The sequence below is a fragment of the Phragmites australis genome, chromosome 10 (genome assembly GCF_958298935.1).
Source record: "Phragmites australis chromosome 10, lpPhrAust1.1, whole genome shotgun sequence".
NCBI lineage: Eukaryota > Viridiplantae > Streptophyta > Magnoliopsida > Poales > Poaceae > Phragmites > Phragmites australis.
The window spans coordinates 29100059-29171690 of NC_084930.1; the positions used below are offsets into that span (position 1 = coordinate 29100059).

General features: G+C 44.1%; 5 protein-coding genes across 12 annotated transcripts in view; 2 read left to right on the forward strand and 3 right to left on the reverse strand.

Annotated features, from left to right (window-relative positions):
• Window positions 1-1885: 1885 nt before the first annotated feature.
• Window positions 1886-2224, reverse strand: LOC133930216 (uncharacterized mitochondrial protein AtMg00810-like). The gene has a single exon (XM_062376881.1). The coding sequence runs from the start codon at window positions 2222-2224 to the stop codon at window positions 1886-1888; it is 339 nt and encodes a 112-aa protein (XP_062232865.1).
• Window positions 2225-28371: 26147 nt separating this feature from the next.
• Window positions 28372-30044, forward strand: LOC133931293 (aspartic proteinase nepenthesin-1-like). The gene has a single exon (XM_062378151.1). The coding sequence runs from the start codon at window positions 28569-28571 to the stop codon at window positions 29892-29894; it is 1326 nt and encodes a 441-aa protein (XP_062234135.1). The 5' UTR covers window positions 28372-28568; the 3' UTR covers window positions 29895-30044.
• Window positions 30045-36314: 6270 nt separating this feature from the next.
• On the reverse strand, window positions 36315-40644 carry LOC133930601 (uncharacterized). The gene is made up of 5 exons (XM_062377274.1): window positions 40486-40644; window positions 39690-39950; window positions 38012-38143; window positions 37233-37349; window positions 36315-36864 (listed from the first exon to the last, which is right to left on the reverse strand). The coding sequence occupies exons 2-5, from the start codon at window positions 39948-39950 to the stop codon at window positions 36526-36528; spliced, it is 849 nt and encodes a 282-aa protein (XP_062233258.1). The 5' UTR covers window positions 40486-40644; the 3' UTR covers window positions 36315-36525.
• Window positions 40645-41340: 696 nt separating this feature from the next.
• Window positions 41341-51751, reverse strand: LOC133930603 (uncharacterized). 7 transcript variants are annotated; one of them, XM_062377282.1, is made up of 18 exons: window positions 50595-51751; window positions 49686-49771; window positions 49238-49600; window positions 49072-49155; window positions 48446-48566; window positions 47579-47777; window positions 47282-47385; window positions 46976-47182; window positions 46565-46773; window positions 46226-46444; window positions 45935-46159; window positions 45802-45855; window positions 45566-45631; window positions 45333-45470; window positions 45103-45156; window positions 43873-43932; window positions 42354-42758; window positions 41341-42246 (listed from the first exon to the last, which is right to left on the reverse strand). In XM_062377282.1, the coding sequence occupies exons 1-18, from the start codon at window positions 51613-51615 to the stop codon at window positions 42091-42093; spliced, it is 3771 nt and encodes a 1256-aa protein (XP_062233266.1). In that variant the 5' UTR covers window positions 51616-51751; the 3' UTR covers window positions 41341-42090. The 7 variants fall into 7 exon arrangements, with proteins under 7 accessions (XP_062233266.1, XP_062233263.1, XP_062233264.1 ...); XM_062377279.1 differs by having other exon boundaries at window positions 45935-46156; window positions 46520-46773; XM_062377280.1 differs by having other exon boundaries at window positions 45566-45628; window positions 46520-46773.
• A 13313-nt stretch (window positions 51752-65064) lies between these two features.
• The window catches only part of LOC133930605 (STOREKEEPER protein-like), an 8952-nt gene continuing 2384 nt past the window's right edge, over window positions 65065-71632 (forward strand). Inside the window, exon 1 of one of the 2 annotated variants that reach the window (XM_062377284.1) lies at window positions 65065-66103. In XM_062377284.1, coding sequence (XP_062233268.1) covers window positions 65164-66075 — 912 coding nt within the window. In that variant the 5' untranslated portion in view covers window positions 65065-65163 and the 3' untranslated portion in view covers window positions 66076-66103. The remainder of the gene's footprint in view (window positions 66104-71632) is intronic. The other variant, XM_062377283.1, reaches the window with a different exon arrangement.

Here is a 71632-nt window from a genome sequence, read left to right on the forward strand (position 1 = left end):
CTGAACAATGATTCACCTCTTCGATGCCTACGCAGATCGCCCCGATGGCGCCAGGGTCGAGCCGCCTTGGCCGAATTTCCTCCACGATGGTGCGTTGCATAAGTAGCGGCGCACCAGCCTCCGGTCGTGCCACGTCGGCGACCAGCGACGTTCCGCCAATGACATCCCCGATGATGGCACCCCACCTGACTACGGGTACCATGGTTGTTCACCGTGGGGTACCTCCCTACTACACCGATGTGGTCACTGGATCCGCTCACGGCAACACCGAGGCCGCCCCTAGTGCTCCGGCTCGCCGCATCCTCCACCGCTTCTCCACAGCAGCGGCGAACCATCGTCCCGACCTCCACCCTGGATCTTAGACCCCGACAACTACGGACCTTCACATCAGGGCCCACACCGACGGCGACAGCGGTGACCCGACCTCCTCCTCTGACAAGGAGGAGTACACGTCGCGCTGAGCGGTGCAACGACGGAGGAGGCGAGGTGGCGCGGTGGCCAGGGCTAGGGAAACCCTAACCCTCATCATCACCCCGCCCCTTTATACCCGCTGCGCGCGCCTCCTCTGGGCCGACTGAAAGGTCGCTCAGGCTCAGACCCAGGCACATTGTCCTACCTTTCACTGCCCCCCCCCCCGGCACCTAGCCACATGGGCCGAAAGGCCGCCTAGGCTATGGCCCAGATTGACTTGGGCCCCAGCGCCTGCCTAAGGACATTTTGCAGTTGACCCCCTGGGCTTCTGATAATTGCAAGATGGTCTAACTAAATAGTATATGTATCTAGTACTTTTCATATTTAGGCCCTCGGTGTTTATAGTAATTGCACATTATGTTGTTTGATGTTGTAACTTCATATTCTGAACCCTGTTTTTCTAGAATATTATGTAATGTTCAATGTGTTTGCTTTATGCAATCCCTATAACATGTTATTTTATTTACCTAGAGAAATGTGCGCACGATGCCGTGTGGGAGGCATGCTCGCCCGGCGAGATGTCGCTTCCTCGGTGGCCAAGCTACGTGAAAACACGCAAGAATCACCGGCTGATCCTGACGTTGCTTGCGCCGCGTGACCCATAAGGCAGAGTCAAATTTTTCGAGCAAACTACTCGAGGTCCTAGGCCGCAGAGGGTGATGCGGGTAACCCTGCTAATGGTCTGGAATCCAAACCGAACCCACACCAACCCACTTCAAGCATGCACAATGTAGAAGGCAAGAATTGTGGAAGCACAACGCACAAATTGTGGCGACCTTCAATTTCAATATAGCCATGTACAGGGTAAAGGGAGGGAAATCCCGATATACAAGGAAAGAGATAATCCCACGATAGAAACTAACTATACAGTGATATATCTCCATAATAGAAATAATCACGTTAACACTCCCTGTAGTTGAAGCATGAGGCTTCCAAACACACAAACTGGAATGAAACTCCTTAAAGAGCTGAATGGGAAGCCCTTTAGTCATGATGTCCGCGAATTGATGATGGGAGGGGACGTGCAGTACGCGAACCTGGCCAAGAGACACCTTTTCCCGCACAAAGTGGATGTTCATCTCAATGTGCTTGGTGCGGTGATGATGAATGGGATTCGACACCATGTAGACAGCGTTGTGGAGGGGTTGATGCAGGTCCTCTAGCAAAACCAACAACACTCAGCAATGGCATGGGCAACTGCACGGTTATTAGCTTCGGCATTGGAGCGAGAAACAGTGGTTTGTGGCTTGGAAGACCGAGAGACGAGATTGTCACCAAGGTAGACATAGTAGCCAGAAGTAGAGCGACGAGAGTCTGGGTAGCTAGCCCAGTCAGCATCCGAATACGCCGTGATGGATGTTAGTGATGACAACACAGACAGATGAAGGCCATAATCCAAGGATCCTTTGATATATCAGAGGATGCGCTTGATCATGTATAAGTGAGGTTCGCGCGAATCATGCATGTAGAGATAGACTTGCTGAACGGCGTAAGCAAGATTTGGACAAGTCAAGGTGAGGTACTGCATGGCACTGAAAAGACTGCGGTACTCAGTCGAATTGGCAATGGGCTCACCTTCAGAAGCGGAGAGCTTGGCTTTCATGTCAACAGGTGTCATCGTCGAATGACACTCAGCCATGCCTGCGCACTGGAGAAGGTCGACGATGTAGTATCTCTGGGAGAGAAATAGGCCATCTGCAGAACGGTGGACGTCGATGCCGAGGAAGAAATGGAGGTCACCAATGTCGGTCATGGCAAACTCCTGGTGAAGGCGCCTAGTGATGTGTTGAAGAAGCTCCATGGAAGATACTATTGGAATAATATCATCAACATACAGAAGGATGTACGTGAGTGAGGAGCCATCATGAAGCACAAACAGTGAGGCATCGGAGGCCAAAGAAATGAAGCCCAAGGTGCAGATATGCGAGGCAAATTGATGGTACCACGCACGAGGAGCCTGCTCGAGACCGTAGAGTGATTTCAGCAAACTACAGACGTGAGTAGGACGAGAGGTGTCCTCGAACACGGTGGGTTGCTAACAGTAAATGGTCTCAGTGAGGGTGCCATGAAGAAAGGTTTTCTTCACATCAAGCTGATGGATGGGCTAGGAGTTGGAGATGGTAATACTCAGCATAGCGCGGATTGTCGTGAGTTTCACAATGGGGCTGAAAGTCTTGTCGAATTCGATGCCCGGACGTTATGAGTAACCACACACGACCCAACGCGCCTTGTACTGAGCTAAGGATCTGTTGGAGTGGAACTTGTGCTTGAAAATCCACTTCCCAGAGACAATGCTGACGCTGGAAGGACGAGGAACAAGCATCCAAGTACGGTTGTCAATGAGTGCCTGATATTCCTTAGCCATTGCTTGATGCCACTGGGGTGCAGCGAGAGCAGCATGGTATGAGGATGGGACTACATGACGGAGGTCTGAACCATGGAGAGGTTCAAGCGATCCACAGGCTTGACAATCCCCGCTTTGCCCCGAGTGATCATGTGATGACCGGGTAGCGGGGACGTAGGCGTCGCTAATGTCACGTGTGGAACGGAAGGAGATAGCAGAACTACGAGGGGGGCCCGGTGGCGGTGGTGCCGTGAGCGGTGCCGGGGCAACGAGAGTGACCATGGCCATGCGTGGCACGAGCGCCAGTTCTGCAGTCATGACGGAGGTCGCGCGTGGCACAGACGTGAGATCCACAGGCGAGGTGGAAGGCCCAGGTACTGCTGTGGCCGCATCGAAGGTCCGCGAGGAGGAGCGCGGTGCCACGCGTGGCAATGAGTACGCGCTCGGGGGAACGCCAGAGAGCCTGGCCGGGGTCGAGGTAGAAGGCCCAGCCGTCCTTGGTATAGAACCGGGAGGGTCCATCGTGCCAGAGACCGGCGCACCACCACCAGTGGAGGAACCTGCAGGAGAAAAACTAATTGTGGCCACTAGGGGCAGGTTAGTGGATATGCAGGAATCAACAAGGAGGTCGAGGGAGTGTGAAGAAGATGGTGTTGCGGATGACGCAAACTAAAGAATTGACTCGTCAAATGTGACTTGTCGAGATATGATGATGCGTCAAGTGGAGGGATCGAAACATCGATACCCTTTGTGAGTGAGTAGATAGCCGAGAAAGATGCACGGTGTAGACTGAGGAGAGAGCTTATTTGGGGAAGTGGAAGCTGTGTTGGGGAAACAGAGACACCCAAATACTCGGAGATGCCGCAGGTCAGGTGGTGAGCCGAATAAGCGCTCGTTGGGGGAAATGAACTGGAGAGGAGCCGAGGGACGTTGATTGAGGAGGTAGGTGGTGGCGCCCATGGCTTCAGCCCAGAAGGAAGGTGGCATATGTGCTTGAACTAGGAGAGTGCGGATGACATCATATGTGGTACGGATGGCACGTTTAGCCTTGCCATTTTGTTGAGATATGTAGGGTCAAGAGAGCCGGAGAAATGTGCCATGTTGATAGAGGAAGACAAGATTCACATTATTGAGAAATTCGTGACCGTTGTCTGCCTGAATGCAACCAATAGAGAGGTTAAATTGGTTGCGCACATAAGCCAGAAATGAACAAAGCATCTCATGAGCATCAGACTTTCGCTTTAAGGGAAAAGTCCAAAACTGATGAGAAAAATCATCAACAATAATAAGATAGTATTGGTAACCAGAATTGCTAATGACAGGTGATGTCCATAGATCACAGTGGATCAGCTGAAAGGGAGTAACACTAAAGGAAGTGGACCGATCAAAAGGAAGGCGGACATGTTTGCCTAACTGACATGCATGGCACGTGGAATGACCATGTTTATTACATGAGATAATGCTTGAACACTGAAGGGCAGAGATAACGTTGCGACCTGGATGACTACGATGGCGATGCCATGTGTTGAAAGGGGCCAAGGTGGTCAACAGGGCGGTGGGAGATGCAGGAGTGGTGGTGGTGCCAAAGGTGTAGAGATCCCCATCACTATTGCAGTGAAGAATCTCGGTCCACGTGCGAAGATCCTTGATAGAGAAACCAAGAGGGTCAAAGTCAATCGAACAAAGATTATCACGAGAGAATTAACGAATAGATATAATGTTTTCGACATTTGAAGGAACAACATGCACATTATTCAGGCGAAAGGAATTGGGAGGGTAGGAGAGAGAGGCGTGGCCCGAACAAGTGATCGTGAGGGAGGAACGTTACCGATGGTTACATAGGACGGAGAATCTGAGGGAGCAAAAGTATGAAGAGTACCATCATCGGCAGCCATATGAGTGGTGGCACCGAAGTCGAGAACCCATCCATGCTAAGATGGAGTTTGCATGGCGTTGAGGGCAGCGATCAAGGAGGCTTGATCCCACTGTTGCACCTGGGAGTATGGCATGGAGGTCGGCATGGGAGCAAGTGTCGTCGTGTAGACCAATGCTGGGGCAGGCGCCGGATGAGCACCGAGAAGGTCGGCACCAGGGTGCGGCCGGCCATGGCCCTGGCCAGGCCATGTGGGACCATCCATGTATTGCGGGCCCCACGGAGACACGCAGACCCACAGGTTAGGGGGCGATGTGTGACCGCCTGGGTTGGAGCGGAGACGAGGTTCGTGGCAGGATTTCCGCCGTCGCCGCCACGACTTCTACCGCCATTGCTGCGGCCATGGTTTTTGCCACGACTACAACCGGAGGAGGACCCGTGGTGCTGCTAATCAGTGCTAGAACCGCAGGAGCCAGAGTTGACATTGCAGCCCATCGAGGCGAGGAGGGCCGATGTGGAGCCCGCACGGGGTGTGTTGCCGGTGTTGTTGTTCATCTCGTGCATTAGGAGCAATGAGCAAACCTTGCTAAAAGACGAGAGCGGGCGGTGAAGGAGATGATGTCCACCGCATGCTTGAGGCGAGGGTTGATGCCACGGAGCGCGTTGAGGACGAGTTTGCCATCTTGAACAGGACGACCGACGTCACGAATGGCGTTTGCCTGGAGCTTGAGACGCTGAAAATACTCGGTGATCAAGAGATAACCTTGCACCATGGAATGGAATTGGTGGCTGAGGTAGATCGCTTGGGTGTCCTGGTTGTCGATGAAGAGGTCACGGACACGGACCCAGAGAGCATGTGCAGTTTGATCCGGCTCGAGGGTGACGTCGAGGACCTCCTGCGAGATCGATCCGTAGAGTCAGGTGCGGATGATGGAGTCTGCTTGCGCCCAGCTCGGATCGACAAGGTTCGACGGCGTGCTGCCGTCAATATGAGGGAGCAGACTGAACTTGCACACCGTTCAGGATCTGAACCTCTCTGATACCATGTAAAAGGCAAGAATTGTGGAAGCACAACGTACAAATCGTGGCGGTTTTTGATTTCAATATATAGCCATATATAAGGTACAAAGGAGGGAAATCCCAATATAGAGATAATCCCGAGATGGAAACTAACTATACGAGAATATATCTCCATAACAAAAATAATCAGTTAACACACAATCTTGTCAACCCAGCCCAGATCATTCCTCAACCTGCCGAAACCAAACCACCCCAAACCGTGACGTCCTTTCAGCCCAAACCAAACCAAACCATTTGTCTAACCATGGGTTCAACCTTTTAGAAACTGATTGCCAACCCACGGCTTCTCTCCTGCAAATGATCACATCACGCGTCCGCTGTCCACTCCAACACACAAGCTTCAAACGACTGCAGAGAACGAACCCACGAGGCCACGACCACTAGACTGTCAGCTAGCAAGGGCAAGAAAAGGCAGCGGTTTCTCTAGAGGAAAAAACCAGACAAAGAATCATGGAAATAAGAAAGCAATCCAAACCGAAGCAATCCATTCACACAGTCAGCCTATTCTCACCCAACCAAAACTAGCCCAAAACAAAAAACCAAACTTGTTTAGGCCCAAAGCATTAGCAGGGCTAGATGCGGGCGTAGGCGCATAGCATGTTTAGGTTTTCGTGAGACCGGCCCGTTCGGACTTCGTAGGCCTGGACTCGAGCTCGGCACTGGGTCGCGGATGAGTTTGTCCATCTCGGCCCCGGCGAGTGCGTACCTGGGACCGTTTTGATTGGCCTGGCTAGTTTGGCGTGGACCTGAGCTGGGCTCTGCCCGCAATTGGTATGTTTGCTGAAGCCCTGCGAACGGTGACCTAAGCTTTTTAGTGGGCGAGGCTTTTGGGCATACGACTTACTTTCACTTTCTTTTCTAGCATACCCCTGACATTAGGAGCACCAAACAATCCACTCAAAACAAAAAGGAGCACCAAACAAATAATTACTCCTTCCAGTCCTGCGTACCTCATTATATTTTCCAAAGTTTGTTCCACTAAACTTTTTATTATTTTATTATTTTGTGGTTACTCTGTCCTTTTCTTATGTACTCATCTAATAATGATTCATTTTCAAGGTCATTAAGGTCATTTACTACTGTATAGTAAAGTGACAGACACCATCTCAGAGCAACCACTAACCTAAGAAAGGGTGATGCTCAGCTGACTGTTTTTTTCCCTTCCCATCAGTCGACGCACATGAGCCTTCGGATGCAGGTTGAACGGCTAGGTGTTATCTTCAACCTTCTGTATCTCTCTCATAAGCGGATCAGTTTTCAGTTTTCCCCGCGCCATCGCCTCACGTCGCTCCACTGTGCCCTCCTCTCCCCGTTTCCAATGATGGCCTGCCGTCACGCTGACCCAATGTGACGTGCCTCCCCTCCCCGACACCGCGCATCCGGTGGTCCTCCACCATCTGTGGCCGACATCATGTGACGCATCCAATTTGTACCTAAATATTGTTGGTGATATGCCCTAGAGATGATCATATATATAGACTAGATCTACAAGTGAGATTTAATATGATTAAATGTCCATTAGAGTTTAAAGTTATGATGAATTTAATATGATTAAAGGTCCATTAGCGTATTCTATATAAGAGATGGTAGGAGCCATAGGCGCAATAGTTGATTCGGCCACCAAAACTCTGGCCACCACCTCTTCTCAAACTCACGAAATCCTAACCGGGCGTGGTGCTAGCACACCGGCGTACGATATTTCATCCCTGTACGTGTGTATACCGTGGAGGCGCTGCTGCCATTGCTGCGGTGCTAATCTGCGACAAGGACACTACAACGAGATCGACTACTTCATCTTCGTGGTCGACGAGGTGGTTGACGTGATGGACTACTTTCTCTTCGTGGACGTGCATGACTCTTCTTCTGCTGCACTGTGCATCTAGCGGATCCATGATCCCCTACTCGCATGGTTTTCTGGTTGAACACGGTAGAGAAATTTGATTTATCCTAGCGTAGCCTACCCGTTTCCCAACAGTGGTATCAGATCCTACCTGCGTAGTTTTTTATTTGGATCGATCACATATAGTTGATATGGCAGGCTGCCTATTCACACCCCTTTTTTTCGCCTGCTGACCAAACGGTGGTCACGTCAAGCCCACTATGTTGGGATGATCCTGCCGTTCATGGTTCAGATTGAACTCCGCGGTATTCCGGCTTATGCTTGGGAACTCTCGACCGCGGAGCAGCTCCTGAGCCCTTTCTGCTGGATTCAACATCTACATCCGTCCACGATTGCTCCCGAGGACCTATCGTTATTCCAGCTTTTGGCTTGGGCTTTCCATCCTGGTCTGATCCCGCCGTGCATGGACCTCATCATCGTCGAGCCTCTGGTTCCAGTTGTTGCGGTGGGGCCGCTAGTGAAGAATGTGCTGGCTTACTCCGTCGGGATCATTGCCTACTCCTGATGACCTTTTGCTTGATGCTGCTTCCACAGTTTTTGGCGAGGTTTCACACGCTGTGAACGTCCCTCTTTCTTCATCGGCCGTCCTAGTGTGCTCTCCCCTAGCCGGTATTCTGGAGCATGAGGGCCAAGCTGGGACCGTGATCCCTACCCCGCCAGCCGCCAATGGTGGGATTCCTCTGCGTGTCTACTCTAGGCGCGAGCGGCGCGGTAACATGCCTCAAGCACTAGCGGCGTCAAGCCCAGGACCTTCCTCACCCCAAACCCCTCATCCTTTCATCTCATGGATGTCCAAGCTAGGCTCATCACCTCATGTCGATGCCCGTCATCCAGAAGTGAAGGTGCAAGGTGTTGTCACAGGACTCGGTACCTAGGCGCAGTGAAAGAGTTGCGAGTGTCGGCCCGTGGTCTCCGGGGCTGGCTGTCACTGACGCCCAGAAACGGGTCATGCGAAGCTTGGGACTAATCACAAATCTTGAATGTGTTGATCATCACACTCAAGATGCCTACAGCAGGGTGTTCGGGACCTTTTTGTCCCGTGAGCATCTCATCGCTCTTGCTACCATTTTTGGATGGAAGACGGAGGACACCGTCCAGGTTAGATTGGCTAGTGTGCTGGCTGTGTCTTGCTGACCTGTTGTCCTTCTTTGTGGGTCATTTTCTTCTCTTTGCATCTATGAATCCTTCGACCATTCTGGTTTGGAATGCGCGGGGTCTCAACCAGACCGACTGGCACAACTCAGTCCGAGATGTGGTGCTCTCGTCTAAAGTGGATATCGTGTGCTTGCAAGAAACAAAAGTCACGGTGATGATGCGCCGTCTCCTCTGTTCGGTGTTGGGGTCTAAATTTGATAAGTTTGTCACCCTCCCAGCTGATGGAACAAGGGGTGGCATTCTAATTGCTTGGAAAGGGGCTGCTTGTCTGGCTATTGGCTCTCGAATAGACTCCTTTTCAATCTCTCTCCAATTCACCAAACATGATGGTCACAATTGGTGGTTCACTGGGGTATATGGCCCTCAAGAGGACGCTGACAAGTTGTTTTTCTTGCAAGAGTTGCATGATATCAAAGCACTTTGTGCTGCTCTGTGGCTTGTAGCTGGGGATTTCAACTTAATTTATCAAGCGGAGGATAAAAACAATGTGAATTGAATCGTGCTATGATGAGCTGCTCCCGACGACTCTGGGATGATTTAGACATCAAGGGGATTCCCCTCTTGGGCCGCAAGTACACATGGTCGAATAAGCATTCTTCACCTACGCTTGTTTGACTTGATCGGGATTTCTATTCATTGGAATGGGAATATATCTTCCCTGATTCTTTGATGCGAAGTGCAGCCTCGGTGGTCTCCAATCATTGTCCTATATTACTTGGGCTCAAGGTTAATACACGTGGTAAACGCTATTTTCATTTCGAAAGTTTTTGGCCTATTCTTCATGGGTTTCATGAGGCGGTGCAGCTGAACTGGGACACCCCTGTGTTATTGAGAAGATTTTCATTAACCTACAGCGTCTTAGTGGAGTGCTTCAAAGTTGAAGTCAACGGAAGGTGGGCAACATAAAGATTCAGCTTGCAATGGCGAAAGAAATCCTTCATCGCTTGGAGATTGCTAGAGACTCTCGACATCTTTCGGTTGAGGAGTAGTGGTTGTGCAAGAAACTGAAGCATCTTTGTCTTGGCTTGGCCTCTCTCGGACATACAATTGCTAGACTACGCTCCCGGATTCTCTATCTCTAAGAAGAGGATGCCAATACGTCCTTCTTCCATCAACAATCAAGGTTCTGCAAGAGGAAAAACTTTGTGACAAAACTGTTGGTGGATGATCAGATTGTTACCAGCCAAGTTGGGAAGCCCTTGGCTGTCTTTGATTTCTATTCGGGGCTGCTGGGTACTGCTAAACAAAGAGAGTCCACACTGGACTATTCTGCACTTCAAATTCAGCAACATGACTTGGCTTCTCTCAATGATCTTTTTATAGAAGAAGAGGTGTGGGTGACCATTAAGGCTTTGCCTCAAGATAAAGCGTCGGGACTGGATGGGTTTACAGGCCGTTTCTATAGATCCTGTTGGCATATCATCAAATGCGATATGATGGAAGGCTTTATTGGCGGTTCAGGAAGGAAGGGTCTCAAAATTCAGATTGCTCAAAACAGCCTTTCTATAAGACCCCGAACCCAGGATCTCTTGGACCTCCTGTATCAGTCCCTAGATTAAGTAGCTAATATGTATAGTATAACAGTAGTAGTATCACAGTCAAACTTCATACATAAATATTATAGTTCAAAATACAAAAGGTTACAAACTAAATCATATATTACAAACCTGGTCGAGAGACCAACAAAACACAACGGAAAGCAAAAACCCAAGCCAGAAGCAGCTCAGGGTGCGGACGCAACTTCTAATACTATTCTTCATCCTCGCCTTCACGTCCGATAAACTCAGTATCGACTTCCTCATATGAATGACAACAAGAATGAGTATTGAAGGTACTCAGCAAACCCTAGTCTACTTTAAAGTGTTTGATAGACACATAAGGGGTGAAACAAGTACAATGCTTTACGGTTTAGTTTTAACTGCAAAGCAATTTTTATGCAAGTATTCCTTTGTATTACCTAGATTGACTTGAAAACAGTTTTGAATAGTTCAAATCAGGTAACAAACTATATCTCGGGGGTTTTCGGTCCTGGGAGGGACTACACCTCGCTCCGCAATCTCTATTATCATAGCTGGTGTACCTCTAGTACCACACAGCTTTTGGCGAATTGAGTCAGGAACCTCATCACACGAATATGTAGTCCACACACTCACTAATTAAGACATACGCGCCCAGAGTCTAGTCAAAACAGTTATTGATGTCGCATGTCAATGACCGTGGACATAGCTATTCGAATAGGTTTACACTCTGCAGAAGTTATACAGCTTTACGCACACGATATGCTCAGCCTCCAACTGTTGCAAGCGGAGGAGCGAATCATACCGAGACCCTCCCAACACCTTTCCTGTTGGGCTTTTCTACGAGATTTACCCTCAAGTACCAGAGTCCATGTACTAAAGGCCAGTCACCTTTTTAAGCCTAACTAGCAACCTCGAAATAGAGGGATAGATGATCACTTGACTGCTCGCTGCTCTTAGCCTCTTAGTATGATGCCCAACTCAATCTAGTGAAGGAGAGGTCAAGTCCTGCCCATTCAGGACGCATGGTTGCACGAGGTGGCTAAGAATGACGGCGTAGTGACTCAGTCCGTAAACTGCTAGAGCAGATATCTTCTGGCAATGAATACCACAAAGGTAACTCAAGCTCCCAGGAGCATACCCATCCATAGTACTACTCCATCTGCCCCCATCAAAACAGTTTTCACCTATTTTTACACATCACTCTCCACATCCCACACGACATCAAGGATTTCACAACCGTCATGAAATTCACAACCATCAAGAATTCATGGTATATGAGTTATCCTTGATAACAGTAAATCTTATCTCCGAGGAGAGGTGTTTTAAAAGCGACGTCAAAGAGGCGGTGTATTCAATCCTAAGCATGCTAGATATCAAGGTGTCGTTTGTCATTAATGTAGATAACAACATGCAATCCTAGGGTGATATGTATTTTGAATGATAACATTTATGGCATGGCAAGTGTTGATAGGATTAACTACTACAAGCATTTTGTAAAGCGCAATACATATCGCATGCGATATAAGTCCAGTTTTAAGTTGATCATGTAGATTAATTGAAAACATAGGTTCATTATGATCAAGGAGATAGGATTTGCCTTCTTCGAGGTTTTCTTCAAAATCTTTGTTGTAGTCAAGATCTTCTGGCGGACCACCTAGCGCGGTGAGGAATCGAGGCAGAACAACACCGGAGAGCTCGCTGGAGTTGGTTTCCCACTGGGGATTCATGGCGACGAGAGGACGTCAGGCTTCTACGTGACAAGACGGACTCGATGGAGGGCTCATCGACGGCGACCGGCGATGAAAGCGCTGCCAGACGACGGACAAAAAGGGGGCAGCGGCGTGGGCAAAATCAGACAGTACCTCCCTTGCATAGGGAGGTGCCAACCTACAAAGAAAAGGGGCTTGAGGCCCCTAGCCATCACGGCACGACGGCCGGCCTCACATAAAGAAAATGCACACCGGTGGCGGACGGTTTCACGGTGGCGGATGCAAAATGCTACGGCTACACGTGAGAAGGAGCTACGGGAATTCCTACATGCTATCTACACAGCCTTGGGGGCTGGAAGGCTCACCGGCGTCTGGGTCGAAGGAACGGGAAGGCAGCCGGTGACGAGAAGCTGCAACGGTGACGGTGTTGGCTCGACTTCGTGCGCAGGCTGCTCCCGTCGAGCTCTGGGTGTACAGACGGTGGCATAGGGAGAGCAAAGGCTCCCAGGTGCTCCTCAGTAGCTTGTGGGGAAGGACGTCGATGATAAGGTCGCAGCGGTGGCAATGACGAAGGCGGCGGAACGGTGGTGTGACAAAATGGAGAAAGAGAGAGAGAAAGATCAGGCTGCACTATTTATAGATGGGAGAGGGGAGATGGAGAGAGAGACGGTGGGCACGTGATGTTGAGCGGACGTCGGCGAGCAGTGTCGCGGCGAGGTGGCAGACAACGCGCACCATTTTCCCCGTGGTATGGGTGGCATGCGCCCTCCACGAGCGAGCAGGACACGAAAGTCACGCGACATGGGCACTCAGGCATGGGCGGAGGGAGAGCGAGAGAGAAGGGAGAGAGCAGGAGAAGTGGAGGCTGGCGGGATATTTTCCCTGAGAGGAGGAACGACGGCCAGCGTCACGGTAAGGTGGAGGAGGGAGGAGAGGCGCGAGTGCTCGTCAGATCACCGACACGTGGATGGCCACACAACGCACGACGCGGGAGCGCGCATAGGAGCAGGCCAACACGGCGTGGGCGAGTTGGGCCAGCAGCGTGGTGGCGTGGGCCAAACACGCGGGAGGGAGAGGGGAAGGGAGTCGGCTAACGGGGTCGAGAAAGGGAGAAGGGAGAGAAATTGAGCCCAGGGTGAATAGGTGAAGAGGAAAGAAAATTGGTTTTGGGATTAAATTCAAATGTGTGATTTAAATTCGGATTTGACTTTGTATTGAGATCAATTCAAATAAACAAACTTGAATTATGATTTGAACTTGAATCTTGAGCTTCCTAAGATGATTTGAATCAAGAGATTTGAATTTGAATTGTAGAAATTGGTGAATCCAAGCATGAGAAGGGAAATAAACTTCATTTATTTTAAAGGTCAGCCCAATTTTTGGCAGATTACAACAATTTTTCTCTCAAAAACTCTCACCTAATACATAGGCTAAGCACTCATCTTCCTCTCCTCTAAAACCCTAACACAAAGCTCTCTGTTGGGGGGAAATAGACCAGCCTGATGATAATGGTTGGTGGTCGCTATCAAAGGTCCCTCTAGAGCCTTCGGCCTCCAGACTCGGCATGAGGCCCTATCCCCGGAGGCTGCGAACCCCTTCGGGCCACCTCTCTGACTCGTGCGAACGCAAAGACTATTTCGGAAACAAATTTAGTGAAATTTTGGAATACTTAGTCCATTTAATATATATGAATGTATTCATATTGGTATATATATATATAAATATATATATATATTTATATACATTCATATACATATACATATTTCCTTGAGTATAGTTAGATTAATTAAACATAAATTTTTTTAATTTAGAGTGAAATTTGAAATTAATTTACATGCTAAAATTCAGGATGTTACATTTTCTCACTCTTATACCCAAGAAATCGGATGCAATGATGGTAAAAGACTACCACCTTATAAGTTTGATACATAGTTTTGCTAAGCTTGTGGCGAAACTCCTCGCAAATCGACTCACCCCATAGTTGCCCCTCTTGGTTTTGACAAACCAAAGTGCATTTGTCTATGGTCGAAGCATACAAGATAATTTCTTTTTGGTCCATCAAACAGCGAAGACTTTACACAGGAAGAAGGAAGCTCATGTCCTCCTCAAATTGGATATTTCAAAGGCCTTCGACTCCGTTTCTTGGTCCTTTCTTTTGGAGATTCTTCACAGTTTGGGTTTTGGTCACCGGTGGTGTAATATTTTGTGCTGCCTCCTTTCTATCGCCACCACCCAAGTGCTCTTGAATAGGGAACCGGGTGATGTCATTCATCACTAAAGAGGCCTCCATAAAGTGGCTAATCATCTCCCAGGATGGAAGGCTTCACTCATGAACCGGCTGGTAGACTCATCATGGTCCGTGTGGTCCTCACTTCGACTCCCATCTATCAAATGATAGCTTTGGATTTACCAAAATGGGTAATCAAAGCCATCGACAAGAGAAGACGAGGTTTCTTATGGAAAGGGCAGGAAAAGGCTCATGGAGGCAATTGCCTAGTCTCTTTGTAGCGGGTGTGCAGACCTCTTCCATTCGGTGGTCTCGGCATGCATGATCTGTATACACAAGGCTGGGCTCTCCGTATTCGATTGCTATGACTACAAAAGGCTGATCCTACCCGCCCTTAGGCTGGACTACATGTGTAGGTTCACCCAAATGCGAAGGCCATGTTTGAGATGGCAATAGTAAGGGTGGTCGGCGATGGCACAACCACCAAATTCTGGTATGACCGTTGGTTGTAGGGCAAATCAATTGCCGTGGTGGCTCCTAATCTCATCCTACTCGTTCCTCGTCGCGCTCTCAGCCAGAGAATAGTATGCCAAGCTCTAGACAACAGGCGGTGGATCGGGGATATCATTGGTGCACTTTCTGTTAGTGTTCTTGACAAGTATCTACATCTATGGGACCTTTTGGCAAATTTCAATCTACAACAAGAGGTTCAGGATCAGCACTCATGGAGGCTCACAAAATCTGGTATTTACTCAAGCAAACTGGCCTACAATGCATACTTTGTTGGCTCCATCAAATTTGCATCTTGGAAGCGCATTTGGAAGCTTTGGGCGCCGTTGCGTTGCAAGTTCTTTATTTGGCTTGCAGTCCTTAATTGGTGTTGGACTGGGGAACAACTAGCGAGAAGGGGATTACCACACCCGTGTGCCTGCCCTCTTTGTGATCAATCTGAAGAAACCATACAACATCTTTTAACTTCATGTGTATTCGCATGGCAGGTATGGTTCATCATTTTCCAAAACATGGACTCCACACTTTGGTCCCCCAACCGGACACATCCTCCTTGTTTGGTTAGTGGTGTAAGGTGATCAAAGGGGTCGATAAGCAGTTCAAAAAAGGACTAAAAACCTTCATAACCCTCATCGCGTGGGAGTTGTGGAAGCATCGTAATGATTGCATTTTCAACAACGTCACACCATCCATAAATCTGGTGGTTAGGGCGGTGGCTGATGAAGGGACTATCTGGTGCGCTGTCGGGGCCAAGGACCTCAGATATTTGGTAATGGGAATTGTCTAGGTCTCACTCCCCAGTTTCAATTAGTTAGTGGTTGCATCTTCCTATTTGTGGCGCGTATGTTTCTTTTGGTCTAGCATGTGTTGTTGTGTGATGTGTGCGCGTGGTGTTTCAGGTGTTTTCCTTTGTAACTCCTTTTTTCCTTCTTTAATGAAATGACCCGCAACTCTCCTACGCGTTCGAGAAAAAAATAATAGATTGGATCTATTGGTGTTCTTATGATCGATTCATGTGATGAATCAGGTGATACACGGTTTGATGTAATAGGGCTCGAATGAGGTGTGAATCGATGGAACCATATGACCAAAAGATTAGCTCACTTTCCCACCTGGCTGCGTGTGCGACTTGCCCCTACCGGCTGGAATTACCATCGTGGATAAAAGCGTGCGCCGCTACATGGTTGGAAGAACAACACATCAAGGTTCTGTGTGTTGTTGTAGTTTCTAGAAAACCTCATACGATGATCAATATCATTGATCTAGTGGAAATTTAGGTATTGTGAATGACTCGGAATCGGCTTGATATGATCAATCTATTGCATAGTGTACACGCATAGATTGTTATAATAACATATTCACATCATGACATTAGAATTCGATTATATGTTTAACTTATTTTTTAAGAGAATTATGTGACTGGTATGACCTTATTATGTATGTGATGCATGTATGTAATTTCATGGTCTGCGTGTCATGGTTAATTGCAGTCTAAGATTGTTATGTTATTGTATAATGGCCAGCATGTCAACATGTGATGCTTGATATTATCATGTAATTCATTGCTAGCTATTAGGTGTAGTAGCTTAGTATATGATCATAGAACCTTTGAGCATGATGGCTATAAGGATAGGAAGCTTGGCTATGGAGATCACCATGGGAAGGGCCATACTATGTTATAGTTAATCTGATTATCTGTGATGCTTTGTATGTTTCTATCATACTATTCTTTCATATTTTATATCTGGTGGATATGATTATTACGATAGAATAGTTTCCATTAGAAAAATTAAGAGTAATCGATGCCCTTCCAATAGTTGAACCTATTAAAATTTGATTGTTGTGTGGTAGGTCTATCAAAGTAGGGTACCTTCAACAATCCTATTAAATGGGATGGATGTTGGACATCTGTAGCATAGTATTAGTTTACTTAACAAAGCTATAAAAACGGTTTTGGGCTTTAGGGCATGGTGTTGGGCGCCGGGGAATTCGATTCCACCCAACAAACAAGAGTCACATAGGGATATGATTAGCAAATTGTTGCTTACCTGCGTCACTAGGTTTCTAGCGGTGATGTCAAAGCTCTCTAGAACTTAGATGAATATGGATCTTGGAACACTATAAGTCGTTAGAGGGAAAACGGTTGTAAGACATATAATGGAGCGTCTTTTGTTAAATTATTTAATAGAATATTCACATAAACTTAGTGCTGAATTTGCATGTTCATTTTCTGATATAGATCATGGAATCTACCGCTAGTAACGCTTCCAGTTTTAACTTGTGGTCGATTCTTGAAAAAGAAAAGCTTTCTAGAACAAACTTTATTGATTGGTATCATAATCTGAGAATTGTTCTAAAGCAAGAGAAAAATGAATACGTTCTAGAGGTTTCCTATCCTCTTGAAGCAGAAGAGGATGCCACAGCCGTTGAAAAGTAGGCTTATGAGAAGCACACCAATGATGCACTTAATGTTAGCTGTCTCATGCTTGCCACAATACACTCTGAGTTTCAGAAGCAATATGAGAAAATAGATGTATACAATATGATTGTGGGACTCCGTGGTATGTTTGAGAACCAAACTAGGGCTAAGAGGTACAACACCTCAAAGTCCTTGTTTACCTGCAGGTTGGCAAAAGGTAGCCCAGTTAGTTCTCATGTGATCAAAATGATTGGTTACATTGAAAGTCTGGAAAAGCTTGATTTTCTCCTTAGCCCAGAGTTGGCTACTGATGTGATTCTTCGGTCCCTCCCTGTGAGCTTCGAGCCATTCATTCTGAACTTTCATATGAATAGTATGGAGAAAAGCATGGCTGAATTGCATGGGATGCTAAATACTACTGAGGAAAGCATTAAGAAAATCTCTAGTCAAGTGGTGATGGTTCAGAAGGATAGTAAGAAGAGAAAGTGCAAGGTCAAAGCTAAGACGTCATATGAGATCTAAAGCTCTAAGTCTAAACCTATTGGAAAGTCTAAGGCTAGCCCTATTGCTGCTAATGCTTGCCACCACTGCCATAAACCTGGCCATTGGCGGAGGAACTGCAAGCTGTACTTGGAAGAACTCAAAAAGAAGAAGAGAAGTGAGACTTCCACTTTAGGTATAAATGTTATTGAAATTAATCTTGCTATTCGTCCTAATGATTCATAGGTATTTGATACCGATGCGATGATTCATACTTGCAAATCATTGCAGGGACTAAGAAGGACTAGAAGTATTGCACGAGGCGAGGTGGATATTCGTCTCAGCAATGGAGCACAGGTTGTTGCGCTAGCTGTTAGCACTTACCCCTTGTCATTACCCTCAGGATTGGTTTTAGAATTAAATAATTGTTATTATGTTCCGGCCTTGGGCAAAAACATCATTTCTTCTTCATGTTTGGAAGAAGATAGTGGTTTTGAAGTCATAATAAAGAATAATTGTTGTTCAATTTATTTAAATGACATGTTCTATGGTCGTTGTCTATTAGTGAATGGACTTTATATTCTAGATCTTAAGGATGTCTCTGTCTATAACATTAATGCAAAGAGGCTTTGTCCTACTGATTTAAATCTCACTTATGTTTGGCATTGTCGCTTAGGTCATATAAATGAGAGGCGCATGGAAAAGCTCTATAAAGATGATCTCCTAGCCTTATTTGATTTTGAATCATTTGATACATGCGAATCTTGTTTACTTGGCAAGATGACTAAGACATCTTTCACTAGTCAAAGTGAGAGGGCGAATGAATTGTTGGTCCTTGTACATACAGATGTATTTGGACTAATGAGTTCTATAGCTAGAGGTGCTTTCAGTACTTTATTACTTTCACCAACGATTTTGTAGATATGGTTATATCTACTTTATGAGGCACAACTCTGAATCTTTTAAAAAGTTTAAGGAGTTCCAAAATGAGGTACAAAATCAAATGGGCAAGACAATTTAATTTCTACGAATAGATCATGAGGGTAAATATTTGAGCCATGAGTTTGGTGATCATCTAAAGTAATGTGGAATCGTTCCGCAGTGGACTCTACCAGGAACACCTCAATAGAATGGGGTATCCGAACGGAGGAACCGAACCTTGTTAGACATGGTCCAATCCATGATGAGCCAATATGATATTCCATTGTCCTTCTAGGGATACACTATAGAAATTGTTACGTTTACATTAAACAGGGTTCCATCTAAAGCTGTAGAGAAGATGTCGTATGAGATATGGACTGGGAAGCGTCCCGTGTTGTCTTTTCTTAAGATATGGGGTTGTGAGGCTTATGTAAAATATTTGATGTCTGATAAGCTCACTCCCAAATCAGACAAGAGCTTCTTTGTGGGGTATCCTAGGGAAACCAAATGATATTATTTTATATCCGGAAAGAAGGCAAAGTGTTTGTTACCCGGAACGGTGTCTTTTTGGAGAAAGAGTTTCTCTAAAAGAGAGTTAGCGTGAGTACGGTGCAACTCGAAGAAATTCAGGAAACACCAGAAAGAGTTTCAGCTCCTACTGAATCTCAACAGGATGTGCAACATGTTGCAGAACCTGTTGTTGAGCCACCAACCCCACATAGGTCTAAAAGGGCATGTCGCACAACCAAATGGTTCACACTCCTAACCACGAGGCAGTGTGGTATATTGTTGTTGGACAATGATGAGCCTAAAAACTATACGGAAGCAATGGTGAGACTGGACTCTGAGAAATGGCTTGGATCCATGAGATCCGAATTAGAATCCATGCGAGAGAATCAAGTTTGGGACTTCATTGATTTGCTCGATGGTGTAAAAACCATTGAGTGTAAATGGGTCTTTAATAAAAAGATAGACATGGATGGAAACATTCATATCTATAAAGCACGGTTGGTGGCTAAAGGTTTCAAGCAAATTCAAGGTGTTGATTACGATGAAACATTTTTGCCCGTCGTAATGCTAAAGTCTATTCGAATCCTCCTAGCGATTGCTGCATATTTAAACTATAAGATATGGAAAATGGATGTCAAAACGGCAACTATAAGATATGGAAAATGGATGTCAAAACGGTTTTCCTTAATGAAAACCTAAGTGAGGATATGCCCGTGACATAGCCTAAAGGTTTTGTCGATCTGAAAAATGCTAGGAAGATATGCAAGCTTCAAAAGTCCATCTATAGGCTGAAGCATGCATCTCGGAGTTGGAACCTTCATTTTGATGAAGTAATCAAAGGGTTTTGCTTTATCAAGAATGAAGAAGAGACTTTTGTTTACAAAAAGGCTAGTGGGAGCGCACTTGTGTTTCTGGTCTTATATGTAGATGATATATTGTTGATCGGGAATGATATTCCAGTGCTTGATGTTGTCAAATCTTCATTACGAAATAGTTTCTCAATAAAAGATCTAGGAGAGGCGGCATGCATATTAGGTATAAAGGTCTATAGAGATAGGTCGAGAAGGCTGATCGAATTAAGCCAGAGTACGTACATTCACAAGGTATTGAAAAGATTCAACATGCAGGATTCCAAGAAGGGTTTATTTCCAATATCACATGGCATCACTCTCAGTAAGAGTCAATGTCCTACGACACCTGATGAGCTTGAGAGGATTAGTGCAATCCCGTATGCTTCCGCTATCGGGCCCATCATGTATGCCATGGTTTGTACACATCTAGATGTTTCCTCTGCTATAAGTGTTACGAGTGGATACCGATCAAACTTAGGTGAAGCTCACTGGGTAGCAACTAAGAATATCCTGAAGTACTTCAAAAGAACTAAGGATATGTTCCTAGTCTGTGGAGGTGAAGAGGAGCTCATTGTAAATGGTTACATTGATGCTAGCTTTCAAACCAACAAGGACGATTTCAGATCGCAATCTAGATTTGTGTTTTGCCTTAATGGAGGTGCGGTGAGTTGGAAGAGTTCCAAACAAGAAACAGCTGTCAATTCAACGACCAAGTACATAGAAGCTTATGAAGCTGCAAAGAAGGTTGTTTGGATCAGAAAGTTTGTTTCTGAGTTAGTGTGGTGCCTAGTGCATCTAATCCAATGGACCTCCATTGTGATAATAGTGAAGCCATTGTATAAGACAAGGAGCCTAGGTCGCACCAGAAGTCTAAGCACATACTACGGCGCTATCACCTTATTTGAGATATCATAGATAGAGGTGATGTAAACATATGCAAGGTGCACATGGATTTGAATATTGTTGATCCGTTGATGAAGCCTCTCTCGCAGCCCAAGCATGAGGCGCACATGAGCTCGATGAGTATTAGATACTTGCATGATTGAGTCTTGTGCATGTGAGCGATTTTATCATGCCTATGTTTATGTGTTTTTGAATAACCATTTATTTGCTTCCTTAAATAATTATCATTTATATTGATCAGCAAGTATGTGACTTGTTTGTAAAACTCCTTATTTTATTATGATGTTATTCTAAATAATCTTTAATCTCATATCATTATGTGGGACAATAATGATTCATAGATTAGCACATTGACTGATAGATGATCATGTTTCATGGATCATAGATATGGATATATCGAATCAATAACGTGGACACATGTTAAAGAACATGATGTTGGATTGACCCACCTTGAGATATTGTTAGGATGTTATTTTTTGTACTATCAGTTGTAGTCTCGAATGGTGTACCTGCAGAATCCTTTGACTTGAGATCGTCATTGATTCTCAGAATGTGAAGTAACACACTTAGGGGCTTCCAAACTCTATTCCATAACTGGGTAGTTATAAAGGTAGCTTTCGGATATGCTATGAAACATGTCTTGGGATATGAGCGGTTAAGATGGAATTTACCCCTCCTAGATAACAGGAGAGGTATCTCTAGGCCCCTCGATATGGATGGATTAAGAAAGTGCATGGCCATATCAATATGATTAAAGAGTTCATCACAAGATACTAATCCACTACGAGATCGCTTGAATGGTCGACCTATCATAATGGTGACACGTATCTCACCTTGAGCTTGACTGGTATCGTGTGGTAAAGAGATTGGTGCATGAGTATATCAAAGTTCAGCCGATATGATTTTTGTGTGCATTCGGGAGTCAATATATCCTGCTAGGTACCACTATTGACTTGCAATTCGAAAAGGGTTTCCGGGTAGCGGCCGTTTACACATGAACCTAACGGGTCACACACTTAAAGGGATGGAATTTAAAAACTTGCATGATCGACTCCAGTGCAAGTGGGAGATTGTTGGTGATATGCCCTAGAGGTAATCATATATGCAGACTAGATCTGCAAGTGAAATTTAATATGATTAAATGTCCATTAGGGTTTAGAGTAATGATGGGCTTTAATGTGATTAAAGACCCATTAGCGTACTCTATATAAGAGGACGTAGGAGTCATAGGCGCAATAGTTGATTTGACCACCAAAACCTGGCCACCACCTCTTCCCGAAATCCCTACGAAACCCTAGCCGGGCGTGGTGCTAGCACACCGGCGTATGGTATTTCATCCTTGTACGTGTGAATACCATGAAGACGCTGCTGTTGTTGTTGCAGTGCTGATTGGCGATAAGGACGCTATGACGAGATTACTTCATCTTCGTGGTCGACGAGGTGGTCGATGTGATCGACTACTTTGTCTTCGTGGATGTGCATGACTCTTCTTCTGCTGCACTGCGCGTCTAGCAATAACGATCCATAATCCCCTACTCGCATGGTTTCCTGTAACGCAATAGAGAAATTTAATTTTTCCTAGCGTAGCCTACCCGTTCCCCAACAATATCATGTGTTTTGTTGCATCTAGTATTATATTTGCTTATTGTTTTTTTAGGAAACTAATAAAATATCATCTAGATTTGGCATATTCCCTTGATTTGATGGATGCAGGTATAGAATGGAGAAAAGAAATAATTTTCAAGATTTCCTCAAGGATCTCGCAGAAACCAACTAGCTGGAAAGCTTCTAGAAGTCGAGAGAACTAGAACCAAATAAAGAATGCCGCAATCCGACTCTCCAGTAGGTTTGAAGGGGTGCGGTACGATCGTCAGTGACTGTACTGGTTGGCCATACCACACTCCATCCGCACCACCTCATCAAACAGAACATGATGGAAGTAGTCCCAGGTCTATCTGGGGCCTCTATGCCACCATAAACTCAATATAAGGCAACATAGATCAGATCATAATGGAGTTCGAAAGGTTTTGCAAAGGAGACACCACACAAGACGTTGCCCTAGGGTTATTCCCTCTCCATAGCCACCATAGCCATTCCCTCTCCATTTTCCACCTATCCATCCATAGGAATTAGCAATAAAGATTGTATCTTCAATCCAGAGTTTATAATCTTCAATATTGTTTCAACGGTTTCCTTTGCAACCTATATATTATTTATTTCTCTATTTAGTCAGATCATGATTCTATTTCATTTCCCCCATGTGTGTGTGTTCTTTTATGCATGAGCAGTTGATTTAGTTCTTGAGATCAGGGAATCCGGGTAACGTGATGTAGATTGGGGATTCGTTGGAGAATTTGTTATGTTTGTATGATGTTTCTTTTCATGTGGACTGCGCGAACGTTGGTTGTGCATTCCTTTTCCCTTGAGGACTTGAAGGAAATCACCAATAGGTGTGATGGGATGATAAGTGAACGTGTGACAGGCTTAGCCTTGACTTCCTAGATCACCGATTTGGGGGATAAATAGAGACCCCTTAACTTAAGGCTATAGTCTAGGATTGCCCTTAAATGCATTTGCACGATCGTGGTACGGCCGTGAATGAGGACTATAATGAGTGGATAATCTATAAAAGTCCCACTCACCTAAAGCTATGCCCTCATATCAATATTCTTGTTGCAATTGTAACCGGTTGAATTCATACGCTCTACGGATGGGTGAACCAACGTCTCAAGGACGTCATTTGTATATATTTGCTCCCGATATTTAATTTCAGCGTATTTACTTTTATTGCTATTTAATTTCTTTCATTTCTACCTACCGAGTTATTAACTTTCATCATCTCTACTTATTCAAATATTATTTCTACATTCATTTTGGTTATTATTCACTTCCTTATTATTACAAAATACCAAAAACAAATATTAGTGCATTGATGGAAACCTTCTGCTCCTTATGGATACGATACTTTTATTATTCAAAATAAGCTATTGATAGCGACCCATACTCTTGCAAAGCTTCTAGCCATCGGTGCCCGCCGCCCTACCTTGCGACCGCCACCATCGTCGGGCCTGCCTACCTCCCACGGTCTCCCTCGAAGTCTGGCAGCAGTGAGCCCCCCTCCCCCTGGCTAATCTTCCTCCACTAACTTCCGTCGACTAAAATCTAGGAGGCTCGAAGTCCGGCAACAATGAATCCCCCCTCCCCGACTAATCTTCCTCCACTAACTTCCATCAATTGAAATCTAGGAGGCGCGCCTAAGAAAAAGACATTGTTAAAAATGTTACTCATGGAGAAACAGAGGTACCTAGTATACTAGCAGTATATCTTCCTATAGGGTTAAGTATGTTCACTGGTGCTAAAGGCCTTGTACTAATACAAAATAAAGGTGTATATACTACGTTTTAAGCGACTAAAATCATGCCTTCTCTCGATCGACTTAGCGGCGATGGCTTCCTGACAGGGTTTTCTGTGCGGTCGAACTTAGAGGGAGGTTGTAGGAGACAGGTCGGCCCAGCAGTGGTGGCGGGCACGAGGGCAGGAGTAGTGGATCCGGCGGCGAGGACGCCGCCTGAGATGGAAGGAGGCTGGCAGGAGATGGGGAGCGTGTGTTGTGTTGTTGTGAGGAAGATGAACAGCGATCAAAGGAAGAAAAAAACGATGGATATCTCATGCTGATCCAACGGTTGATATGCGTCAATTGAGAGGATCTCTGATTTTAGTTACCTGAAAATTAGTTTCTCCCAAATAAAGGGAGTTGCATAATTTATCGGCTGAAAAACGTCAGTAGCAGTTGTTGGTTATGGTCGGTCAATTTTTACTTGAGCGTACGTTATGAACGGTTAACATAATCATGTCACAGACTTAATTTATCGGTGACTTGTAACGAAAAAAAAAATCTAACCTAATCACCTCATGAAGTCACGATTCGGTATCACATCCAACTCAAGCCTCTGTTGCACAGACACACGAGCACGTATTTCTGTGCACCCAGGAAATCGCGAGCGAATCATTCACACAAACTAATCACCAACACGTCAACACGCAAGCACCGCAATATTCCGCCGCGCTTGACCGACCCTTCCGTCTTGTTGGACTTAAGAAATACAACTCCCATCTATTTTAATAATTTATTTCTCTTATATGATATTTATCTATCTATTAATTTTTTTATTTATTATATAACTTTTTATTAATATTTTAATATAAATTTTAATATAAATAAATAGTTCTGATAAATCACGTTAGGGATGTCAACGGGGACTCCATCCCCGATTCTCCGCGGAGAATTCCCCTATTAGGGGATGGGGATGGGGAGATTTTATCTCCCGTGAACTTATATAGGGATGGGGATGGAAAGACGCTTTTCGTCCCCGCTCTCCGCTATATCTCCGATATCACATATATAAATATTTTTCTTAGTATATAAATGTACGAGGAAATAATAAATTACTCTTATTCTTTTTTTCTAATCTACGATATTTAATCAATCTTGTATTAATTTCCCTCGTATACATCAATAAATTACTTATCTATACAACATGTATATTGTTAATATATAAAAATAATTAAATATCATTCAATTTTACATCCCCGTTGAAAATCCGATCCCCGTAAATTCCCCGCGGAGATGAAGATAGGAGAAATCTTCCCCCAATAACTAAATAAGGACGAGGATAAAAAAGCATTCCCCGACGAAGATTACCCCGTTACCATTCCTAAACCACGTGTCTCCGAGCCTAGAGGAATTTTCACTTCTGTCCGACTCGGCCTAACAAACGGCCAGTCGGCGTCAACCGACCGCTCCGCTGGATCAGGATCGCCAACAGGGGTTGTTGGATCCTGGCTGCTTTCACATGGAAGAAAGGAACAGGGTGATGTGTATTGACCAGTGAGGCAGTGACCACTGACCACTACACTGGATGCCGTACACTCGGTATGTTTCGGAGAGCAGTCGTTGACCTGCTGCCATATAAAAAAGAAGAGGGAGAGCTCTTAAGCAACTTGGTTAAGTGAGAAGTGACCATCAAGTCTGGTAAGTGGTCTGGATGACATGCCTAGCCACGAGGCACATGCATGCATGATAAGGGTGAAGATGAAGTGTCGTAGATTCAGTTGTATTTAGGAACAATTCAGTAGCCATCTCCGTTTTATCCCGGTCGGAGTATTGTGGCCGACGCGGGTGCCTATCTTCTTCTTTTGCGTGATTATTGTAATATTCCTTTAGACCATGTTTGGAACACGAAAATTTTGTCTGGTTCTTGTAGAATTTGTACCGATTCCGGTAAAATATTCACTTCCAAGCATAACCATAGTATGCCTTCAGAGCCCGGACTTCGCTATACCGAGTCAGGTTCAAGAGGCGCACTTGAGCCAACTCTATAGCCCATGCTACCAACCAAACAACCTCCAAGCTCACTGACTGCATAAACCAAACTAGGGGCATATTTTGGTTGGAGCTAGTGCTTTTTATTGGACTATTCGATTGAGTGATTTTTTGGCGGAGCATGAGTTTCTTTTTCTATGTAGGTATTATTCAGATGTATACATTGGATTTGTTTTTGGATCTTATGTTAGAAGAACACCCCGTATAAACGTAGCATGTCATATACTAGAGACCACTGCCATGAAAATCTTCGCTATACATGGGTGACGGTTCGGCAATAGAATTTGCAATTGAACAAAGTTAGCTATGTCTTTGAACAAAGTGTCAGCTCTAGTGTGCAATAATCTTTTTTTAAACACGTCTTAGCATGTTATTTCATTAAGAGGAAAGAGTTACAAGCAACGGCATCATCGCGCCTGACGAGCTAGAGCTTTTGATTACATCATGCAGGGATTATACACTTAGTCAAAGATGACCTATAACTAGCTAGGAAAGCGATAACAACAACAAAAGAGGCTAAGATGGCCACCACAACAGGGCTAAGGAGGTTGGAGAAGCACCAGCAGCTGCCTAGTGCTGGACTAAACCTAGCAGCACCCCTCGTCTAGAATAGCTTTGCTCAAATCATCTGTCAAGGTTATAGTACGGTTAAAGACTCGTTGGTTCCTCTCCCTCCGGATAAACCAGCTGTCCAATACATCTAGGAAACATGTGCAATAATCTAATAATGAACATCTATGTTCATCATTTGATGTCAGAGGTTAAGATAACTTAAATTCCTTCATCTAAAAAAACCGGGAGCACATGATGAGCAAGACAATGACGTTGACATACGCAGGTAAAAGCAACCATTTCTGCCCCCAAATTAAAGCCCGTGCGTTGCGTTCTGTACCATGTCTCATTCTGATTGAAGCAGCCAAAGCTACTCTAGTCGCCTGTAGTTAGTTATGCTTTGAAAATGATTAGCAGCTGAGAGGGGGAAAGGGAGCTCGGTCGTGCTGGAGGTGGAGCTAACCACCCTCGCTGACTCTGCCCCCACAACCCATGGCGCCATGCGATTTCCGGTGCGGACAGAGACGCCTCCTCCGACAGGTAGTTGATGAAACCTACATTTTACTGGACGTTTTGTCAAAGTGAGTGAGGTACTAGTCGCTGTCAATGTCTGTTTTTGCGAGGAGTCGTTTCAGGGTTGAAACAAACAACTAGGAAACGAATTTGTGGATCGTGTGATTCTTTTTCTCCCTCTATCAAGCAACAGTGAAATGCATGCAAGCTGCTCGATCGGAGCATGCATGATGGCGGCTGATCAGAGCTTCAGAAGTCGAGGCTTGAGACGAAGCAAGTCATAGTACAGAGACGCCATGTGCCAACATTATTTCCCATGTGTTGCTGTGTTTCAGGTCAGGGCCTCTTTGGTTTGCTACCCAAGTTCCCAATCTTGCCAAGCCAAAATTCAACTTTTTGACTAAATCTGGCCTCCGTTTGGTTTCATACTAAAATTTGGTAACTTTGTCACCTGATTCATTTTGGAGACCAAAGTTGCCAGCATTACCGTGAATTGCGGTTTGACAAATTTTGGTTGGCCTCCGTTTGGCTCCATGTGCCGACATTACCCTAAATTTTGGTTTGGCCTCCATATGGCAAATTTGTTTGCAAACCTGTAGGCCCTCCTTTTCGCACATGTTCATCCTGGCTATCTGATTTCCTTACACAAGGCAGTCGAGGAAGGGTCAAACAAACATGCTGCTGCCGTCCATGGACGACTTAACGAACATCTAAGTTGTTGCCGTCTCGCCGAGTATCAAATACTCTCTCCGTTCAAAATATAAGACATATTTTGTTTTAAAAAAATCATTAAAAATAATTTCTAACCGTAGATTTATCTTATCGTATGTTATCAATTGCTATAAAATCTATATCATATTCAAAATATTTTGATATACAAATCTATTAAAACAAATTTTGTATACTAAACATACATATAATTTGATGAATTATCCGTAAAAAATTAAAAAGTTTGATTTTTTTTTAAACACAATACTCCTTATGTTTTTGGAGGGAGGGAGTATTTAACAAAAAGTATATGCCAAAACGGCATATACAAAAGCAGTCGTGTTCTTTTGAAAATATTGTTACTGGCTTCTGCCAAGAAATAGGCATCAGTGGCAATCACCTAACTACTGGTCCTCTCGATTGTCCATCCATTGTCATCCAATCCGAAATAGTCTCTAATCACCCAGAGTCGCGTGCATTAGAACACAAAAATAAGCAACGTAATCCCAGTACCGGCTATTGTAATCCCATCGCAAGCCATGAAGCACCTCGTGACGCTACTAGTTTTGATTGCCCTGCCAGCGCGCGCCGTGTCCGTTCCCGGCGCCGGCGTCGTGGCGCTGCTCACGCACGCCGACTCCGGCCGGGGCCTCGCAAAGCCCGAGCTCGTGCGGCGCATGGCGCACCGCACCAGGGCGCGCCGGCGGCTGCTTTCGCAAGAACACGAGCACCCGGTGCGCGCGGGGGTGCGCGCCGACCTCGGCGCCGGCGGCGGGATCGTGACGAACGAATACCTGGTGCACCTGGCCGTCGGCACACCGCCGCGGCCCGTGGCGCTCACGCTCGACACCGGCAGCGACCTCGTCTGGACACAGTGCGCGCCCTGCCTCGACTGCTTCGACCAGGGGCTCCCGTTGCTGGACCCCGCCGGGTCCTCCACCTACGCCGCGCTCCCCTGCGGCGCGCCCCGGTGCCGCGCGCTCCCGTTCACGTCGTGCGGCGGCCGCAGCGGGGGGAACCGGAGCTGCGCGTACGTCTACCACTACGGCGACAAGTCGCTCACCGTCGGCCAGCTCGCCACCGACCGCTTCACCTTCGGACCCGGCGACAATCCCGATAGCCTCTCCACGCGGCGCTTGACCTTCGGCTGCGGCCACTTCAACAAGGGCGTCTTCCAGGCCAACGAGACCGGCATTGCCGGCTTCGGCCGGGGTCGGTGGTCGCTTCCGTCCCAGCTCAACGTCACAAGCTTCTCCTACTGCTTCACCTCCATGTTCGAGTCCAAGAGCAGCCTCGTCACTCTCGGTGCGCCAGCCGAACTCTACAGCCACGCGCACAGCGGCGAGGTCCGGACCACCCCGCTCATCAAGAATCCCTCGCAGCCGTCGCTCTACTTCCTATCGCTGAAGGGCATCTCTGTGGGCTCAACGCGGCTGCCGGTGCCGGAGTCGCGGTTCCGGTCGACGATCATCGACTCCGGCGCGTCGATCACGACGCTGCCTGAGGACGTGTACGAGGCGGTGAAGGCGGAGTTCGTGGCCCAGGTCGGGCTGCCGCTCCGCGGCGTGGAGGGTTCGGCGCTGGACCTCTGCTTCGCGCTGCCCGTGACGGCGTTCTGGCGTCGGCCCGCCGTGCCGGCGCTGACGCTGCACCTCGAGGGCGCCGACTGGGAGCTGCCGCGCGCCAATTACGTGTTCAAGGACTATGGCGCGCGCGTGATGTGCGTCGTGCTCGACGCGGCGCCCGGGGAGCAGACCGTCATCGGCAACTTCCAGCAGCAGAACACGCACGTCGTGTACGACCTCCAGAACGATCTGCTGTCCTTCGCGCCGGCCCGGTGCGACAGGCTCGTAGCTTCATTGTAGTGTTCGTGTACATAGAAACGGTAGAATATAGATCTGTCTCGATCTTTTAGTGTTTGGTTTTACTGAAATAGGTCTTTTAACTGTTTGAGATTGATTATATTTCTCAGAGGTTTTAGCATATAAATACAGGAGTGAAACTCTCATTGTAGAATATAGATGAATAATACAGAAAGCTTTTTCCCTATATTGCGTCTCCTATTTATGTGATTGTTTATAGGTGAAATCTCTGAACTACACATGGTAGTAGAGATTCTTCAACATGTTATCACCATGAATCTCTGTCAGAGATCAAACTAGCAGAACAAATCTACATGCGACCAGACTACGTTGGCATTTACACGTTCCTAGGGGAATTGGATCGTCTGGTTCACAAGAATTGTAAGGTATGATTAGTTTGGTATGTCTTCTTACTACTACTGTTTTTGCGTCAAATCTGTACATAGCAATAAATAGTAGCGTGAATAGCATCATGAATAATATGATTGCGTAGCTGATCTAGTGGGGCCGACAACCGCCACCACGTCACTGGCAAGAAACCGGCGGTCATCCTCTGCATAGAGCGTAGTGGCTTTCGAAGGCCACCGCCACAAATCAGAGAAAAAAAATGAAAAAAGAGAGCACACTGCCTCTGCACTGCCTGAAGCGATGCCACATCGATGTGACTTCCCACCAGCCGCCAGGTTGTGCCAGCCATCATGAGGGTTGGGTTCCTCCAGAGGGAAGATCCTTTGCCGTGCATCGACCAATGGCCATGCCAGAGCACCAGCGAATGGCCGGCGCACGACGTCCTAGTCATTGGCCGATGGCCACCATGCCGCCTTCGGCTTGACTGCCACCATCGCGCAAGCCGCTGGTCTGGGTGACGGCTAGGGTTTCCAAACCCTAGCTGCCAGTGGACCGAGCTCCTTCCCTCAGTTCACAGCCTGTAGACCCGGTCCATCCCCTTTCCCCCCTTTTTCATAACAAAAATATTTCAAAATTTCTTTATGACATCAGCATGCGCAATAAATAAGATTTTTAGTATAAAAATTAATCGATTTACTCTCTAAAATTAAGTAAAATTTGCAGAAAAGCCCTTAGAATTTCAAATGCTCATAACTTTTTGCTCTTAGCTCATGCTCAAATTCTCATAGCTCATAGCAACGTGTAGAATCTTTTTATAGGGGTTTTACCTAGTTTTAGTACTGTTTGGTGTACTGTTCTTAGTAGTTCATTTTGTATGTTTTTCCGGTTTGTTGATTAGAAGGTGAGCAGTTTGTGAACCTGCAAGACCAAACTTTTGAAGACTTTGAGCAACCCTCAGCTGAAGGCAAGTGTACTTGAATATCTTACACCTAATTTAGGATTTATATGTTAGATGTTTATCCTTCATGCATGCGTGTAATCGGAACATATGATTAGGATTTACTAGTTTTGTATGATTATCCTTGTCGTCATTGTATGAGTAATGGGAAATGAACGGTAGATATGCTAGTTGCTGTCATAGTTGGGTTATGAGTTAAACTTGACTAATGATTATGCAACTTGAACCGGGAATGATAATCTTTTGTAGCAACATGGTATAGGGATCCTAACAGGATGGATGCTTGATGATGGCGCAGGTATGCACGTGTACGGGTAATGCACAATTGGTTTGTGGTTGTACCTGTGTGGGATCCTAAGGACCGGTTCTTGAATATGTAATCAGGCTAAACCACACAATCATGAGGCTTATATGGGTACAGCTTGGCTGATTAATTAGCCACCCCTCTAATTTTGTGGGCACCCGTGAACGGTTGAGTGACACAAGAGGGGGCTTCTGCAGCGATAGAATTACTGTTAGCCGTGAAATTTTAGTGGGTTCCTACAAGTCAGTGGGAGCTTTGTAAAGGCTTTGTAGTGAGACCCTAACTCCACACCCCAGAAGTGTGAAGCAACAGGGTATCACGAATCATGGGGAAAGATGTGCAAACTCTGCAGAGTATAGAACTGATCGATTAGTCGTGCTAACGGTCAAGAGCGGGCTTGGACTTCTTCTTGATTAGTTGAGATTAGGATTTTAGTATGGTTGATCGGGTAGCCAGGTAATAGAATTACTTGGTGAGTCTTGGTAGTCGGATGGAATCCGATGAGCTATTTTTGTTGATATAGTTGTGTCTTCACATTTGGTAAATAGGGTGCCTGTTGTTGAAGTTATAGATCAAGGTTGCTTAGTGCAACACACTAGTATCTAACCTTTTCTTGACTTAAATCTCATATCATGCTTTTCCTTCACTTACGGAGTACATTATGTACTCACACTCATTGTCCCTTTCTTGCATTTTTTTGTTGTTTAGAAGACGTCAATGAAGTTGCACCCTTCGAGGAAGACGACTTCAACCTAGCTCCTTTTCTAGGCTGGTGATTCCCCGGTTGACGTCTGTGGAAGATGGAAGACCCTCTGGCGCTGGAGTTTATCTTTTCTGCTGTGTTTTCTTCCAGACCCTCAGGTCCTTTTGTAATAAGTAATGATGTTATTGTAATAATGGCACTGTGATGATACACTGATGATGTAATATATGTATAAAACTTGATCCTGATATACATGTGTTGTACCTGATTTTGTTCCTTTAAAACTAGGTGTTACAATAGAGTAACCACAATAGTTGATATATACTCCGTAAATAAAATTATCATAGTTATAGATCATGACTCTGAGCCTGCATCGCTCAGTGAATATAGAATAAGGTCAGATTGGGAGGACTAGCAGAAGGCAATAATAATTGAATTGTTATCCCTAAACAAAAAGGATGTATATGGACCAGTATGACTCACACCTCCTCACATCAAACCAATAGGATATAAGTGGGTTTTTGTTCATAAGAGGAACGAAAGGAATAAAATTGTGAAGTACAAAGCATGACTAGTTGCACAAGGTTTCACTCAATGACCAGGCATTGATTATGAAAAAACCTATTCCCTGGTTATGGGTGACATTACCTTTATATATTTGATCTCAATGGCAATCAAACTAGAGTTGAAAATGAAATTGATGGATATTGTGACTACATATCTTTATGGGAGCCTTGATTTGAATATTTATATGAAGGTACATAAAGGAATACTATTGTCGAATCATGATAAAAAAATAGACATCTTTATAGCGTATAATTGAAGAGGTCGATACATAGGTTAAAACAGTAATGTAGAATGTGGTATAATTATTTGAGTGAATTTTTTGGAAAACGAGGTTACATAAATAACACAGATTTTTCTTGTATATTCATAAGAAGGAATCGGGATGGATTTTGCATAATATCTATATATGTAGATGATCTCAATATCATCGGTACAGAAGAAAAAATAAAGGAAGGAAGCAAGCTTGTACTTGAAGTCTGAATTTGAAATAAAAGATTTGGGTAAAACCAAATTTTGCTTAGATATGCAGCTAGAGCATGTAGATGAAATTTTAGTACATCAGTCAAACTACACTCAAAAGATGTTGGACCTGTTTGGTTTTGGAAAATCATTTTCCGTTAAAACCCCCATGATCGAAAGGTTATTGCAAGCAAATCAAGATCCCTATAGAGAAGAGGGGAGGAAATATTGGGACTGAAATTCTCATATTTAAGTGTAATAGGTGTGTTAATGTATCTGGCTAATTGCACTAGGCCAGACATAGCGTTTGCAGTGAAACTACTTGCATGATACAGTGTAGAGCCCACTAAAAAGCATTAGAAGGGCATGAAGGATATTCTACGTTACTGCAAAATAGCAAAGATCTAGGTCTATTTTACAGAAGAAAAAAAAATCAAGACCTAAGTCTGGTTGGATACGCAGATGTTGGGTATCTATTAGACCTGCATACAGTGAAATCATAGACTGACTATGTTTCCTATATGGTGGAACTGCAATATTTTAAAATCATCAAAGTAAAGTCTGGTAACTACTTCGATGAACCACTCAAAAATAATAGTTTTATATAAAGGCGCACGGGAATTATGGCTAAGAAGAGTGATCAATCATATCCGGCAGTCATGCGGTTGGAACATTACTAACACCCCCACCATTATCTATGAAGATAATGATGCATGTATTGCACAAGTACAATCGGGATATATAAAAAAACAACTTAACGAAGTATATCAACTTCAAATTCTTTTATGCTCATGAATTGCATAAAATGAATGAAGTAAAGGTAATGCATACCAAATCATATGAAAATCTTGTATATTTATTCACTAAGTCTTTCTCTGCATCTAGTTTTAAAATATGTGTTTGTAGCATTAGGATGATGAGGCTTAGAGAGTTGCATATTTCAGAGGGGGAATTTTCACATAATACCGATACGAAGAATTAAACCTTAGTCAAGAAGATTAAGTACTCGAAGTTGATATGAAGATTTATATAAAGTATTTGGGTACATTGTACTCTTTTTCTTCATGAAGTTTCTCATGATAATATTTTTAACAGGTAATTCATGTGATCATATCGTGAGCTATGTATTCTTTCTTCTAATTTTTTCTACTGGGGTTTTGAGAAGTTTTGATCAGATATATGCATTTCGCGATAAGTATCCAATGATGAGTGTTAGGAAACTTATTGTTTTTACAATAGAATATGGGTCATCTCGATCTCTTAGAATTTGATTTTTTGGAATAGATTTTTATCTCTTAGGGATTGATTATATCTCTTAGGGGCCTTGGTATATAAATATAGGGATGAAGCCCCATTGTAAAACATAGATAAATAATAGAGAAAGGTTTTTTTAATATTGTGTATTCTATTTATGCGATTGTTTGTCGTTGGAATCTCCATATTACTATGGTAACAGAGGTTACCCAACAGAATTTTTAGTACTGTCGCAATGTGGCGGTAGATATTTGAAGCAATACTTTAAAAAATTTCGTGAAATTTGTGTCACGCCTCCTTTCCAGATTTGTTCATTCAGTTTTTTCATTCTGTGAATGAGCTGAACCGTCCGTGAAGCTGATCTGACGATCTACATATGCCTCTTGTCGTTCCAACAGAAAGCCCGGTGGTTCAGGTTGTACACGGTCCGAAAGTAGCCATGTTTCGAAAATGGAATTTTTTTGTTAACAGCACCTACTCACTGTACGGGCTTCTTTAGGACTTCTCTTGAGGTTAGGGGTGCAGACGGAGGCTCGAGCTCCCACCGGTTTAATTCGTCTTATCCAGTCTTATTATTAAGCTACATACACATCCGTAAAACACGGGGAAGTTAAAGATGGGAAAAGAGGATTGCTCTAAGAATTTTTTTGATTTAATTCAAATTTGTACTAAGTCTTAGGGATTTGGATTCCAAAACCACTTTTCCAAACACGAAGCAGATTGGCATCCTTGTTTCGAAAACACGGAGATTGGCTTTAAGGTGTCCTCAAAGCTCAAAGGTGTATTAAGGCTTTCAGATATGTTCGTACGCTAGATTACATATCATCTTATTTGACCAATTTATCGACGAGTTTTCACGACTAATTGCATCATGAGGGGTAGCATAGTGGCACCTTGGATGTTTCTCCGCGTTCAGCCTATCATCCAAACAGTTGACATGACAAAGCAGCTCCTTATCTTATTTCTGACCGGTAGGAACGCTCAGACTCGGAGCAGACGCGTTTCGCTCTCAGGGCAGTGTCGGCAGGTGAATACGACACCAACGAGGCTACGATCAATGCATGGCCAAAGGGTTAATATTTTTTAACAATGGTTCAATGATATGGATGGGAGAGCTATGACATCACCTTTGTTGTCCACTGCCACACCATATGACGTTGACATTCCTGCGCAAGGCACATCGGCAATCATGATTCATGACATGCGGCATCAGAGTCCAGGAGTGGGCTAGAGCAGCTACCGTGCCTGCACAAGCCACTGGTACCATTCACAAGTCACAAGCACCGCGTTTGGGATTAATATACGTTCCACAGGGAAGGTTACAGGTGCCGTTCACAAATCACAAGCATGGGCATGGCATTTGGAGCCAATACAGAGCCGATGGCTTCACAATAGCTGAGAGACTGAGACAATTGCCATCAGCACAAGACAACAGCCGTCGCAGTAACTGGCATCCGTACAATCGAGCAGCTGGACAGAACCCATGTTGCTGGATGGCAGCTCTTTGTTCACAAAGTTTACCAACAGCATTTGTTAACCACAAGAGGCGCCATCCTACGCAGCGGAAAAGGCTGAGGGTCTGCATGGCTGCAAAACATGGAATGTTCGCAAATTCGCCAAGGGTTCAACTCACAAGTCAGGAGACGCTTAAGACGCGCATCAGCTAAACGTTGAGATTTCTCGGTACATCTGAACCCATATAATAATTATGAAGTTTCATGATGCTGGTACACAACTCCTTGCGTCATCCATCTGAATCTGTTCAACTGGCTCTCACGTGTACCTGATAAATAAAAAATTCACCAAACATGGTATTGGAAATACAAAGGATGTTTTAACTGGGACCAAATAAGAATTTTGTGATGAACATCTCAAAGTCTTGAGTTCTATTATGTCAGACTTGCATCAAGTAGGACATCCGGAGTTGCCGAACAAATTTGCGGTGCTCACAAGGCCACAGCGCATACAAGGGTTGCATGTATACATAAAATTCTAATAATGTAGAATATATCCTCTTGATTTGTTGGCAATTGTAACACAATCAAGTGTTGAGATTCTGGAACAGCTCGGGGAGATGGGCATTCGTGAGCTTGGTCCGTTTTGTGATCTCACGCTGCTTCTTCTTGGGCTTAGGCTTGGGTTTGATGCCATCAATCTGGGCGGCTGCTCGTCGTTTGGTAGTGTTGGTCATGGGCTTGAAGCCGTTCTTTTGGAGTTCCTTTTCTATGTCCACCATGTCACGCGGTAACTCAATTTCCCGGAAGAGCTGCTTCAGATCATCATCAACCTTGATTTTCGCTTTTGGATCATTAGGGTACACAATGTCCTCCTGGGAGTCCATGTTTGATAAGAGCCAGACTTCACCCGCTGCCTTCAGAGCCTAGAGCACAGCAAGTACTCAAGATTACCCATGTTAACTTAAATATAAATGTAGAAAAATTAGCTTGGTCACTCATGGTTCTAGTATGTTAGTGGGCACGACACCTATATAACAAAAGATAAGGCAAATTCCATCAAGAGGTTCATAAAGACAGTGCAACCTTCTTGGACAGGCAATACATGGGATCACAAACTAAACTAAGGTACACATTGTGGGTACCTTTGAGGCTATAGAGCGTGTAGGGCTAACTTGGACCCATTATTTGAGCAGCATTTTTATTAGTAACTATTTGGGTACCTTTCAGAACAGTGTCAGCATCACATCATGTTCTGAACAACATCTCAAAGTATCTGAGGAGAAAGGGTCACCTGCAGATCTTCCAATACATTTGGGTATGCATCCTTAACTTCCACAACAGCAAGACCTTCTGGGAACTTTCTTATCAAAACAAGTAGTTGATCTTTTCCCTTCAGATCATGCTTGGACTGCACATATGCCAACAGTGAATTAACAAATGAGACCTCAGAAGCAGAACTATTTGAACCGCAAACAAGATAAACCTACAACTACTCTTTAGCCTAAACACACGTAATTCCAATACATATTGATCAATTAAAGGTTTATTGGCCATTAACGATGTGATGATTATAAATTGATTCAAAAGTCACTAAGCGCTAATCAGGCAGTAGGAGGACCGTCTACCACCTAGGCGCCACCTAGCCTAGCAGGGAAAACAAAGGGAAGACGAAGGGAGCCAGAGATGGGAGCAAATAGTTTATTGAGAAGAAGCTGGTGGGTGCGTCAACTATGCCCAGCTTCCTGACTATGGCAAAGGTGCAGTGGCGGACGGGTGCCGCCGAGTGATTAGGCGACCACCTAATCGCTTTCTTAAACAGATGATTATCATTGAAGAATCACCCATGATGTCGAATGGAAGAAAACAGAGTTGACAAGGACAAACAATGAGAACATTCCACACGAAAATGTAGGCACCGTAACTGGTTCCCAGTTCAGCAACTAGATGCTTCTAAGCAAAGATAATCACTCATGTTCGTGTTAACAATTGGGTTATTTCACTAATAAAATGGTGTGCTAATATCGGCAATTCAAATTAATTATGGACAACTAGAAATACAACTTCATTTACCTTGTAAGAGAAACGCCTCCCATCATAGTTTACTTTGAGGTTATTCCTCAAGCTGTCAAAGACAGCTTTATTACCATGGATATCAACATAAGTTGCTTCATTTATCTGCTCTGCAGTAAAAGCTTGTCTTGTCTGCAAAATCAAAAGAAACAGTAAGTGAGATTCATGGACTAGATGCAGCATCAAAATTCATAAAGAAAGTTTGCACGATATTTGTTTTGCTATCCCGGGAGACAATGTCACTAGCTTCTACAACTAAGACAGAATGGAAAATCATCGTAGGGCCATTCTTTTTCTCAAACACGCAGGAGAGCTGCAGGTCATTTCATTAATAGGAAAGAAGAAACAGTACACACCGAATAAACAAACAACAAACTAACAATGCACCACAGAACAAGAAGGAACGACCAAGGAACCAAAACAACACACTCTAGCTATCTAATAAGCTCCAGAGACCCAAAGCTCCAGCAGCACACCAATCCGCACCCACAACTGCAACCGTTGACACCACTGAATTGACATTCAGAGAAGCATTATTAAAAACAGTCATTTTGATGCTTCCAAAGCTCCCAAGCCACTAGAATGACAAGGGAGTTGAAATCTTTTCTACGAGGCTTGCCAACCAAACTGGACGCACCCAACCACCAATCAGCGAACGTAGAATCGCGAGGAAGGGGTGTTGCTGCCTGCAGACCAAGGCTCTGAAAGACAGTGTGCCAAAGCTGACGGGCAAACACACAAGAGACCAATATGTGTTGGATGGATTCATCACATTGATCACACAGCGGACAAGAAACAGGGTGAGGCAAGACCCTCCTAGCTAGCCGGTCAGCCGTCCAACACTTGTTGAGAATAGCAAGCCAAAGGAAGAGCTTGCACCGAAGAGGGGCCCAAGACTTCCAAACAAGCTTCCAACGAGCAAAACTGATGGAACCAACGAAGGAGGAGTTGTATGCTGATTTGCTTGAATACAATCCCGAACTAGAGAGCCTCCAAGTATAGGGCCATTCTAATATTTTTAACATTGGTTTGAAGTGCCTAATTCTACTAAGGAAAAAGTAACCAATGCATTATCTTCCATTCAGTCAAATGATACATGTAGTACTTAATAATTCGTATGCAGCATGCATGCGAATATAAGGCATTGTTCCCAAATGAAAACTCAAAATAGCCAGTACAACATGTTTTACTTTTCAACACATATCAACTTTCCATGACCTATACCAGCCTTATATTAATCTATTCTGGAAATTTAATTCCGTTTTGCATGAGCTGAACACAGAATAAGCACTAAAGCAGCACCCAAACATTCTAAATTGCAGGCTACACATGCCAAGATCTAGAATCTAACATATGAGGGAAGCCATACAAACAATGCTGGAAATCGGGACGGAAATAGGACGGACCACCATATCGTATATACTTTAACAAACGATATTAATAAGGCTTTAATAAGCTGAAAATCATGAAATAACCTGCACTGAGCCCAAGCTTCAATACAGAAAAATAGTTTGATGATAATTAATTATACATGAATTAAAACAGTTTCTGGCACATAAATTCAAATACAATGATTTTCATGAGGCAAGAAAAGGGAGGAATCATTTCCTCAAAAAATGCAGTTCTAATAAAAGGAAAATGGAAGTCGGTTGTAGCTTACTACCGTAGTGAGCAATACCTTGTAAAGCAGTCCGATGACAAGTTTGATTTGTGCTCCAACAGGCGATTTCCTAATTGAATTAATGTGTTGTAGCCTTTCTGTATCATTTGAAAATTTAATAGGCTGTGACGATCTTGCTGGAGCAGATGGAGCATTTATCGGTTGGGCCCTGTGCTTTGGTTTTGAGGTCGAAGCTTGATTTGCAGCTATGCTTGCCAAAGACGACTGGCATCTCTCCTGTTGTTGCTTAAATTTGGAGAGGCTATCCTTGAGATCCATCTAGAAAAAACGAAATGCTCGTAAGTAATAAGCACAAAAACAAGTGTGATCAGCGACAGCTGAACAGGAAAAAAATTGTCCAGCAGCATAATTCGGTCTACTTAACAAGGGCAAATAGCCAAATATATTATTTGCCACTCCATTGGTTGTTTCTCTAGGATTTGCAATCAAATAAGACGTAATTGGTTATTTGCCACCTGATACACGAAATTCTTTAGGATGAGCCACTGTGACATTATTTCAATATTTTCCAAGGGGCACATATTCACTTTGTTCCACCGTTCCCACCCCTTCCTCTCTCTTGCTTCTCCTTGGCGCTCGTGGCGACCCCTCCCTGCGACGACTTGGTCACCACCTAGTACCTAGCTGGGCACCTCGAGCATCGCAGCCACCGAGCCCATCACCGTGCGCCATGCCCCCCCCCCCCCCCCCGCGCCACCGCCCCAAACACCAAACCCTAGCGCCCCCCCCCCCCCCCCGGCGGGCCGCCGGACCCCAAACCCACCGACCCCACACGAAACCTGACGGAACTCACCCGATCGCGGCCTCCGACACCCGCGCCCACCTGAGGCCGCGCGAATTGGGCGGGCCTGCGTGCTGCGGAGACGGTGGTCGCTGCTTGCTCCCGCGCTCTCAGGCAGGCGAGGCGAGGGTTGGGGATTGATCGAGACTGCTCCGACCGTGAAGGCCTTGGCTATTATCGGGCTTATCTGTGTGGCTGACAGATGGGGCCAGATAGCCGCGAGGCCCACCAGGCCTTAGTGACGTAGCCCAATTTTCGGCTGGACCGGATTCCTGCGTGGGCATTGCGCCTAGGTCAAGGAAGTCTTCTGGGTAGCCCTAGCGCATATACAGCGCGCGTCAACCGCTAAGATGTACTCCCTCCCAAGGCGTATTTTGATTTGAAAACATCAAATTTTTTAAGTTTTGACTAACAATAAATCAAAAAAATATACTCCGTATATATTTAATGTATAAAAATTATATCAATAGATTTATATTTAAAGTGCTTTTAAGATGATACTGATTAAAGGTTGGAAATCTACTTTCGAAGACTTTTATATTTCTTATGTCAAAATATAGAGATAGACAGAGGGAGTACATGGCAGTAAAAGCCTTACCCATTGTGTCATTCGCACTGACATCTGGGTCTCATGATCTAGGATATTACGGGCGTTGACATGCCTGCGCATCGGCAATCATGGGTTCATGACATATGGCATCAGAATCCAGGAGAGGGCTGGAGAAGCTACAGTGCCTGCACTAGGCTGGTCACTGCCACTGGTACCACTCAAGTCACAAGCACGATAACGTAATAATATTACATTACACGAGGCAAGGTTACATGCGCCATTAACAGATCACAAGCATGACATTAGGTGCCAATACATAGGCAATGGTTTGAGAGCTGAGACAAATGCCATCAACGCAAGACCACAACATTTGCAACAACTGATATCAATACAATCGACACAGCCCATATTTGCCGCATGGCAGTTCTCTGTTCACCAGGTTAACAGCTTTTGTGAACCGCAGAAGGCACCCTCTTACATAGAAACTGCGCCTGCATGACTGTACAAACATGAAATGGCTCTACCAAAAAGTCAGCAAGGGTTCGCAGAACAAGTCGGGGGTCAGGACAACTGTAAACCACGCGTCAGCTAAGCATGCAGACTTGTCAGTACATTCGAACGCACATATGCTACAATCCCTAAACATGGATAATCATGTGCCGATGGCCTAGAAGTCAGTTAGCAACAATTATCTACCACCTTTCTTTCATCGCCCACTAATGCAACTGCTTTGCTTCACATAATTAATGCGCGGCTGGCATACTGGCAACAGGGCATAATTCACAAAACCTGCCCTTGATAACTAAATTAGTGAACGAATTCACGCATGCTGCCCTGCACAGCAACACGGGCTTGATGGGTAAAATCTTCTTGTCGGAAGCTCAAACCATACTTAAAAACCCAATCTGCACCATCTTTGTGACCTCTGTCCGACCGTGCCCGTCCCAATGGCTAAGGCATGATTAAAAGGGCAGCCCCGATTGCTGCATGTGCTTTCAGCATGGAGCTTCAAGAATGTTCTCCAGTCATCCCATGAAGGAGCCACCATGATCCTAATTCCACCGCTCCTATCCACCAGGCCCTTCTACTACATGCTGATTACATTGCTTCCTTTTGGACAGGGAGCTACGACGAGTATAAACATATCTCTCTGGAAGGCTCTTGTTCTTCAACACAGTTTGGTCAGATGTCATAACAAGCTCCTTTTGATATGTTTCTCTATGCTGCAATGTCATATAAAGCATCAGAATTGACGAGGGCAAAATAGAATGTAAAATATTCATAAACATGTATGAATAGAAATGTAAAATATTCACAAAAAAGTATGAACCTTTTTATCTGTTGATTTCTTTTCTACATCTTCCGACTCTAGCAAGGCAGTAGCTAGTTTTTCTGGAAGATTCTTAAACGTAAGTGATTCCGCATCATCCAATTTCCGCTTATACGATATTGTTGATGTCGAACTGTCAGCTGTGTTCCTATCAGCGTCCCTGTTATGCAAAGAAAACCTGACAGTATGTTTCCTGGTAATAGTACTGTCAACTGTGACATCATCCGACCTTACTGTGACATCATCCGATCTTTGCATTGTTCCACTGTATGATTTGTTATTAACAGAAGTAGTGGCAGACTCTGAACTCGCTCCAGGTCCAGATGCATAATAAGACCACATCGAAGAGGCAGTAGAGATGCTTTTTGCAGCAAGTATGTCATGTTCACATACAACCATATCTTTCTGGTATATTAAGAATCAAGATAAAACTTAGTACATAAAAACTACAAAATTAAGGCAACAAGATAAGTTGACCACAAAAGAAATTTGCAGCACACAACTACAGCACAGTCAATTATTAGAGTGTAATATGAGGAAATTTCAAGATGACAAGCAAGTGTTCTACATTTCCTTTCACAAGGAATAAGGCTCCTACTTATCAGATTGATATGCAGAATTTTAAAATGGAAAAGTGGACTGTTAAGATGTTCGACAGTGAACTATCCATATCAGTTATAATAATTGGCATCAACAAAGAATAGCAGCAATCTCCCGGTGCATACTCTTTTACTAGACCTCTACTGTACATTTGCTGTACCTTGCCTAACAACGTGCAGCCAAAATCACCCTCTAACTGGCTGATCCACAGCCCAAACTCTTTTATTTTCCAAAGTTCAGAAAACAAATGTATCCCCATTTTTCCCAGTCATAGAAGGACCTAGACAAGGAAATCGGCAAACAATGTGGTGACTGGCAAAATTAGAAACTAATCAAACATATGGTCTAAACCTTGTATTTGAACAAAACCTGTCTCGAGACCGATAACTCTCTAGTAATGCCTGATCTTTCATTTGCAAAACCTTAAAACTACACAGGAGTGCATGACAAGACATAACTGCCATTGCCCTGACACACAATCAGTCCACCCACTAAAGCGCTACCAACGGGTCTTCAGTCCTTTTTTATATATGTTCAGTCCAATAATTTTAATCACATCACAACATACCGGTGGCCTCACTAACTGCCATTGCCCTGACACCACAATCAGTGCACCAACTAAAGCGCTGCAAATGGGTCTTCAGTCCCTTTTTTATACATTCAGTCCAATAATTTTAATCATATCACAACATATTGGTGGCCACATTACTTAACCTAAATTTCAGAAGAAATTAGCTCAAGAAGCATTCCTACAAATTTCTATTGTAAGCTTCGATCATTTGCAGCTCATTACAGAAAACAATGAAATTATCCTCATGCGATACCTATTGCCACAAGGAAATAAACAAGTAATTTTGAAAGAGAATATGTTAAAATAGACGCAAGGGAAACAAATAAATGCAGCTGACAGCTATTGTACCTTTACTTTTTCTCTTTTAACAATCCTCTCACAAAGGAAGCGTAATAGTTCCAATTCAACCTGACATAAAAGGGGAAACACCATGTTAACCAGAAGCAGATCCCCTTCAGAGTTCATCAATTTTGACATAGAAAGCGGAAGGTGCCTCCTACTGCACATCAATCGTTGTATATTTGCAACTACTTACAGCTCTGATAAAATAGACCTCACATGATGGCACAAATGATACCAATGCAGAAATATAACTTTAGACAACCCAGGTTGTGAGCTATATTAATAATCAATTATAATCCATAACCCTAACATGAGCCACTTACATTGTGTTTCAGGAATCCACGAATACAGATATTAAGGAAAATACAGTGGTCACGACCCAGGAAGCAAAGTTTGATCCACGGTCAGTCACAGTTTTATCTATATTGGCAGGGTTAATGAGAAAAAGAAGCATAAAAACAAGAATTTGTTGACCATCTTCAAAAAGAATAAGTCCGATGATCCCATAGGCCATGGCACACTGATCAGAAGAGTACTAGCATCAAGCCACTTTCAGTACACATTATCGAAATCCAAACTAAATAAATTGAGGTTGGGTATTTATTCCTTTTTTATCAGGTACCAGCATAAATGCTTTAGCCTACTCCTCCATATGCGACTATTCAAATCCATTCCTATCTCCGTGTGTGTGTGCATGCCCACACAAAAGAAACGTTTACAAGTTGCACAAAGGCAACAGCACAAACATGGAAGTTTTGAATTTTTATGTTTCTATGTGATATTGTGATCTCTAACCCCTATTAGTCCTACAATAGCCATATACGTTAGTCCACTACAGCCTGCTAGGCACTACTTAATAGCAAATTACAAAGTCTGCTTAGTACCCATAATAATTTTCACCATGGCTTGTGCTCAAGGAATGCACAGATTGCCACATTACTCATACTTCATGGTCCAAGCATGGTAATAGAAAACAAACAGCAGGATCATCTCATTTAAATAAAATGTATCCGATGAGAACTAGAGATGTTTAATCACTATGCAGTGCAAATACCAAACACAGCAGAGCAAAGGTAACGCTTGGAGCAAGACAAGGTACACAAGTACGATGAAAATTGTGGAATTATTACTTTCATAGTTAGTAAAACAAAAGATAGCAGAACCTATAATGTAAGAAAAATCCTGATCCTTTCTCAACAGATAATGTGTAACAGATGATGTAACAGATGTGCTTACCCTCATTCGTTTCATGCTCTTGACCTCCTCAGGTCCATATTGTTGACGATAAGCCTGCACGAACTTCCAGAGATGAATGTAAGAGTACTAGTGACGTAAGACTAACATAGCAAATATAACAGTGAAGTTCATTTCTTATTACATTAGCAGTGTTATATAAAATCAGAAGAAATATAAGTTACAGGGTGAAGACATCTATCTCGCCCTAAACAATTAAAAGCAGCCCTTACCTTTCTTTGCTTGATACTGTGTTTGCCACAGTATGCTTTATGTTGTAACAAATTACCAATTCTTTTTGTATCCATGTGAAGACCAGCATCCCTAGCACATGAAGGATGGAAAGTAATTTGACAGTCTGCAGTACTGCACTGCACAGTTGAAAGAGAATAACTTAGCAAGGGTGGATTGGTTTGTCTTTACATTCTAGATTAGCAGGTATAAAGGATAATCTAAAAGATCAAACCTTCAAGCATGCGCCAACATAGCGGTGACAGATGGAGCATGTGTCTTTATCGTTGCGTAAGCTCTCCTTAGATTAGATAGAACAGTCAGGATAAAATAACAAGAAAAGTCACAGCAGGTGTAATGAAGATGATTTTTGGTGATATAATCATGCAAATAATGAATTAAACATGAAAAAAGGGGCTATTTTCCAATATGAAAACTGTGACTGTGTACATAGCAAGACCAAGATTGTACCATTCCATCGACTGCATTACATTGCCCTCTTCTGAATGTAGTCTCCAACAGCCACTAAGGAAAAATAAAAATAAATAAAAATCCAGATAGGCTAAGCAAAGCAGCAATATGGAAAGAAGGCACAAATCAGTACCTCAGCACAGAAAGCATGAACCCATTGCCCCTTCAGAGTCTTTCTAAAAGCACCAGATGTTCCATGGCACAAACCACACTGCACCAAGCATGCTTTTGCACCATTGCAATCAGATTGACTGCCAGATATGACAGAATCTGAGGGCATCTCTTGGCAAAGTTCACACTTCCAGGGACCTGTGGGATACTGCAGGCTCTGGTAGCAGTCTAAGTGGACAGCAGCCTGCTGAGCATGCAGAGTTAATAATTGATGGAGTGCAACTTGGCGTAAAAAGAGTAAAATGCAAATCACCTTGCAGCTGGAGCAGACAAAAATTCGGTTCAATACAGTGTCACATCGCATACATACATCACATGGAAGAGCATTTTTCTTGGAGAATTTTGCCAGATCAAAAATGCCAAAGTTAGTATCTTCTGAGACTTTGTTATTAGAAAACGATAAGTCCTTTGCTTGTGGCAACAAAGACAGTTGGCTAAGTCTTGAAGACCCAGCATTCGCTTTGGGAACACTCTGGAAACAAAGAAAAGGCAAAAAATGATGATGCATGACACAAATTAACTGAACAAACAAAAGCACAGTATCAACCTCTTGTTTAGCAGATGTAACGTTGTTTTCTGCCTCTTTCCTCACCGTTACATTTCGTGAGGTGGATGCAACAGAAGGTGCAGTTGCAGCTAGAATAGCAAGAGCTTCCTTGTGTCTCCTGTCTGCATTCCCACGTTTCTTAGCTTCCCTCAAATCACGAAGGAACTGATTCACAATGACATGGTCCCATTTTCTTTTATTGAAAGAATCCAACTCGTAAGAAATATTCTGGACAACCTTGAGTATTAAATCTTCTGCAAGATATAAGGAGGACTGAAATATCGATTCAGAAATCTGAAGAAATAAATAACTCAACTAAGGAGTTCATTTGCACTGCGAAGATCAATAAGTACTGTAGCAGCAGGGGTGTTAATAAAATAGGACAGCAACCGACACAGCTTAATATTTTCGTATAAGAAATGACAATGCACATATCAAAAAAGAAAGTGTCATTACCATATCTCTGCTTCATAGCAACAGCATCATTGAGTAGGCAAGATTGTAAATAAACTATTTCCCCTTCTATCTCATCATCGGGTGAATGCTCCAGGATATCTGATGATTTTGCTTTACGAACTTGATCCACAACAGCTATGTCTGCTAATTGCCCAAGTTTTGTTGATGAAACACCAAGGTTTCGATCATGAGGGTAAGATAATTCTTCTACTCAAGTTGGACAAAACAAGTTGATTTTAATATGTAAATAAAGAATCTGGCAATGGATATTATTCAATAGATGGGGAGAAGGTATCAGGAATTTACCATGATAATCATTTGCCTCTTTATTTTGCTCGAAATTATAACCCCGTAAATTTTGCAACTTTTCCTCAATGAATGGATGAATATAGAAGTGGTAACCATCGATGCTGCATGGGGTAAAAATGGGATTAAGCTATTTAACCATTCAAAAAAAATAACACTTCCTGTTATAATACACATGAAAAAGAACCAGACATTGGTCAGCATCACAGCAACTAAAGCATGTGTACACACATGCGTGCACACGCGCAAGCGCGCACACTGACAGCAAGAGGGCAGAACAAGTTCCTTGAATCATACTTGAGCAAACGCCAGTCAGAAATCTGATCTACATCAGAATCGCAACAATTGTGGAAACCATTTTGTACTGAAGCATCCCAGCCTTTCTTATCATTGTCAAACTGGGGAAAACGATGATCAGATGGAGAGATGCCTTCCTCCTGTCCTGTGCGAAGTTTGGCATTGGTTAAGCTCGTAGTTTCACTTCTAAGCAATGTACCTGTTCATAAATACCGGAAGAACCATTGAGTCTACAATAATTAATGAAATTGTTATAGACCATTTTAATCTTCAAAAAGTGCTACCCAGATGTTTGACTGTGTTTTTTAAAAGAAAAAGAGAAGGACACTAGCAAGGAACCACACAACTAAAGTGAGTAGACCAAACAGAAACAGGTGCATCACAGTTACTACACTAATACAACAATGCCATCTCTAATAATGACATATTAAATATCTGTTTCTACAGGCTGTGCGCAGTACTGTATGCATAAAATTTGGCAAATGTTGGCTTATTAGAGTAAAACCTGGTGAACAGTGTTGAAATGACATAAATTTCATGCATTGTAGCAACAAGTAAGAGAGATGCACATTATCCAGAGTAAAATGGTAAAGCCTGAGTTCAAATCAAGAAGCATAATATGTACAGTAAACTATAGACCTTATCCAAATAAACATAAAATAAAGAATAGCATGGCCAAAGACATTTTAGTACTGCAGGGAATATGAGGATGATACTTGATTACTTCCTTTAGAAATAGTGAGACAGAGAAGAGCACTGATAAACTAGAGTTTCAAAATTCATGAGCAACGAACAAACCGGCAAACTTAATAAGCATAATATCTACATGGACAGTAGTTGTACACTCAACTCCTTTTAGTTTGTTACCTTGTGGTGCCAAAGAACCCTCTTTAAAAGGATTCACTTGAACAGAAGGCACATGCGCAGAGTTTTGCAGCCACTTGATGATTTTCAACTTCAGACCAGGGGAGAAGGCGGTAGTTTCAGGCTGTGAGGGCACAATTTTTTTACATAAATAATCTAGGGTATAATATAACAGTAACATGGAATTGTGAAACACAACAATGACACCATAGAGCTATGCATACTTTATACATATAAATGAAGTTTCATCGTTATTCATTATATCTACACTAAGCCTTTCATTGACTTCTAAAGTTCATTATACATATGAATTTCCAAATACGTTAGAGTTGAAGTTTTCTCGGTCTCTAGACCTATTTTTATTAAAAAAAACATAGCGGCATTATAAAAAAGAACAAAAAGTTGGTAACATTTAGTTGTGGTAAGAATATAATAATCATCATCATTTTTGTTGGTAACGTGTATGCAGAGGTTCAATATTAAAAATTCGAAAGTTGTGTATATTACCACCAGCTTGTATCAAGGTCAAGTTTAGTGAGATGTATGTACCAGTTAATAGACACTAACAAACACCTGGTAGAAAAACTGGGCCAACTATTGTGAGCCAATAAAAATCAACTTTGAATTACCTCCAGAGCAGCTTCCAATGATTCTGAACAAAGACCTAGTTCTGATTCTATATCACCAACACTAACCTTTCCTTGGTCAACTAGCTGTGTGGTCAGTACGAACATGAAATACAGTTAAGTACTAAACATCTTTATCCTAACCTGGTTTTGTAACATGAGCAGGTACCTTTCTGAGAACTCCAGAAACATCTTCAGCATTGCTCATAAGATTCCCATCTCCTGTAGGTTGATCAACAACCATATCGACGCTTTCTCGATTTTCTACACTTCCAACAGTGGATGGAGAGGTAGCCACCTCCATTGTCTGTACTTTGTTTAGGCTACAAGAACTAGAAGTAGTGATTGTGCCATTCGCGAATTTGTCCTTATTACTGCGTGTAAATCTCACTTGCTGTTCCTTCCCAGTAACAAGTCTTCCATCACGCGGGTCAACTTGTGCTGAATCCTGTTCAAAGGCATTTTTGTTGTTCTGTATGGAGCTGATGCTTCTGACTGCAGAATGCTTTGCACAAAATGCTCGCATCTCAACCTATAAGCAGTTAATAAGAAATACGAAAAATAATAATATGCAAATCAATTAAGGTGAACAGAATTTAAGAAGAAAATGGTCTAACATTATCATGGCCAAACTTCCCCCATATCTCCAACTGAAGCTTCGACTCTCTTGCACATATAGGATGGAAGGATGTCCTGCATGTTCCTGAAAATCACATAGACAAGTAATCGTAAAATGAATGGATTGTAAAGTTAAAACTATTATCCATTACACAAGATTTACAATTAAAAAAAGGAAATAAAGAGACATTAAACTGAGGAGTAATGTAGAGTATACTTCAATGTTAGACAGTTCCAATCCTTTTACCAAAAAGAATTTAATCTGAGCTATGACCCAATTACACCCTGTCAATTCCCACAGGAATAGGGAAAATTTCCTGCAATCCAAATGTGGCCTTAATGTTTCATTCTGTGCAATTCTTTAGTTGAGCAGAAAAATGAAGGATTTTTGGGATGGCAATGTAAAGATAATGGAATATCTGTAAAGCTCCATTAAAAGCTTGATGCTAATTGTAACACCATCCTCCATATGAAGCTCCATTAAAAGCTTGTTGTTACCCTTTGCTAAGTTTACGACAGGCCTTGACACACAAAGCTTGGCCTTATCCACCAATCTATTAAGCCATACCAAATATTTACACGCTCATCCTGTTAAAGATTTTCTTTTTTTGGTAGTTTATACTATAAAGTGAGATTGGGACATCACAAGGAGAAATAAGCAAAGAGAAAGAGAAGGCATTGTTCCAGTTAGACCAAGTAGCGTCAGGTAAAAACAAGAGCAATTGCAAGAAGTAAAGTCTCGCTCTGTACAAGGAAAAAAAATATGGATATTGACATGTAATGCCATAAGGTGTACCACAACATATCTTAAATTACAGACTACTATACATAAGGACTACAGGTACCAGAGGTAGGTTGTCAATATAGCTTAGTCTGATTCTGCAGAGTGATGAGGTAAAAATACATACCATGGCTACAGCGGACACAAGCGCCATGCATGGCCTTGCAAAGATTGCACACCATTTTTGTCTGATTCTCTTGGGTATCTACTATATTGGTGACAGGTTCCATTGATTCCATATCTTCTACAAGAAACTCTGGTCTCCAAAGACTACAAAATAAATGTACAAATTCTTGGTTTCCTCCGTCTGTGGATGGTCCAGGATCCCTTTTTACAGGTTTCAAAGCACCTTTCTCCTTTGGACAAAGCACACAAGGCATTAATACAGTCCTGCACGCATCGCTCCATGTCAACCTCCGTGGCATCCCAATATTCCGGTTGCACCAAACACATAACCAGAAGCGATCTGGCACAACATGCACGCCATAGCACTTCTGGTGCACGGAAATCTCACAGTTGTTGCAATGAAGCATCCTATTGGACGTCATGCCACTTTCTCCCAAACAACATACGTCGCAGATTGAACCAGACTCACCTTCCAAGGATGGCAGCAGCACAAGCTGCTCTAACCCAGCATCTGCACCCAAGAGCTTCATATTCTTGTTTGGGCGTTCTGAAGTAAGCACAAACCGTCCCTTTGCTCCTAGAAGCCAATTAAATGGAGGTCTTGAATCCTCTCTCAATCCTGGTAAAACAGCACTATCAATCCTGCCTTGGTCTAGTACAATTTCAATCGGCTGCTCCTCTTGCTGCACAATCACCTCCTGCATATCCTGATCACAATTCTCTTTGTCACTATCATCCTTACTAACCAGCTCCACGCTGCCACCAATATAATCCAAGCTCTCCTGCACATCCTGCACTTTGTTACTCTCCAACTCCTCAATATGCTTGCCCGAATTTGAGTTCAAAACCGAACTTTCATCAGCCACAGAAGCATGAGATGGATCGAGATTCTCCCCTAAATCCTTGCCACTGCCCACAACAGGTACGAGGAAACATGGATCAATCTGGCTAGAACTGAATTGATGCTTCGTCACTAATTCTCCGAAATCCTCGTGTGTGAACTCACGGAAATACGGCTCCATCTGCTCCCAGAATCCTTTACACCCAGCAGGCACTCTCGGCTGCTGCTCCACGGCAGCTGCCGGTTCCGGCTGATGCTGCGTCTGACCCTTCTTATGCTTCTTCCGCACGTCGCCGACCGCCGCCCATCTCGCGACCCGGGCGGGAAGCCATGGGTCCCGTCCCGCCGCCTCCTCCCCGTCGAACGGCGAGCGCAGACACAGCGCCTTCCTGGCCTGCTCGCGGGGAGCGACGCCAGCCGCCGCCTCCGACGAGCCCCCGGCGGGCGGCGGCGCATCGACGCCGGACTTCCGCGGGGAGGAGGAGGGCGAGGCGTCGGCGGCCGCGGCGGGCGGAGGTCTCCGGCGAGGCGCCACGGCGGAAAACCTCCAGCGCTAGGGTTTCTCACAGGTACGATTTTTTCGGGGAGATCCGAGAACGGGAGGGAAAGGCAGCGAGATTGGGAGAGAGAGAGATGCTTCTCCCCGTAGTGGGCTGGGCCTGGGAGTCGTGCTCGCACCTCCCCGCCGAAGCGCTACGCGCACCCGAGGCCAGCGCACACAGGAGCTGTCTTGTGGAGCCCACCATGTCGAACTAAAAGCTTGATTTGAGATCAGCTTGTCTAATATTCGAATTAAGCTGAGTCTAGCTCAAAGCTCATAAGATTCTTATTCTATTTAATAATTTAATAATTTATATGTTTGATTACAGTAGACATAAAATTTATGAATTTACTATTAACGAGCCGAGCTGTCGAGCTGTGGAGCTCGGCTGTTGACAGCCGTATGTGCAAGGAGCGATTCGTGTGCGCGTAGAATTTCCTGGAGAGGGGATATGCCATTGTACATTTGTACGTGTCCGTTGCCGGTCTCTCTTGCGTCAGTTCACGGGCAGTGCGCTACGTGCATGGCTGACAGGTGGTCCCAAACGCCTCCACGTGTCTGCAGGTCCAACGATCAGTCGCTGAATTGGCGGGGAAGCGACCGGACGCGTGGTGTGTTGACGGCCACACGTGGGCCCACCTGGCGGGGGTGGCGTGCGCGCGGACCCAAACGTGCACCGACTATGGGAGACGGTTGCGACCGCGCTCTCACGTGATGTGGGGTGGGTGGGCCCGGATCTCCGCCTTCATGGGACCGGTGGGTGCCGACTGGCCGGTTGGTTGGGCTGGATAGTGACGTCATGTTGGGCTGGAAAAGGACACTTCACCATGGCTACTGGGTTGCAGCTGGGCCTTCTCTATTTCTGCCTCTTTGGTAAATCCATCTGGGCTCTAGCCCGTTTTACGAAAGACTATCCGAATGTGCTGTTTGGAGAATTTAATTGAAGGAGGATCCTCCACTCAAAACAAACGGAGGAGGATCTTCTCACCAAAAAAATAAGAAGGATTTTCCTTTTAAAAAAAAGATTAAGGATCAAAGTATTTGGAGGAATTCTAGCAAGAGGTTCAATCTCATAGAAAGTTCCTTTTTTGTCAATATGTATCCTCAAATTCATGTGTTTATTTAACCTGGGCTCCATCCCAACGACCGTACTTGCAGTTTTCTAGTATTCTCCAGTCCTCTATCTTGCACTTGAAATCTTGCAGAATTCCTATGATTCTCGTATTCATGTGTTTTGTCATTCCTGCGTTCCAAGAGTGCCTACCCAAGTTGAAATACATGGAGGTGAATCAATATGGGAGTAACAGACTGGACATGAAGAACGATGCCTTCTTCAGTAAGGGGGGGATTGGGGATTGGAGCAATCACATGATGCCGGGCATGGCGGAGAGGCTGGACAAGATTGTGGAGAATGTGTTGCAAGGGTCTGAATTTGCATTCACCAATAATCGGTGACCAATCCGACGATGTATTTAATCAGTGAAACAGATTGTATTAGTAAGTCATTTGCTTGTTGCTATATTTTTCACCCTCATGATCGATAGCATTTGGGCTGAGTGATGGGAAAGAAAATTTGGAGTTCATCATCCAATTGGATTATTAGCTATCAAGTACTCATAGACTAACTATATTGTTAAGAATTGTTAGTATGATGTTCCATAGGTGATGCATGTAAGAGAGATATGTATCAAGATCAATGAGCTCTAGTTGATGCCCGGGTAAGTGATGATAATACCTATAGACTAACAACGATGTTAAGAATTATTGTTAGGTTATTTCATAGGAGATGCATAAGAAATGAAGTATGGATTCATTGAGAAATATCATAAGTTCAAAGAATTGCATCAAAATTATTGAGATCTGAGTGATGTTCATAAGAAGAAGAAGTTTGAAGAATGAAGACTAAGTTACTTGTGGAGACTAAGTAGCTAAAGATATGCTATTGTCAATAAAGTTTTATGAACTAACTCATGTACTTTGTGCTTGAGAGTAAATTACGGTTAGGATACATAAAAAGGCATATGTTGAATTGAAATCATATATGCTAAGAATGAAGAATAAGATTAGACTCCACATATGATAAAGTGAATTTATTGAATATATAGAATACGAAATGATTTTCTACGGTAAGTCAGTGAAGGGCAAGCAAGACTCGACTACGATGGACCATTCAGTGGAGAATGGCAAGCAAATGGCTTGACGTTGAAGGACTAAGATGATGGTGAAGAGCAAGTGAAGGCTTTGCGCCAACAAACTATGTGAGGCTATAGGAAGCTATGGATGAGTTGCATTAATGAAGAATCAAGAAGAGATAGAATAAAGATTATATGGAAGTTGGCAACCCTCAAGATTTGAAAGAAAGAAACGGTACTTGAAATTATTAGAAGGTTCAAATTGGTTCAAACGAGTTTTATATTTGAATTTGAGTATAGGTATACCGTGATATTAAGAAGGATGCAATACAGAGCTAATTATCGTGTCTCAGTGCTCAAGAATTTTCTAACCAATCCAAAGTGAGAATTAGCTTAAGGAGCCTAATGCGGAAAGTATGAAAGTGTCCGAATTAGATTTTAGAGTGTTCCTATTTTGATCCAATATGTTTGAGGTCATGAATTTAGTTAGGATGTGTATCCATATAAATAATCTTTTCATAGAGTCCAAAATCATCGAAATTGGAATTCGAGATCAAAAGTTATCGCCCTTTTTCAAGGTCAGTTTTATTGAACTCGTAGGTTCCGGATGGAATCCGAATTTTTTGGGTTCCGGACCCTCCGGATGAGGCTCTGGGTTGAGGTCTTAGTTTGCGACTTATTTAATTCACCCGAAGTCTCCTCGTTGATCTGGATACTCTGGATTTTGGTGTTCTTTTTGGAGTCTCCGGGATGAGCTCCGGCTAGGATACTCAGTTTAGCGTTCTAGTGCTAACCCGAAGTCTCCGAGTTGACCTGAATACTCCTAGTCAGTAAAAAATCTATGTAATGGCTAGTTTTTGGGGTTAAGTATATATACCCTCTCACCCCGTATTTTGTTGTGGCGGCAAGAGCACGAAAAAGAACATCTTTAGAGCCAAAACAACTCCCTCCCACTCCAATCTGTGTATGATTTGAGAAAAAAGTGAGTTGGGTTGAGAGAATGGAAGATTAGGGCAAGTGAGCATATCTCCCATCTTGAGCACTCGAGTTCATCACCAAGAAGTTCGTAAAACGTTTGTTACTCTTGGAGTTTTGATCTCCTAGGTGGCTAGGCGTCGCCAGCAAGCACTCAAGGTTGTTGTGCGCCATGGGAAGTTTATGAAGGCTTTGATTTCACCTCCGGATGGGAATAAATCAAGAGTGAAAACTTAAGCTCAAGTGTGATCGAGCTTGGAGAGGAAAAGGGTTAAGAGAGATCCAGCTCAAGTATGACCAAGCTCCTCAACGGAGATATAAGAACCTCTAGAGAAGGTGTCCAAACTTCGGAAAACAAATCTTGTATCTCCTCTTGTTTCCTTGTTCTTGTGTTCTTGCTCAATATTTATGCATATTGCTTGATCTATTTATTCATGTGAAATTGATTGCAGATACTCCATGGATCTACTTAAAATTATTACTTAGAACACACAACTTCATTTGGTTTGAGTTAGAACTCTTTAGACGTACTTCAATTTTAGTTTTGAGTTTTTTCTGTGCTGAACCCGGAGTATCCAAATCAACCTAGAAACTCCGGATATTGTACAATCAGATCTGAACCCGGAGTATGCGGGTCAACCCGGAGTATCTGGTGAACAATGTTTTCAGGTTTTCAACTAGAATTTTCTTGCATATATTTTACTAGTTTGAATAATTTTTGTCATCCTATGATTATAGCTTTTGCACTTATTTAGGGTAATTGTGCACTAGTTGAGCCTAGCATATTTAGCATTTTCACTATGAAAAATCTATTAATTTATTTTTCGCTGCAAGTTTATATCAATGGTCAAAGGGGACGATTTTTTTGTAAAAATGGCTATTCGCCCCCTCTAGGCGACATCATTATCCTTTCAATTGGTATTAAAGCTAAGTCTCTCTTTTTAGGGTTTTACGGTCTAGAGATTAAAGATGTCAACTAGTGGATTAGTGCACATAAGTCACTCATATTAGATGATTCTAATTACTTTGTGTGGAGTACTCACATGTTTAATATCTTTAGGGCCATGAGCCCTCAAATAGAGTGAGTTGTAGATATAAGTATTGCTCCTCCTAGTTACACCTTGCTAACACCTAAAGAGTAAGAGAAATGCATACATCTTAATGCGCAAGCTACTAATATCTTATTTGATGCTATAAGTATAGATGTGGATGAATACATCATACCGCTTGAGTATGCTCATCTCATTTAGACTACTTTTAAAAAAAGATATGACAAACCCAAATGTGATGAAGAAAAATTTCTTCTGAAGACATCATTTGTGGAATGCTTTACTTCATCATCACATAAGAGAAGTACCAAAAAATGACAAGTATCAGAGGTAATCTTACTGTCAATTCTAAAACCAGCAAAATCCGCATCCGAAAAACCCCGAAGAGAAAGCGAAGATGAAACAGAAAACCAAAACTCATACTCGAGAGTGTGCTTGAGGTTCCTTAGAATTCATTTCACCGCTTGGCAGTGATCTATCCTCGGTGAAAATTGGAAGGGCGTAGAGGCAGATGACGAAGTGGATGTCCAGTCTTGTCCCCGTCAGGTACAAGAGGGAGCCAATCATGCTCTTGAATCCCCGCTGATCCACCCATTTGCCATCTTCATCTAGATCAAGCACAGTCAAAGTAGCCATCGGTGTCGTCAAGGGCTTCGCATCGCTCATGTCAAACTTCTTCAGCAGTTTCTTGATGTACTTCATCTGGTGGACAAATGTACATTGCTTACATTGCTTGATTTGATATCCAAGGAAGAAGTTGACATCATACATCATCGATATCTAAAACTCTCTGCTCATAGTTTCTGTAAACTTGACCACAAGTGTATGAGAAGAACCACAAAAAATGATATCATCTGTGTAAATCTGAATAAGTAGGAAATCTTTGTCATGCCTGAGAGTGAATAAAGTTTTATCAACCGACCCCATGACATACTCATGTTCTAACAAGAAAGATCTAAGCCTATCATATCAGGCCTAGGTTCTTGTTTAAGCCCATACAAAGCTTTTTAAAGCTTGGATACTCTATAGGTACTTGGAGTGCTCAAAGCCTGTGCGTTGCTTGAAATAGACCTCTTCCTAAGGATCTAGGAGATCTTCACTACTTTCTTGGTATTGAGGTAAACAAAGTACCTAACGGGTTATTATTGAGTCAAGAAAAATATGCTTCAGATGTGTTGCGAAGAGTAGGAATGAGTGGCTGCAAGCCAATCAGCACCACTTTGTCTACTTCGAAGAAATTGTCTATGAATGAGGGTACTTTGCTTGGACCAAATGATGCTACGCAGTATAGAAGTATTATTGGAGCATTGCAATACTTGACCTTGACAAGGCCAGACATCTCTTTTCCAGTAAATAAGGTGTGTTAGTTTCTACATGCTCCAACCATAGAACACTGGGCAACAGTCAAGAGAATTTTGAGATATATCAAGCACATTGTTAAATTAGGACTTAAAATTTGTAAATCCTCATCCTTGCTTGTGAGTGGTTTTTCAGATGCAGATTGGGCCGGTAGTCTTGATGATCGTTGGTCTACAGAGGATTTGCTATGTTCTTGGGTTCCAACCTTGTGTCATGGAGTGCAAGAAAACAAGCAACAGTGTCACGTAAGTACAGAAGCTGAATATAATGCTCTAGCAAATGCAACTGCTGAGATCATGTGGATTCAAATTTTGCTACAGGAACTTGAGGTCCAAGCACCTCGAGCTGCAAAAATTTGGTGCGACAATATTGGAGTTAAGTGTACGACTGCTAATCCAATATTTCATGCATGTAATAAACACATAGAAGTGGATTATCACTTTGTGAGAGAAAGAGTGGCAAGAAAACTTCTTGAGATTGAATATATTTCTGCCAAGGATCAAGTTGCCGACGGCTTCACCAAAGCTCTTGCTGTGAGACCTTTTGAGATGTTCAAGAACAATCTAAATCTTGTAAGATTAGATTGAGGGGGAGTGTTAAATATCTAGATATATTCTTGTAACAAATATAGATAGAGATAAACTTGGGCCTGGCTATAGATAGAAGTTGTTAGGGTAGCCGGTCAAGTTTATCATCTATATATACCTCTGTACTCTCGCCATATTGAGTGGCCAATCTTAACACGTATCCGCCGCACCGACGACGTTCCTCCCATCTAGCTTCTGCCCTCTGATTTCCTACACCAGGGAGTCTGGTGACTGGTGGAAGATGGCCAGGATGGTCGTGATGCCGATGTCAATGAGGCCCTTGATGCCCGCCTTGGTGTCATCGAACGGCTGTAGCTCGTGCCGTCGATCGTAGTCATCCGAGGCCACGGTGGCGTTGACTTTGGTGGTCAACATATGGCATGGTGCGTGCCTCTTTGACTGCGACGATAGGCGCATCCTTAATTGTGCTCGGCTAGCTGCTGGCCGGCGATAGTGACTCGGTCAATAATCGTCCCTAGCGTTTGTTTGGTTGTAGAGTAAGGATGACTTTTCTATTATTTAGAATATATCCATCTAAATGTTTGTTTGGTTTCATGGCTAGAATGAGCTAATTTTCTTTTTAGTTAAAGAGATGATAGTGGATAGAATCACTACCGGAGAAAAACTCATCTCTGACCCTCATCTCTAATAGTTCAAATAGAACCGTTTGAGATTACATAACTTTAACGGTCGGTAAAGAAACCCGTTTGAAATATGACAGGAAGTAACGAATCGTTATAGATAACTAGTTATGAACCGTTATAGATGAGGATCTATAATAGTTCATAACTATGAACCGTTATATATATATATGTATATATATATATATGTATATATATATATATAACGGTTCATAATTATGAACTGTTATAGATGAGTGAGGACAAGAATATTCAAATAGAATGTATTTCCTATTAAAACAAGAAAGCTTTGGTGGTCTCATGGTAGGTGGGCCCGTTTGAAGGCTGAAGGTCTTGAGTCAAAAGAGCCGGCGGCAGAAGCGACAAACACTAGCATACAAGTAGTTTTATTTTTAAGATCGTTGCTATATGCACGAAGGGAAACATATGAAACATGCTTATTCACATGCTCTTGGAATCCTTAACTGATGATGGGCTTAGCACCCTTCCTCATCCCATCTTCCAATGCCCTTCGATCTGCTTTAGCGCCATTAGGTGTGCCGGGTGTTACAGTCAAATATAGGTACCATCTATCTACATGCATGCATGAGATAACAAATCTTATATACAATGTAATTGGTTGCAAAACATGTTGAGGTTTTGATTTTTACATTTGCTACACCTCAATTGACCTACCACCACTTGGCGTAGTTTGCCGTGGTGTTAGCTGGACGTTTGGTGGGTCGTTTGTTGGGTAGCGAGACGATGGTGGCAGTGCCGGCACCATGGGTGATAGGAGGATGGTGTGAGGTGCTAGAAGCGGGGAGGTAAATGTAAGCCTTGATAACATGGGATTAGTGAGGCAACACTAATATAGCAAATCTTATAGCTAGCGAGGGGAGCAGGATGATATAAGAAGTCATAGTGATGGGCACGATGCATATAAGAACCATCGTGTAGGGGGGCAGTGGGTGGGCGGGAGGTAAGTGGAGGTAGAGGTGGTTGTGCTAGGGAGGCGGAGGAGGGCGGCTTGCATGCTAGAGCTAGGGGAGGTGGAGCGATGATGACGGACAAGGTGGAGGCCGTCACACGCAAGGAGTTAGTGACGTGGGAGGCTATCCGCAGGTGGACAATGCTCGTTAGGCAGCGAGGGAGACACGAGGCGGGCAGCAGAGGTAGAGGCGACAGACGTGCCGGGAGGAGAAGAAAGCGATGACGGCGTTGAAGCCGACCTTGGTGTGCGGGCTACGTGGCACGCGCGGTGGAGGAGGCAGCCATCGTGTTCAGGCGAGGAGGTTGAGCATGATGGGAAAAAGGAGGTGGTGGGGGGAGGTAGGGAGATGGCAGATAGCCCGGGATAGCCATCAGGGGTGCAGGTCGGGGGGTCGACGAATCCCGATTAATTCATGGTTTCTAAAAGGGATTGTGTCGGTGTATTCGGAACCAGGGGTCCCTAAGTCCCGAGACCAGGACGGTCATCCGCCACATGTCACCATTGCGCAAAGTCCACCCTGTAAGATAAGAAGAAGCTAAGTCCCGGGAGAAGGTGCTCGGGACCGCCGCCTCTGGTTCCCGAGCACCCCAGTTCCCCGATGATCCGCAGAGCCCAAATACCGGGAGAGAGTGCTCGGGGCTGCACGTGGCAGCCCCCGAGGACTCGATGCCCCGAAGGTCCCACCAAAGTGCTCGGGAGAGAGTGCTCGGGGCTGCACGTAGCAGCCCCCGAGGACTCGGTGCCCCGAAGGTCCCACCGAAGTGCTCGGGAGAGAGTGCTCGGGGCTGCACGTGGCAGCCCCCGAGGACTCGGTGCCCCGAAGGTCCCACCGAAGTGCTCGGGAGAGAGTGCTCGGGGCTGCATGTGGCAGCCCCCGAGGACTCGGTTCCCCGAAGGTCCCGCCGAAGTGCTCGGGAGAGAGTGCTCGGGGCTGCACGTGGCAGCCCCCGAGGACTCGTTTCCCTGAAGGTTCGCGCAAGATCGTCCGACGACTCGAAGAGTCCCATCGTCGGGGTGTCAGCCAGTCAAAGGCCCAATACCGCATTTAATGGGCACGCGCGGCCTGACATCCTGACATCCTGACATTCTCAGCTGCCCACGCCCCAGTGTCAGACCCTGCCATGCACTAGCAGGGGGGCGTGGGTCCATTAAATGCACAGGTCCCGTCCCGTTTCATCCGGGTGCCTCGGGATATCGTTGCCAGAATCAAAGCGCTCCGCCTGCCACCCTGCCCTGGCAGAAGAACAAGACAGGGTGGGCGCACCGGGCACCTCTGAGGCTGCCCGGTGGGCCCCCTCAATGGCGCCGAAGGGCCTCCACAGCGGCGGGTGGTTGGATGCGCGCCGCATTTTTCCACCGCCCCTGTCACTTCGCCAAGACGGAATGATGACGCCCTTCTCCGTGGCGCATTGGCACTCGCACCCCCTCTTTCCCATTCAGGATATGTTGAGGTCGGCACGCCTATAAAAGGAAATGATGAAGAACACGTAAAAAGTGTGAAAAAAAGAAAAGAGGAAGCTCTCTAGAAGCACAGACCGAAGAACAAGGCAAAGAAAAGCCCGACAACGCCCACGCTTGAACCAGCTCAAGCCGAGCTAGAACACGAGAGCCTCAAGTTCTCTGTAAACAGTTCTCCCCTGTAACCAGATACATCCTTGAAGAATTCCCTTCAAGGATAGATATAGCACTCACACAGGAGTAGGGTGTTACGCCTCCGTGCGGCCCGAACCTGTCTAAACCCCGGTACATCCATTTTTCTCGCACTAGGGCGATCATCTCCCACCTGCCACTGCATTTGTTTCCGTTCCCGCTTATTTTCCAAACAAGCTTATCCAGGATCATCCCCCCGGCCGAATCTCTAAAAAGGGGTCTCTCGGGATCCCTGCGACAGGAGTTCATCCTCCGACAGATTGGAAACAAATGTCTCATAAAGCATATCCAATTGATGTTTTGATGATAATGTAGATGTGCTCTTTTGCGGAGAACACCACTACGTTTAGATATTTAAGATTCTCATCGGCCCTCTTGTCCACCTATGATTTGTTAGGTCCTCCTGCACCGAATTGTTTTTGCGCCAAGCTAGAGCATAGTCGTTTTTGGCTTTGCCGAGCTCAACTCGAGGAATCTTGTCCCCTCCAAATTTGGGGCTCAACGAGCACCGCCATACAAATAAAGATAGTTGTGTGCAAGCAACACGAGAGTAGGAACATGCTTTGCTGTTGGCACACTGTGCGCTCTCTAACGAATGGATACACATACCCAAAATCCAGTGGAACCGGACTGAAATCCCTAACAAGTGCACCTTGAGGACATGAAATATGATGTAACTTGAGGCCATGTACTTGGTGCCGTCGGTGACGATCTTTCGAGCATGGGGCATGGGCCAAGACACTTGCACATAGTTCTATACTCTTCTTAAACCCTGTGGTGCTATTCTTGGACCCTCTAATTCCTCTCATCCCCATGCAAATTCTACTCAATTTGTATCCAGTGATACCGAGTATGGTTGGTTGATTATTGAGTACTTGTGCTTTGCTAACACTTGACGCCCTACTGGCCCACCATTACACAACCAAAACTGGTTTCAAAATTTTGAAATAGTTCCAAAAGATTGAACATATTTTTCTTGAAAGTTCATAGATACAATTCAAAAGCTTTAACATTGCGTTTGGATCTCAGAATTAGTCCCAGAATCATGGAATCAGAATTGGACCCAATTCATTTCCGTTGTTTGGTTGCTTACAAGGAGCAAAATTGAATTGGCCTACCAATTCCTTGGAATCCAAGAACAACTAAAATTCCCCCATCTCAATTCCACTCGTGAACCCTCTGAAATCGTTGGAATTTGTACCGTCCTCGCACTCGTGACCTCCAGCGACCGTCGCCCCCATGCTCAACCCTCGCAGATCCGGCGCCGCCGCCACCACTGATTGTGCTCCAACATCAGATTCGAGCTCTCTGATCCCTTCTTCCCCAACTCCAGCACCCAACTCTTCAAGCCCACAACAAGCTCCATGCTTTGCCGCTCCTCTAGACCAACTAGCCCCTCCACGAGCTCTGCAGCGTGGAGGAGCTCGGGGGAAGCGCGAGCGCGATGTGGAGGAGCTCCGGCTTTCGGGGAAGCAGAGAGCGTAGCATCTCTGTGAGCCACTGGGTGGTGGAGGTCGTCCTAACAGAGCATGCTATGTGTTCGTGGGCACTGCCTGTCGCACCAAGTCTTGCAATGCCCAGCTGGAGGTGATATTCCACCAAGGTACTCGCTTGGTTGCTTGGTTCATTCTTTCTTGAACTGATGTGTCCGGTTCTTGCACTATTCCAAGTGTGTTCCTGTTTGTTTATTTCTTGGAGAACGAATGCTTGTCCTTGAACTCCTATGATTGATTCTTGCATAATTAGTTCATCCAATTAGTTGATTAGGGTAAAAAAAATGCTAACTTGATTGATTCTTGTAATTGAAACTTGTTCTGGTATGTAAATTTCTAAGGGAAAATACTATGTTCTTGTTTGTTCCATCCTGAATGAGTTGCATTCTGATTAATTGCAACATGGTCGCTTCCTGCAATCTTCATAGTTCATACAATGTTTGTCGGTGTAAGGTATATGGGGTCCCTTGCCAGAATGGACGTCAACGACCGATTTTTTGGGACTAGTTCTTTTACTCTAAACAGGGTCCACCGCACGACCACTCGGCATCGCACGACCACACTCCCGACCCCCGCTGCATTTCTCGCGATCAGTCCCTACTGGTCGTCGGGCAGGTACTCGTCTAAACCAAACCACTCTCATTTAATACTAATGCTCATGCAGGTTTCCTTTCCCAGATGCACCCCACCAGTCGGGGCAACTGGGGCGGACGCAGAGCTTCCATGTTCACTCCCGCGGTGTTAATTATTACAGGATAGGTTCACGGACGTCACTAAGGGTGTGGCAGGCGCGCGTGGGAAACTAGTGATGGGATGGAGTAGGCCGGGTGATCTGGACTGATAAGTACAGAAGGAGCTAACGGATGGGATAGGCTTCATAGCACTCTGGAGCTGGCGCAGCGCGTGCGTGCTCCGTAATGATAGCCAATTGTTGACCGTCTAGATAGGGATGAGTCAGTTGGATGGGTCCACCTGTAAGGATCTTTCCCTCTTGGGCTATAAAGGGAGGAAGAAGAGGGCTCCAAAAAGGGCAAGAACATCATCTGTAATCAATTGAGACCACAAGAAAAGAATACACAAGATGTAGGGTTATTACCCTAAGGAGGGTATGAATCTGGATAATCCTCGGTGTTCTTAAGTTGCACATACACAAATAAATTCAATAGGCACTCCCCGAATAAAGATCACGCACCCATCGTCCGATACACCCCGAAATTATTGTCAGATATTTTCCCCCCGACAATGTTCTAATAGAATGTGTTATGAATGATATAGATTCCTAGCACTTTAGCTTTTATGCCATTTGAGTTCGAGTCTTATAACTAGAGTGCTTGAATTTTCTCTATTATTGTGAGGGTGTGGGTCTCCATAATGAAAAAAAAAGAATGCTTGAATTTCTAGTCAATCAAGTGATATGTTTTAGGTTTATACCATTTTGAGAACATATCAAATCAAGAAGTTATAGTGCAAGCAATTCAAAATCCATTGAACTAGCTTACTTTGGTTTTTGTTTTTTTTTATCTAGGTGCTGCTAATGAATGATGTGCTGAAGGAAGGAGATGCGGAACATGTGGGTGATGTTGTACCGAGAGTGCAATGCAAGACGCGTCTGTGATGTTGTTATTATTTTGGTGTATCTGTCTTATGCGCTTACGATGTTTCTGTGTTTATGCACTTCTCGTGTTCATTACACTTGTCCCGCTTACTAAAATATGGTGTAATTCAATTATTAAAGGTGGGTAATATGTATGTATTAAAAATAGTTTACAAGAGATCACATGTATACAATTATGAAAATAACAGATTCAAACATGTTCATGAATTGAATTGCATTAGGTTTTCATCAGATAAATTCAGCTTACAAACAGACAATATAATTCTAATTCCTTAAAAATAAAATTAATTATTCAATTCTAAAAAAACCAATTTAATTTCAGCAACCGAAACCTAATGGGTTGATGATTTGGAAGTTCCCACACGAGTGCCAGCGCGGAAGAGGGGACGCCGGGCAGGTTCCCGTGGGTCCTACGCGCCTCAGACTCCCAGAGCAGAGCGCAACGGTGGACATCACATGACGACGAAATGCGAAACAGACGGAAAAAACCGTGCCCTTGTCAGTGTCAGCCTCTCAGGTTCTCAGCGCAGCGCCGGTCCGCAACTCACCCCGCGCCGCGCTCCCCTTCCATCCGTCAGCGCAGCCTGCGCCGCTGCCTACTCCCCCCCCCTCGCTCTGCCGCTTCGTCTCCCTCCCTCCCTCCCTCCCGATCCCAATTCCCAACCCCCCAAATTTCGAATCGCCCGCCTCACTCCTCCCCACCGCGCCCCGCCGATGCCCTCCAAGCGGCCGTCCCCGCACGCCATGGACGAACCCGCCGCCGCCACTCCCCGCTCCAAGAAGCGCTCCTCCCGCTCCAAGTCCCGGGCCCGCGACCTCCGCCGCCACTCCCCCAACCCTAACCCTAGCTCCCGCCGCGACCGCGACCTGGAGCACGGCTCCGTCGCGCCCTCCCGCAAGAGCGACCGCAAGCCCAAGCCGCGCGCCTTCCCGGACTCCGCCACGGCCATGGCGGCGGCGGCGGCCGCCGCGGCCGCCGCCTCCCCCTCCTCCGGAGGCCGCAGCAGGGGCCACGGTGCCGCCCAGAAGCTCTGGTCCGACGCCGACGAGGTCGCGCTGCTCACGGGCGCGGCCGCCTTCAAGGCGCGCACCGGCATCGCCCCACGGCTCCCGGACATGGCTGACCTGTTCGAGTCCCTCAGGGACTCCCTCGCCCCGCACCTTGACCAGGCCAAGGTGTACTACAAGCTGAAGCGCCTCAAGAGCAAGTTCCAGCACACCGTACCGGGCGCCACCAGCAGCTCGCACGAGCGCCGGGTGCGCGACCTCTCCGCGGATCTCTGGGGCGCTGAGCTCGCACGCTCGGTAGAGGATGACGCGGACGCTGAGGAGGCCGATGAAGGGGATGCTGACGAGGGATACTCTGGTGGGGACACGGAGGTGGCGGTGAGACTGCCTATCGTGAGGGAGGTGCTTGGAGAGTACTGGAGGTTGAATGGGCAGGCGTTGTCAGGGGTATCGCTGGAGAAGGGATTAGAGGTGCTTAGCTCAGAGCAGGCTAGTGTGGCTGAGGTCAAGTGGAGGCGACAGCTTGAGGCGGATATGCGCATGCAGATGCGCCGGCATGATCTGGGAAAAGAGGTCTATGGCTTGCTCATCGATGCCATCAGAGGCCTAGGGCCTTAGCTGGGTACAAATTTAACCACTCTGATCTGTAAGAGAGAACAATTTCCTTCCGTAGTTTAAATTGCCTTGGACTCATTAGGTTGCATTTTCTGCTCAGTGTCAATTTACTATTGGATTAAGTTACAATATTTTGCTTCAACTTAACTCGGAAATTGGTATGTTCTGTTAACTATTAGGATTTAATTTTCCAAAATGAGCATGCTTGTTTGATTTACTCCAGTCGCGAAGTCTAATTGTATTGGCAGTTTGGTTTCTTTCCCATAAATAGCCCATTTCTTTTCAAAGAGCACTGAAGTAGGCTACGACATTCAATTCGTAACATTTGCCTGTAATATTTGTAGCATGATGTTTGTCTGAAGAAAAATAAATGATTTTCTTCTGGAATTTTACTTGCTTTGAAATTAAGTTACAATAATATTTTTACATCTGGTTTGATATTTTCTTCCCATCGTCAGTTTTGTGCTGGCTTGAATTACAATATGATGTTTGAATTTAAGTAAGAAATTAGCATGTTATGTTTGCTGTTAGATTCAGATTTCCATAGCATTAGCGTGCTTGTCAGGTTTACTTTGTTCACGGATTAGAACTGTATTGGTGGTTGTGTTTCTTCCTGCCCTAGCTCCAGCCTTCATGCTAAAATAGGCCATTTCATGCATATACCTGATGCTCTAGGGGAGGTTTTTTATTTTTGGAACTAATGAGGGCAAGGTTCTGTACTTCTGTATCATGATTTCAGTGTGCAAGATAGGTGTGATTCCTTCTGGAGTTTAGCTTGCCTTGGACGAATTATTTTACTTTTCCTATTCATCATAACTTTAGTATTGGATGAAGCCACAATCATTTGTTTAAATTTAGTCGGTTGTCATGTTCTTTTGAAGTTTTGGGATTCAAAGTTCAAAAAATTGATAACTTCTTTGTTTGTTTTACTCTTCTTTTCAAGTAGAATTGTGTTGGTACTCTTGTTTCTTTCCCATCCTAGTTCTAGCCTCAATTCTAAACTAGCCCATTTCATATCTAAATACTCACTAGATTAGCACATTTTGACGTAGTCTTGACGCCGTAGGTTGGGTGTTTGGACCAGCTACAACATTTTGTATTGATTTTATTGCAAATTAGCATATCCTATTGTGATTTAATCATTTGAAAATGGAATAAGTCTACTTAGCTCCCTGAAGTATTGAGGTTCGTCTAGACAACCCCCCGGAGTATGAAACTAGGTATCGAGCCCCCTGAACTATTCAATATCGTCTAAATAACCCCACAAGGTGGTTTTGGAAGTGGTTTTGCCACCGTGGCAGTCACACGGCTGATGATGTGGCACTGACTTGGCAAAGAAATGTTAAAAATAACTTAAAAAATCAAACCTGAACATTTGAAATTCATAATCAAAATCTGAAATTTAAGATTCAAAATATTTAATTTTGTATTTTTTAAGTTCTGTTTTTTGTAATGTTGAATTAAAATATCCAACTTTAATAAAACATTTGAACACTGTATTAATAAAACATTTGAACACTATATTAAACATTTGAACACTATATTAAGTTTTAGAGATGGATACTTGAAGAGAATATGTCTATTTGGTTTGAATTTAGTATGACATAAGGAACTGATCTAGGATGTATATGTCTATATGTGTGCAGTAGTGAATCAAACTTGAGAAACTTAAGCACAACTATGTTCAAGTTGTTTAGCTGTTTGATGTTTTAGCATAAGGGATTACCCAAATTCATCAATCATGTTGTTTATATTCTGTGCTGCATTTTAAGAAGGGGCTGCTACAAAGTTTAGGCGATGGTAGGATCTGTTTGCGCCGGAGAATCCTCGAAACCTTCATGAAGTTTTTATTTGTACTTTGGACTTTTCATCGTTGTGGGTTGATTTTGGTTCTCCCTGATAGACAATCTTGGCATAGGTAATCGATTTTGAAAGCTTGGTACTTGGTAGGTAGGACGGCTATCAGCTTGTAGCATTGTGAAGACGAAGTGAAATTTATAGTTGTTGACACGCCTTCTATTGCATGGGCAATTACTTTATGACTTCTATCATATGGCAGCCTACCAGCTAGTCTTTTTGTCCTTTCCGAATAGGGTCACAAACCCCATTGTCTCCACTTTTTGGCTAACCACAACATTGAATTAATCTATTATGATGTTACCTTTTGGTTTCCATCATATAGTCCAGTGGTCCACCATCTTGTTGTCCGAGTTACCATGCAGGGAGTTTCATCCTCCATAATGTTGATATAAGTCACATGGCTGTGATTTCTCCCTCTTGGTCGTGCATGTTGTCTTTGCCATGTGGACTCTTTGAGGTGATCCGTCTCTTGGTTTGACATGGCACCGTCCTGTAGTTGGGAATGCGATTAGTATCCATTTATTCCACAGAGCGTATTTTCATTTGATCGAGTGCTTCAATTCTCTTGCTGTGTTTTTCTTATGCTTCCAATATTCTACATCAAGGAACCTAGTAATATCCATGATAGAATCAGGCATTACCAACCGAATCAAATATCTGTACCAAAACAAAACAATTCCACTTTATACAATATTCAAAATCCTACACGGTACAAAATCCATACCCTATATTAGTTGGATCTACTTGTTTTCCATGTCCCTTAATTGAAGTTCTAACACAAGGTCCACTAAAGCCTAATCTCACCCCATGCACCAAATTCGCAAGGCATTAAGAATTTGAGATAGCAAGCAGCTAGCAGTTCATGATAGCCAACATAATTGTTAATCGTAACGTTGGATTGTGTTTTATGTATTTCTGTGCCCTCGATGAAATTGATAGTGATTGATGCGGCAAGATGAGGGGATGTGTTGACTGTTGACTTACTTGCCAATAACCTTCACGCCAAATCCATCTTTCCTTTGTTTTGTAGTAGGAAAGGCTTATATCGTGATTTTTTTTCCTAATGTATGTGTCACTGCATTGGCATGCCCTATTTGGCTATTACTGTTTCCCGTGCCATTGGTGATGTCTGTGCCTTATAAGTCCTACTCGACCACATCAGAGTTCTATTTATACTTCAACTCTTCCCTCTTTATCTAGGCTTGCTCCATTATGAATCGTGATTGTATGGCCAACCACATGCATAATGTAGGTAGAACTTGCTCTGTCCTAAACATTAGCATGACTGCCTAGATTAGGCCTTGTCCCTAGTTGTATTTGTCCATCTTGCTCTGCCTTGCCTAGGATCAATCTCAGGCAAGTCTGTGAGCCCAAGGTCCATTTTTTGGGCAGCACAAAATCAAGTTGGTATTCACTTGGCCTATAAACTTTCAGGCCTCATATCCGAAGCTTATCTTGATCCTGAACCCCTACTAATGTCTAGACATCTCGTCTGCCGTAGGACCCCCTCGATTTCTTCGTTGCATCTGTCGATTCACAATTATGTTTGGTGACTATTTAGCTTCTTTGTACTAATGTTTTAAACCTTGTTGCATGCTTCGGCTTGAAACTGCTCAAGAATTACCTGATGAAGTTCCCCTAAATTATGTGCAAACAATGGCCCTTTCACTCCAAATGTAAGCTTTTGATGAAAGGTAGTTAATATGTATGGAATGTTAGTAGGGTCTATAAGGTAAAATTTGCACATGCCCACCGGTGCTTGCGCTCTTGTTTGCTGAAAGTGCATGATGCACTGCCCCAGAAACACTCAGAAAAGTTCATAGATGTATTTGTTATGTGCGGTATTAGGAAAGGAAAGTTGAATAGACAATAGGAAAGATTGAGATAAAGTTAGAAGTTGGATTAGATCTGTTAGCATAGTTAAACTCGGCTAGGAGAAATCGAGTCAGTAGATGGAAAGAGATAAGTTGCAATCAGGGAGGACTTGAGATGGAGTTTGTTTAGGACTCGAGTCCTAGTAGGTTTAGAGTCGGCCAAGCTCTGGATATAAAGAGTAGCTGTGCACCCTTTTATGAATCAATTAAGTAAGAAGAATTAATCTAGTCTCCTCTAATATTCTAAGTCTCTCTTATCTATAGTCTAAACCTCTCATCCCTAGTAGTTAACGTCGCTTGGCTATTCTCCCGATGGATGTTTACTCCGTTATGATCTTAGATCATAACAAATTAGTATCAAAGCCCATGGCTTCTGATGCTGAGAGCAAGCAGTTCAAGGCGCTTCTCGCCGTGTCATAAGAGCGGCTGCAGAAGGAGATCAAGGACGGTTTCACCACCATCAAGCAACAGCTAGGCGAGGTGGTTCAACAGCTGGCCATCGTGTCTTTGTGACTTTCGGTGGTGGAACAACGCTCGTTGGACGCTGCAAACCAGCCACTGGTGCTATATAGTAGCACGACTTCCAGTGTGCCGATGCCTTCATCGGCGACAACCATCAACACGTCCGGTATCCTGCAAAGTGGTACGTCATCCAATGCAGCGGCTCCTTCATCGTCAACAACCCTACCTCCAGTCACCACCACGCCATGCCTGCCTCCATTGCCGCCCACTACAAAAATCCACCAGCTCCAATGCGTCTTCCATGGGATGGCAAAGGCATGCATCACGCACGTCAAGGAGGCTCAAATTTCAATGTTTATCAACAGCTGCCACGTGAACGTCCTTGTCTATTCAGGAAATCGACGTCATGTACGCGCTGCCCTGCACCTTCTAGTGTGTCATGCTGGCGCTACAACCGTTCATCAACGTGGGGATTTCAAGGGCAGCAACCATGGCTGCCACCCTACAACTCGGGGACGAGCTATCTTCGAAGGAGGGGAGAGATGATATGTACGGTATTAGGAAAGGAAAGCTTAATAGACAAGTTGGATTCGATTTAGGAAAGATTGAGATAAAGTTAGAAGTTGGATTAGATATGTTAGCATAGTTAAACTCTGCTAGGAGAAGTAGAGTCAGTAGATGGAAAGAGATAAGTTGTAATCAAGGAGGACTTGAGATGGAGTCTGTTTAGGACTTGCGTTCTAGTAGGTTTAGAGTCGGCCAAGCTCTAGGTATAAAGAGTAGCCGCACCCTCCTCTAATATTCTAAGTCTCTCCCTTCTATAGTCTAAATCTCTCATTCCTAGCAGCTGACATTGCCTGGCTATCCTCTTAGCGGATGTTTATCCCGTTATGATCTCAGATCATAACAGTAATACACACAATGTTATTCACACCAAAAATCTCAATGTCAAGTGCTTTCGTACTATGTGGAACCGAGCCACACACAATAAAAGTAGTAATTATACCTACATGCTGCTTATGCTACATGTCCTTTTTGGTTGCAATATGAGGGGAAGATTTGATATTGAAATATGCAAGTGTATATATATGTAGTGTGATTTCGGTGATATAGGCATGAGGGAAAATGTGTTAGTCTTGGTGGAGAGTTGGTCCCCAAGAAAGATACTTTTTGATATTTGGGATCAATGCTATAGAGGGATGATGATATCGATGGAGATGTTAGTCATAGAATCAAAACTGGATGAATGAAATGGTGCCAAGCTTCTGGCATCCTCTGTGACAAGAGGGTGTCACAAAAGTTGAAATGTAAGTTCTATAGGATGACGATTCGACCCGTAATGTTGCATGACGCCGAATGTTAGC

Excerpts from the sequence above, each read along its gene's own strand:
- LOC133930216 (XM_062376881.1), bottom strand. The coding sequence starts at position 2,224 with ATGACCGACATTGGTGACCTCCATTTCTTCCTCGGCATCGACGTCCAC.
- LOC133931293 (XM_062378151.1), top strand. The coding sequence starts at position 28,569 with ATGAAGCACCTCGTGACGCTACTAGTTTTGATTGCCCTGCCAGCGCGC.
- LOC133930601 (XM_062377274.1), bottom strand. The coding sequence starts at position 39,950 with ATGGATCTCAAGGATAGCCTCTCCAAATTTAAGCAACAACAGGAGAGA. Across the intron at positions 38,144-39,689 it reads TCATCGGACTGCTTTACAAG|ACAAGACAAGCTTTTACTGC; the intron begins GTATTGCTCACT and ends TTGATTTTGCAG. Across the intron at positions 37,350-38,011 it reads GGAGGCGTTTCTCTTACAAG|TCCAAGCATGATCTGAAGGG; the intron begins GTAAATGAAGTT and ends GCATATGTGCAG.
- LOC133930603 (XM_062377276.1), bottom strand. The coding sequence starts at position 51,615 with ATGGAGCCGTATTTCCGTGAGTTCACACACGAGGATTTCGGAGAATTA. Across the intron at positions 47,386-47,578 it reads TCTGACTGGCGTTTGCTCAA|CATCGATGGTTACCACTTCT; the intron begins GTATGATTCAAG and ends TACCCCATGCAG. Across the intron at positions 45,632-45,801 it reads GTAATGCAGTCGATGGAATG|GAGAGCTTACGCAACGATAA; the intron begins GTACAATCTTGG and ends ATCTAATCTAAG.